Below are 72,089 nucleotides of genomic sequence, written 5' to 3'. Positions count from 1 at the left end.
CACAGATTTAGGTGTTTCTAAACTCATCACTCACACAGCCAACAATGATCTATATCTAAGAACGCACAAGTAAAGAAACAAATATACTGTTGAGAAGAAGAATTGTAATTCATTATAATCACAGTTACATTAGCGTTATTAGCTGACATTCACAATTTATACTGGTAGGAACCTCCTGGTTACACCAGCCCACAGGGGATTATTGTGTCTGTCCGTCGTGCATCCAAACATGGGAGGGGTGGGGCTGGGTTGAAAGAGGAGGGTGGGGAGGGGCTGGGTGGGGAGGGGCTGGGTGGGGAGGGTGGGGCTGGGTGGGGAGGGGCTGGTCACCCCGTGGTGCCCTTATAAAACTCAACGTTTAACCTACTCACGCCGGCTTGTGCCCGCCCTCACAGTCGGCCATATTTGCGGAATACACCACGCTGCCATTGACCCTGGCCATTGACCGAGCAACCCAACGTTCCTACCAGCTCCCTCTGCAGGAATGTGTTTTTGGATGGCAGATTTGTAATTTATCCTAGCCATGGAGGAGTGAGTAATTTGTAAAAAAAATAATTGTATTCAAAGTTGTTGTGAGTGAACGGAATGTATGTATGTTGCACTTCTTTCACACCGTACGTAGCCAACCGTGATAATCGGAGGTGCGGAGGAATCATGACTGGTCAGCTTTGTGAATAGTTGATGTGTCAATCGTTACCGTATTTCCTTCACAGTTGAGAAGTACAACAAGATTTCGGCAGACAGTCTAAAGTCATCCGGAGGAAATTCCAAACCTTCAGACCACCTCACCAATCTCGATGGTAAGCATGTGGGAAAGCTTCCATTGAGTATTCTCATTAAGAGGAATGTATATAAATAAAGACAAACCATATAGCTTTAACAGACTTTTGAGGCAAGTGCTGTTAACGTGCACCTATGAAGGCCGGCACGGTACGTCTACACGTGTACACTTACACTTGTGTCGTGTGTACACGTACGTCATTGAAAAGGAATCTGAAGAAAAACTGATGACGTACACGGTACAGAATGGGAAAGGTTTAACAGTCGCTGTGAGTAACTGGGGAATACGTGCTGTCTGTACCGTATCACCCTCTTGCCCATCCAGTGAGCAACCCTGACGTGAAGGCGGGGGTGTCTGCGCTGGCCAACCTGCTCCAGATTCCCCGACATGACGACTACCTTGTCATGCTCAAGGTACTGCGACCGCTTGCCCATTGTGTTAATTTCCAGTCTAGAGTCAAAACACATTTTCCAGGTCTCCAGTAGGTTGTATTATGCACCTAACTAGTAGCCACAGCCATTGGTTGAGGTGTACTGGATGTGTTGTGCCCGTTGCGGAAATATTTTCCGGGTCACTGACCCAGGCAGACCCGACTGAATTTAAGCCCTGGTCACAAGTCAAATCCACACTGTCTCTCTGATCGTTTATTAAGCACAACGCTCCGAGAAATGTACGTCACGTATCTACTTCCGAAGTTGCTTCAGTAGGTCCACATTCTGTGGAACACCTTTTAAATGCTCCATATAAAAGGTGTTGCACAAAGATATGATGTTGATCGGGTAATATTCTGACCTGTACTCAGTTGATCCAATTGTTTGATTTCTTATATTGTTTGTGCTAAAATCGGATTGAATTAGATTCTGAACTGAATTGATGGTACACCATGAATACATACTCAACGATTAATTCGGCACAACACTTTACTCATCGTTCCATCTCCTCAGTATACGTCCAGTCGGACTCCGTTATTATTTTTGATCATAGTCCATCATTCCGTTGCGTTATTCTTTTTATTTGTGGCTCCTATGCACGCGCATTTGCAGTGACCGACTTAGTTGTAGAATTGGCACTGTTTGCAGGGCAAGCAGCAGGGGGTGTGGACCCACACCGAGGCTGCGGTGGTAGTTGGGTTACCAAACCTTGCTTCCCGCATAGGCCCGCCTGTGGCCGTCCGCGTGTGGTGCTGTGGCCACAGCGCTCGACTCATCTCTGGGGTTGATCAAATCAGTGCCGCTTGTTTGCAAAGCCAACCTAGGGCCAACAACCGTATCACCCTGAATGCGCCCGATCTCATCCGATCTCGGAAGCTAAGGAGGGTTGAGCCTTGTTGGTACTTGGATGGGACAGTCAACCTTGGGGTTGTGCGTAATTCTGGATTCACACTTCCCACAGGGGATTGTGAAAATTTCACAATTGTCTGAGGCTTATGAATGGAGAAGAGTGCTGCAGTACGGCTTGTTTGAGCAGAGAGACACTTAAACTATTTTTTGTTTTCCCCAATCATGTCTCCCTCGGAGCAGTGCCACCTTTCGTGTTATAGAATGGCCCACAAAAGCAGATATCACAGAGCTAACTCTGAGATCCCTTCAGATAACTCTTTGTATGTCCAGTTGGGGGCAGCACTTTCCCACTCTATGTACCACGTGAGAGTAACGTTCGTCACATGACAGTCAATCCAGTTTATTTCTCAGAGTTTAAATGTTGCCGAATTAAGTGCAGAAACAAACGTAACGGAATTGTTTAAATTGTGCGTTCATTAGTGATCAGGCTGAGACTATTGACTCACTACAGTCTGGATTTGCACCCCGGATCTCAGCGTTGCCAGCTCAGAGCTGTGACCTCCGAGCACTCCACCCTGCAACCTTATCTCAATTTCTTTTTAAATCCTTTATATTAAGTTCGCGTGCTTGCTTGCTTGCGTGCTTGCTTGCTTGCTTAGGACCGTGCAAATCTTTCAGTCGTTTTTTAACCCACTTCCCGTGATCCAATCGAGCTGACATTTTCCACACAGACTCGTTGTGCCAGACAATTATTGTTCGTGAAAAAAAATTCCCAAAATTTTACACTGTTTAGGCAAAAAAAAATTATTTTACATATATTCAAATAGAACGCATTCATGGCTTTGGCTGAACGTCAGAGTGTAAGAGCCCAGAGCGTAACCCCTCTACAGGCCGTGGCGGAGTAGCGCAGTTGGTAGCGCCCTCGCTTCCCATGCCAAAGGTCGCGGGATCGATCCCCGCGTCCTCCACAGGCGAATATATTTTTAAATCCTTTATATTAAGTTCGCTTGCTTGCTTAGGACCGTGCAAATCTTTCGCTCGTTTTTTAACCCACTTCCCGTGATCCAATCGAGCTGACATTTTCCACACAGACTCGTTGTGTGTGACAATAAATTTTCGTGAAAAAAAAATCCAAAATTTTACACTGTTTAGGGAAAACAAATTAAATATTTAATTACCAATTGCTTAATGGTGGCAGACAATCATCTGACGCATAGGTGGCAGCCATCTCAAGCCAGAGGACGAGAGGACTCTAGCCGCCACGCATATAAAGGATTTATAGTGAAAAACTTTGTTTTTACGGGTTTACTTGTTACATACAGATAGTCCCCGAGTTGTGATGGGTCCGACTTACGATATTTCGATCTCGCGATAGCGATAGCGATACGACAAAATTGTAAAATATTTAACATTTCGTGCGGCAGGCAAACGCAGCAGCGTACGAGGTACGATACTGTACGTTGGGACGCTGCCGGGATGTACTGTACGCATCTCCCGCCTTTCTATTAAATTGCAGTTCATATAGGTAGGCTAAGAATTGACCTTGTTTTTTTACTTTACATTTTACTGTGCAATACAGTATTGTAATTAATAAATACATACAGTATATAGTTTATACAGTACGGTACTATAAATTGCTCTGTTTTGCTAAATTATCACCATTCTTTAAGACTCCTGGGTAGGCTAGGCCATCTTCGACTTACGATATTTTAGACCTACGATGGGGTCGTCGTAACGCATCTCCATCGTAAGTAGAGGACTACCTGTATATAGCATTTTTATTGAGGTATGCACACAAGTCCGGTACAACATGCCGAGGATTTCTGGGGAGGGAGACAGGGGGAAGAGGGGGAGCTTTCCAGCGCTTGCACGGGCCTAGGAATGGGGATAACAACATGCTCGGTGCACACCTTGAGGGGTTCCCCGATTGGGGGAGTAGGAGTTGTTTGTGCTTATGGGGGGGGGAAGGGGGGAGGGGAACACTGTTTCTATATTAAGTAAAAATGTTTGAGTAAGCGCACGCGCGTCACGCACACCGCCGGTCTCGTCCCCCTGTTTGAGTTGGACGCTGCCACTCTCCTTCCGCTGCTCACCAGATCATCACCGCCTTTGCCTTCTGTGTTTGCCCTGCAGGCCGTTCACATCCTAGTGCAGCAGCGTCTCTCCACGGAAGCCATCGCCAAGGCGAACGAGAGCAAAGCGGTGAGACGCTCGCGCGGACGGCAGCACAGCAAGTCGGCATCTAGTGACTCGGCCTATCCGTTGATCAACTTCGGTGCTCGTGGTACATGCATCAAATCGTGCGTTTTAGAACCAGTTATTTACAAATGATTGCAAATAATACGTGAACGTTACAACTCGGGTAATGGGACAAACCACTTTATAAACGAGACGGTAAACACGATATGTTCAAGAATCTACAGCTCAATGGAATCGCGACCCAGAATCGTGACGATTCATTGACTCATCGAGGTAGGTGGGTGGGCGGGGAGGGGGTGGTTGACCGTTGCATGTTGAGAAACGAGGGTTGAATATGAGCAAGATCCGGACAGTATAAATAAATATTCTGATTATGAAGATCACTTTGAACAAGATGGAACATTTAATATACAGCTAGTTTACAGCTCTTATTTAATAATTCTGCGACCTCACCTTGCACACAAGTCTTGCACAAAATGTTCAAATCCGATTTGTTGTTGATGGTTATCACTCTGCGCTACGAACATGATCACGGCTATCATTAGTGAAGAGTGAAATATTAACCGGTCCTTGGCGCCACTTATTCTCCTTCTCTAACCTGCACTGACCAGCGTGGTGAAGTATGGTCATCCCTCCATGGCCGACACTGCAAGGGAAGTCCCCCATCCAATAGTGGATGGACAAGGAGCCGTAACAATTGTAATGTCTAATGTTGCGTCTTCGCTATTTTCAGGGCATCCCGATCGCTCTGGATCAAAACATTCTTGGCTTCGACACCGGAGGTGAGCGTTATTAACACTCAGGATTTTCAAACGCGCGATTGTCATATTTGGACATGATTATACTATACAGAGAAATTACAAGTCAGTTGCAGGCATAAACTGGCTAAAAAGCCTAGGCCGAAATATCTGAACTGATATTCGACTTGATTTAGCCATACACAAGAAGAAGAAGAAGTAATAAGCAGCGGGGGAAAAAGTTCTCGAGCCTGGACGTAACAGGTACAAAGAATTGATGGTATGGATGGGAGTGGGAAAGGAGTTGCGGACCCTGCGGTCATTTGTGTTTTATTTGAGTTGCTAAAAACCATGTACTGCTCGCAAATATAGCAGCTCGTTATAAGCGCAAAATGTGAAACATGTGTGCCCCACCGAAACTGAGAATGTAAAACTGCCTATTCACCTTCACGTATAGCATAGAATCAGTCGGGTGGTGCTGTGATAAGAACACTTGGCTGGCTATCGAAAGGTCAAGAGGTCAGATCCTTGTCATAGGTCAACCCAGAGTTGATTACATAAGCACGTGGGCACTGAACAGAGATCACCCCATGCAAAGACTGGCCCCCATCATGGGAATGTGAAATTTACACCTAAGACACATTCTACTACTATTTACTACAATGTTTATTTTACCAGGTACCCACGAGGCAAAATAGCTCTTTTTCAGAAGCAACCTGGCCACAAATGATAGCTTTGCAAAGTGGCTTATCACATGGAAATTTATAGCAACCATATACTCTAAACACGTTTCTAAATGTGGATAGAAAAAACTTTGTTGTCCTTCTCCCGCGCCTCCGATTAACACGGTTAGCTGCGTAGAAGTCCGACATACATACGTAAACGCCGCGGTGTAATTTTATCTCCTCCATGCAGATGCCACCGTGAACGAGGCGGCGCGCATCCTGCGGCTGCTGCACATCGAAGAGCTCCGAGAGCTGCAGACCAAGATCAACGAGGCCATCGTGGCTGTGCAGGCCATCACAGCCGACCCTAAAACTGACCAGCGGCTCGGCAAAGTTGGGCGCTAATCCTGCTGCGTTCTCGCGGCACACTGAACGTGCACCGGTACCGGGACTTTTCCTGGGCCGTTCCCGTGCTGTGGTTGTTCCCACAATTGTATGATTGGCCGCCGTAAATTAACTGTTTTGGGGGGGGGGGGGGTGCCCTGTTGCTATCGAGTAAAATATTTCCGATTCGTTTCTGAAATCCTGTTTGACCGTTCCCGACGTGTGAGTGCAACCACCGTGCGCTTGAAGTTTCCCAAGCTGCTCTTCGTTGGTTAATATGGCACTGCCAGACCTGCATAACTGCAGCACCGGCTCCCATAATGCACCACGTTATGTGACTTGCATGTGTAGTGCCGTGTTCCCTACCTCGTGTTAAAGGGTACATCAGTCATAAGTGGCAAGGCATTGCCTAAGCATTGCTCCTAAAAGTTGAGTGACCATCACTTTCAGTTTTTTTTTCCATGAGCAAAGATTTGAACCTGTTTGGTAAAGTCTTCAAACATCATGGGTATGCAGTTCCAAAACGAGGACTGCGTCCTTAGCTCAGCATTGTCTACCATACATAAATTAGATGTTGGTTTCACGTAATACCACTGCATCTCAAGGCTGTACGAGATCAATATGACATACACATGCTGTAGATGGTGAAGAGAGTCATAGGCAGAGGGGAAGAGGGACGTCTCAAGCCTGGATTTGAGCCAGGGAGTTAACACATTGCTTGGGGAGGAAGTTCCATATAGGGGTAGCAGTGAAGAAGGAGCAACCTCCCACTGATGAGGATTTCGTATGGCCAATGAAGAGCACTTTTTAAGTAATTTGCCAATTTAGTTGCTTTATTACAATTGATACATTCAAATATATTAAACTTTCCCATAAACCAAAGGCGAGGATGGGAAGGGAGGAGACGAGGCCTCGTGGGTTCGTGGGGACACAACTGAGTCCAGCACGGTTTAGTCCCAGCCCGGTCACGGTTCCAGCTCACGTTTAACTCAGCCGTGTTGTGTGCAGCGATACTTTTGGCAGGTGGAACGGCTGCGTAAACACAAACACGCAACGGTACACTTGCTTCATCTAAAGGTTGTCCAGATGAATTGTAACATTGGGTGTATGTCTTCTTGGTTCTTTTGCTAAAGTCACGTAGAAGGGAAATAAATAATATTTTTTTTACAAAATACAATTCTCACGACGTTTCGGCCACAACGCGAGCAGCCGTCCTCAGGTGAAGAACAGGGCTGTCGGAAAGACAGCCCTCCTCAGGTGCGTTGTGGGCGAAACGTGAGAATTGTATTTTATTGTTTTTTTATTATTTCCCTTCTACGTGACTTTACCGAAAGAACCAAGAAGATGAATCCCTGCAGTCACGAAAGCTTTAAATCGAAAAAAAATTCGGTTTATGCTTTCAAAAAACCATACGAGTGATGTAAAAAAAAACTTAGAATCAGTCCCACGTAATGTTTCTTTTCTAGTTAAAGTCTATTGAAGTTCAAATGCATACAAGCACCAATTCAACACAAGACAAGTTCCCATCTTAACGTATACAGGAGTGAGCTGTGCAAAAATGAGATTCTGTGTTGCACAGTTTGCTTCTAAGAATACTGCTGTGTAAAGATTAAATAAGGAATAAAAACTACTGGAGCATTAACGTTACCTTGGTGTCTCTTTAGTCAAAGCCATAACATGGAACACATCGTCCAGCATTGCTCATTCGCTGGCGGCGTCTTGGACGTTCGCAACTTTGCTCCCATAGCCCTTCAACTGGTTCGGCGACCTCATCAACAAAACACGTTATTAATCGCCTTGCCGTACAAAAGATGAACTGAAGATTCGCATGAAATGGGCATTGGTCTTGACGTGAAATGCACCTGGCAACACGATAATTGTAGGAAACTGGAAAGCAAACGATGCAATTCCCGCTTTTCTGCTGAATGTTTTTGTAAGCTGGGGCGCAATTCCAATATATCGCAAATGTTTACATTCAGCAGAACTATCTTTACATTAAACACAGCGCTAAAGTGGCTATGGTATTCACGTTAAAGAGTAAATCTACCGGAGTCAAATGTCGAATTTTAGAGTTAACGGTTCCACAACGTGGTACTAACGTGCCCCCACTGTTAACCATCGCAGAGTTACACAATTTAATTGGCCTTGCAGTGAAGGTGAGCCGATTAGATTTGCATCGGGGATTTGAACTCAATAGCTCAGGGTGAGTAAGGTCGAACAGCATGCAGGGCCACAAGCCTGCTAATGTTAAAGGAACATGGCCGGCCTTTATCATAATTTGAACTTAAGCTATTTAATGTTTAGAAATTTACCAGGCCCACTGAGCTTTAATACCGCTCTCAGACGCGACGTGGCCACAAATTATAGCTCGGCGAAATGACATCACGTGGAACTTCATAGCAGCCAAATACTCAAAGCGCATGTTGATTCTAAATGTGGAGGGGAAAACCGGAGGACTTAGAGAAAAATCCACACGACCACGGGGAGAGAGACACGCACATTCCAAATACACCGGCTTGTTAAATGACGCACAGTATTCGCTTGCTCTAGAAGAGAGTACGACTTGGAGGTGCGAGGAACCACAAACAAGTGGGAAGGCAGCAGAAATGACCGGAGTTTCATGTTTGGCACCACTGAGATCTCCAGTCCAGATCTCCCAAAAATCGAAAGAGCAACGGTGAGACGAGGAACAGTGAGAGTGCCAATCTCCGTACACAAGACTGAGGTCTTTCCTACGATGTTCGCAAACTCCGTCCAGGCAACCATCACAAAGAAGAAGATCCAGAAAGGCAATGGCCATAGCATGATAAACCTCACTCTCCAGAAATGCCGTGAGTTCAGGAGGAAGCCATTGTTAGAGCGGAATAATATTCTGAAAGTATTTGGAGTGTGCTTCAAATGCTGTGCTTCTACAAACCACCTTGTAAGGAATTGCAAGGCAGATATGAAGTGCGAGGAATGTGTCAGCGACAAACACGCAACTGCTCTGCAGACATTTGACTCCAAACCCAGTGGCACTAAGGCTTCCGATCCCGAAGCAGAGCACGGCGGGGAGCAAGGTGAGACCGCCGCATCAACTTTGTCAGTCACAACCAAATGCACAGACGTCTGTGTAGGAGGCTTCAAAGCAGAATCTTACTCAAAGATATGCCTCGTCCGAGTGTATCCCAAAGTACATAGTAAAAGGGCAGTAAGGATTTCGCCATAATGGACGATCAGAGCAACAAGTCTTTGGCAAGGTCATACACGTTCAGAACATGCTCATAACTGATGGAGACAGTGGGAAGAAGAGTGAGTGGCCTCATGGTAGAAACCATGGATGGCAACATGAAGCTAGCCCTTCCTACGGTGATAGAGTGCAATGAGATACCATACGACAGGAGTGAGATTCCCATGCCCGAAGTCGCACGTCATCACCCACACCTGAAGCCCATAGCAGAGTTCATCCCACCATTGGATCACGGGGCACAGATTTTAATTCTGCTTGGCAGGGACATGCTCTTATCGGTCCATTCGCTCTTTCTCTCCCCCGGCCGCCGCGGGGTGGATTTCCACACAGCTCTCTCATTGACATGCTAATTTCTCTCCCCTGGCCACTTCGGGGTGGATTTCCACACAACTCTCTCTAAAATTGTCTTGCTGGGTTCTTCTCTCCCCCGGCCGCTTCAGGGGGGATTTCCACACAGCTCTCTCATTGACATGCTAATTTCTCTCCCCTGGCCACTTCGGGGTGCATTTCCACACAACTCTCTCTAAAATTGTCTTGCTGGGTTCTTCTCTCCCCCGGCCGCTTCAGGGTGGATTTCCACACAGCTCTCTCATTGACATGCTAATTTCTCTGCTCCAGCAGACCCACCTCTCTCTCTGCCTCCCCCCCACCTCTCTCTCTATTTAAGGCCATGACACAGAGGCATTGGGTCTCTGTGTGTCTATGTTGTGTGTCTCTCTCTGTGTGTCTCTGTGTTGTCTCTCTGCTTGTGTGTCTGTCTGTGTGTCTCCGTGTCTGTGTTTTGTTTCTCTCTCAAATTTAGTTCTACCTGATGACGATTGCTTGTGTTGCAATAGAAACGTCGTATTCTATTATTTAATTTATTTTCTTTCTACGTGACTTTACCAAAAGAACCAAAGAGTGACTACTTTTCTCTCGCAAAGATATGGACAAATAAGTTAACCCATTGAAGTTTCATAATAATTCAGTAAAGTTTGTTGCATGTTTGTTTATGCGATAGGAAAATAAATGGTGGTATATCCTAGATATCAGATGGGGAGTTTTCTGTCCCACTGCAGATACGGGGGTGTGTTTACACAGGAACTTCCTGATATGATGGTGTTGTGTTTGGTCACGTGACCAGGAAGTTACGAGTTAAGGGTCTCGAAGCCACGAGGCCAGGCATGGGTGTCAGCAGAGGTCGCAAACGGGTTTTGATTCCTTACCTGTACCTGTACCCGGCCGCACCAGGGTCGCAAACGGGTACCCGATACCCGTACCCTACCCGATACCCGGCTACCCGTACCCGACCGGGTATCGGGTAGGGTACGGGTACCCGATTGCGACCTCTGGGATGAAGCCATGTTGCAGGCGTGGGTGGGTTGCTTTTAGGAACTTGAATTGTGAGAAGAGACAAGACGTTGGGAAATAAGTGGCAAACGGTTACTCACCAGTGAGTCACGACCTACCCGTACCCGTACCCGGCCGCACCAGGGTCGCAAACGGGTACCTGTACCCGGCCGGGTATGTCATCGAGGCGGCGGGGTACTTCAGGGGGACCCCGGGACGAGGGCGAGGTCGCCGTGGGGAGAGTGATGTGGTGGCCGTAGGGGGAGTGAGAGAGAGAGGGGAACGAGAGCCTTCGTCGAAGACATCCCAGCCGCCGCCGAAGAAGGGCTAAAGATGTCGAGGTCTCACCTCGTCGCCGGGCGGTGATGGGTGAGCCCCCGCCCGGGGCAGACGAGGGGGTAGACATAAGGGGAGCCGTACCGGGGCGTAGATAGCTGAGGGATGTCCGCGTAAAGGACAGAGTTCTGACGTGCGTAAGCATCGAGTGTAGAGAATGTAACCAGAATGTATATGAGAGTGTGTAACAGTTGTGAATAAATGGCAAGCAGCCCTATCGTCTCTGTCTGGCTCTACAAGTCTCCTGGGTGTCAAGAGTTAGTACACAACACAAGTATTAACAGATGCTGCATTTTGTACTGTTTTTCCATCAGTTTTACCTCGTTGTATTCATTAAATACACGGAAGTCGGATGTTCACCCTGGCTCTGAAGGTTTATTGAACGCGAGGTTAACTACTCGGATAGTGGTGCAACGCAGCGCACAGCGAGGCCGAGACTGGTTGGCTGGTTTGCTGAATCTTAAATTGTAGTCGTTGCTCTGCATCGACATAAGTAGCCGTACGAAAGAATAAGTTGTTTTAAAAAAAATGTGCTCAGTCAAACACTGGATCGTACACAATCGTCATTTCTTCTATGCAGTTGACTTTTTTTACCGTTCTGGTTCGACCACAGAAGATGCTTCCCACGCGGGTGTTTAAAAGTATTTGGCTGTTATACATTTCCACGTGATAAGCCACTTTGTATAAATGTCAATTGTGGACAGGTCGCTTCTGAGAAAGAGCTATACAGGTCAGTGGGCCTTAGGGGCCGTCCATAAATGACGTCACGCGATTTTGGATGATTATTGCCCCCCCCCCCCCTTCGTCACACGGCGTCACAAAAAGTCAGACCCCCCTCAAATGTGACGTCACAAAGCTCTGCCCCCCCCCCCCCAAAATAAAACGTGCTTCTGTTGCGGCCACTGGCCCCCGAGGTCTCTCCCTGCTGGGCGCCGACTGCAGGGGTCCCGCCGTTTTCCGACCCCTCGCTTGTATGTGAACCACTGCTGCCACCGCTGGGCTCATCGCTCGCGGGGTAAAGGCTGTCGCCCGACGGCTCCCCTCCCTGGGTCGCACCCCAGCGAGTTCGCGAGAGAGGCATGGCTCGTCGCCGGCTCCCGGACGCCTGTAAACACTGCGTTGCCTCTCCACCAATCAAACGCGATGCCTCCCTTCACACAGCCCCGTGCAGCAATCACACGCTCAGAACGGGGGATCAGGGGTCGGAGGGCGAATGACGTTGCTCGCACATGCGCGGCCGCCACGAGCGGGTGATAAAAGGGTCTGTACCCGATTGAGCTAATTTGATAGGCTCTAAGCGGTTTTGTTTTCTCTAGCCTCAATCCCAATACTCTCTTTCCTCTTACTCACGGTTAGATGCACACGGCGCTCCGGTGGTTTCGTCCTCGCTGCTCACCTCGACGCGTCACACGGACGTTCGAGTGGCCGAGCTGGAGACCGTCCTGAGGGCTGACTTTTGGAGCAAGAGAGGGCTCTACCTGTCTGCGCCCCCCTTTTATCGTTAACCTACATCAAAGAAAGCCGACCCGAGGGCCTTCTCGGCCAATCAGGTCGCCGCGCCTGTTCAGCCGCATTCCCGGTTTCCCTAACAATGGGTCCGCCGCTGACTGCGGCGCCGGCGGTGGTCCACGGGCGCCTTTGCTATGCTAATCAGTCGCGGTTTCAGTAACAAAGGGCTCGCCGTGGGCTGCTGCGCGGCGGCGGTCCTCGAGCATACCCGCTATGCCAATCAGCCGCCCACCCTGGCTTCTCCCTTCGTTCGTGGCTGTGGACCCCTGCCTTGCCGATACGTGTGTGTGGGGGGTGCATTTCAACCGTGGTGGCTGGACAGCCCCCGCCGTGACCATGCATTCTCAACCCAGGTCACAGCGCCGCGGTGCGAATTAGCATCGGGGGAGATCGCCCAATTCCCTGGCCGCAGGAAACCGTGAAGATTATCCCTATGAGGGCTTTTGGGTGAAAACCTGTTGGCCAGGTGACCTCCCCTCGGAGCTCTATGGGGGGGAAATTCATGAGGGTGTGTTTATGTGGGGGGTGGTGAGGGGGAAGCGGGGTCGGCCCCGTCGCTTGGTGGTGGCGAGGTCGCTGCACTCTGATGTTGTAGGAGAAAACATTTATTAAAAAGTCTATTTAATTAAGTAGAACGTGTCGTCTATATTTATTTAGAGTTGCGCATTTTGATGTGACGTCACATTTCTCAAACCCCCCCCCCCCCCCCCGTCGTCACACATCGTCACAAATGTCTGACCCCCCCCTCCCCCTAGGTGCGTGACATCATTTATGGACGGCCCTTACCTAGTAAAATACAAAACAATATTAGTTTCATACCCTTTGGGTCTTTCGGTAGAGTCACGTAGATAGAAAAATAATTCCAAAGCGTATTATTTCCTGCAGGCACGAAAGCTTTAAATCAATATTAGTTTCGTTTTTGTTTAGCTCCGCTTCGTTCTATTTCCCGTGCATTTTTTGGAGCGTCAGATCTGTCCAACCTCCGATGTAATCCATTCCTCTTGTTCATTTTCAGGTGCTGCAGATGCTCTCAATTGCCATGTAGTCCCCTGCCTAAACCTACGTTTTTTTAACGTCCAAATAACGTTCCACAATCGATGTGTTTGGTTCCTCTATAAGTTACATTTTTAAGTGTGCCCTCCACCGCTCCGTGTTTACTTGAAGTTCACACCATGCTATAACTCTTTAATGTCATGGCCCATGTTGCAGAATTATCTGGACCACAGGGCAATGACGTCTCTGAAATCAAACGAAGTAAATAGAGTTATCTCAAAGAGTGCGCCTATTAAGATGTGCCCGGCAGCTACGCAGTCCCCTACATTAGCAGCAGCACGAGGAGCATGAGTGAGTGGCAGCAATAATAGCAGCAGCAGCAACATCGGTAGGAGCAACAGCAGATGCAACAGTAGCAGCAGCGGAAGGACTAGCAGCAGTAACAGCAGTAGCATCAGCACTAACAAGAGCTTGAGTACAAACAGTAGCAGTAACAGCATCACCAGTAGCAGCAGCAGCAGTAACAGCACAAGTAGCAGTAGTAGCAGCAGCAGTAACAACAGGAGCAGCAGTAAGATCAACAGCAGCAACACCATCATCAGCAGCAGTACCAGTAGTGGCAACAGAAGAAGTAGACGCAACAGGAGCAACAAGATCAGTAGCAGCACCAGCAGTAGCAACAGTATCAGCAACAGCAGTTACAACAAACGCAATAGGTGCAGAAGCAGGAGCAGCAACAGCAGTAGAAGTAACAGCAGTAGTAGCATCAACAGCAGTAAGAGTAGCATCAGCAGCAGCAGCAGTAACACTAGCACCAGCAGTAGCATCAACAGCAGTAACAGCAGCAGTAGTAGCAGGAGCATCAGCAGTAACAGTAGCAGTAACAGCAGTAACAGCAGCATCAGCAGTAACACCAGCAGCAGCAGTAACAGCAGCAGTAACAGCAGCAGCAGTAACAGCAGCATCAGCAGCAGTAACAGCAGCAGTTAACAGCAGCAGCATGAGAAGCAGTAACAGTCGCAGCAGCAGCATGAGCAGCAGCAGCTGCAGGAGCATGAGCAGCAGCAGCATGAGCAGCAGCAGCAGCAGCATGAGCAGCAGCAGCTGCAGGAGCATGAGCAGCAGCAGCAGTTGCAGCAGCAGCAGTAGCAGCATGAGCAGCAGCAGCTGCAGGAGCATGACCAGCAGCAGCATGAGCAGCAGCAGCAGCATGAGCAGTTGCAGCAGCAGCGCGAGCTGTGAGCTGCAGCAGCAGCATCACGAGCTGCAGGTGCCGAGGTCAACTCGCTGCCGTCTGCAAGTGTCGCCTGGTGGTGTCGTTGTTTTCCGTCCGCGTTCTCGCGCCAAAACTTCCTGACTGGTGCAAGGGGGTGGGTACAGCGAGAAGCCGTGGGGCTCGCGATTCCCATCATCGTCGTCATCGTCGTCGTTACAAGCGTTCTAATAATTATCATCTCCATCATCACCACAACCACCACCACCACCATGAGCGCATGGCCCGAGCTGCCGAACTAAAACTTCATTCTCAGGAGCTGCGGTGCTGCGTTGTGTTGCATCATCGCCGTCGTCGTTTATTTCCTTGGAATTAAAATAGCGATCGTAGTCGTCGTCGTCGTTATTATTTATATCTCAACGTGTGCAAGCCTCTCAAGGGCTGCTTCAAAGGTGAGTGTCGCCTTTGCATCGTCAGCCGCGCTCCATCCGCTGCGTCGTCATCCCTCTCGCGATCCTCCAATGTGCTCATCATCACGACACCACGCGCGGTCATCGTCCACCCACAGCACTTGCACACTACACGGACGGCGTTCCCTGCCGTGGCTTCTCCTCCTCATCCTACTCGTAGCGATGGAAGCTTTATCCACCATCCCCGTGGGGTCATTGGGGGTCACTGACCTCGTGAGGTCATTGGGGGTCATAGACTCCGTGGGGTCATTGGAGGTCATGGACCCCGTGGGGTCATTGACCCCCGTGGGGTCATTGGGGGTCACTGACCTCGTGAGGTCATTGGGGGGCATTGACCCCGTGGCGTCATTGACCCCGTGGGGTCATTACCGTGAGTTTACAGGCACTAGAGTAATTTCTTTTTAAGCACGCGAAGAGGATTATTTATGGGATCCGTCGTGTCTTCGACCGTTTGAAAGAGCTATTTGTAGGCGATATTTACAATGATCAATAATGTCCATAACTTTGTCAAGTCCGCTTGTCGCATGCAATCTGCGTGGGTCGTTGGGTTTATTTTGACCATACTTCACCACGCTGGTCATGGGAAGCATGCAAATAATGTTATAGACACAGACACAGCGTGTTAGCTGTCATAAGTGTACAACCCACGTTCTGGATACACAAACAAAACCATTCAACAAATTTCGTCCATAATACCGTGGCCATGAAAGGAAAACAATATATGATAGGCGACGTTTCGAGCAATGACCCTTCATGCCACGTTAATACATCGACCAGAGACGTAGAGTCTATATGTATGTTGAACTTCTTTCGCACCGTACGTAGCCAAGCGTAAAGACGATTAAACTAATCACACACAAAAAACTGTTCTAAAGAAATGAGTTTTCGTTTAAATTTAAAAATGCGTAGCTCCGGTAGCTTCTGAAGGAAAAGAGCTTCCACCATAGCCGAATGTCATTCTTGTTTGTGTACCTGGAGGCGCAGTGCGTGCGCTAACCCATTCACACACGCACACACTCCCAGGTAAACCAGTTGGGTCACAACACAATACAAGAAAATGAAACTCCCCAATGAGGAAATGCATTCGTCTGGTGGGTTCATCATCAGCAGCAACAGCGGCCACGGCCGATCCACTGCTGGATGAAGTTCTCCCCAAAGTCGTCATTGTCTCTCACGGTCCTAGCTACAATGGAACGATAATATAATCGATGTCATGGAAACTATTTGCCAGTATCAAAGTATGAAAAATAAGAATAGGTTTTAACCTTTCTGGCAATACAACAAATGTTCAAACACCTGTTCAAAGGAATCAAGTCTGCATTAGCCACGCGTACCTGTGGTGAACATGCAAATAGACATGCTCTGATAATGATGTATGCATTGTCTTGAACATCATGGGACCTCCTTTGCCAGTATCAAACATATGAGAATAGGTTTTCTTTCCCATTTTCTCTGGTTTTGCAGTAGACGGCCGTCTCAGGTTCCTTAGAAAAAAACATGGCAATGTTGCCATGTTTTAATCTGATGTAGTCCCCTGCCTAAACCTACGTTTCTTTAACGGCCAAATAACGTTCCTCAATCGATGTGTTTGGTTCCTCTTTAAGTTAAACTTTTAAATGTGCCCTCCACCGCTCCGTGTTTACTTGAAGTTCACACCATGCTGTAACTCTTTAATTTTATGGCCCCTGTTGCAGAATTATCTGGACCACAGGGCAATGACGTCTCTGAGATCAAGCTAAGTAAATAGAGTTATCTCAAAGACCGTTGGAGGACAGTAGTTAACATAACAAGCATCTTTGTTCCACCTCAAGCGCATGGGATTTATTTTGGATTTGTGAGGGCCGGGCTACCCTCACCAATTTTCACACTCGACGCTGATTAGGGCCATAGTTTATGTTGTCAAATTAGAGACTTCTATGGTTTTATTCTTATGCAAGTATAGTGTTTTAAACCATGTGAAGATGTGTTTTTACGTTTCTGTTATCATCTCCAGCTACTGCTGGATAAATGATTCCCCATGTCGTGTCGGTCCTGCGTTGTATAATAATCCACAAGAGCTGCTTTCATCGCTCTATCTCTACGGTGGATGTATCTCTCGTCTAGGGGGGCACATTTACTCCTCTTGACTGCCCATCATTATTCTTGACCGCTATATTCACTGTCGGTAATGGGAGTTGCTTGACAATGCTTCACCACGCCGGTCAGTCAGTTAAGGGGCTGCTCAGGAAGCGTTCAAATGTCACTGCGTCACTGATGTCAGTCATGGCCATGAATCAAACTCGGGTCACTGCATTCAGAGTGGAGTGTGCTAACCACTATGCTACCACCACCAACAACAACCACTAAGTGGCGGTGACCTCACTACGCTGCTTGTGCTATGCTCCGTTCACTTTGAGGCCACGTGCAGTGTCGAAGGCCCACTGGCAGGAGGTCATGAAACAGACCCAGGTGCCATGGGTTGACTGAGATGATTGTCAGATGCACCAACTGTGCTCCCCACCCGGCGCTCCGCTTGTTGTGAGCATCGCTCATCTGCCCTCCGTTGTTGCTGGAGTGTGACTGCCTCCAACCCCCCAGTAGCGTCCTTCACGAACCTCCTCCACAGAGGCCGATATTGACACTGCTGGTACCAGTCATCGGCAAGTCCAATCAGCTCCACATCCTTCAGTTCCCATCTCTGCCCCCAAATAACATACAGCCTTCATTAAAATGTAGCAGCGTGTTGGGTAACAAAGGGTTACTTGACGGGATCTCATAATAAATTCTGTGATATCCCATTCTGCCGGCCATTCTCTATCAACACTCCTTTGTGGAATTCCCTGGGCGGATTCTGGGCTTTGTCTTGAGCACAACTGCATGCACGTAAAGTCTCAAGGTTTGTCACCCTTAAGATTCACGGTTTTCACAATGTCGATTGTCTCACGCCCGTGCAATGGCTTCTCACGTTTCGTTGGTGTTTACCAGGTGTAAATAATATATGATGTCCTATTCATTGCAATGTACTGGCAGCTGCTTACAGTTCCTTACAGTCAGTGCCTTATCTTTACACACAGCCTGTAATAAAAAAAACAGCAGGGAAGTAACAAATATCTAAGGTTTTTATAAATAATAATCTGTATTTATGAAGTGCCTTTTATACAACAAAGGTACAAGGCCCCTTTACACAAATTAGGGTAAAACAAAGCACGAGCAAAGACAAATGTAAAAACACTCATATCATAAAAATGAATAAAAAGGACATGTAAATAAAACTGCAAAATAACTGGTGAATAAAATCAGACGGCTAAATGATTGAAAGCGGTCTAATCCTTGATTTAACAAGGGCCACTGAGCGCAAGAGCTCCACAATCGCAGAGCTCATAGTCAACACACAAATAAAACACATTTTTGTCTAAGCGGATGCAGAACATTTGCCACGTGTTCTTGGTTCTTTCGGTAAAATCACGTAGAAGGGAAATAATAAAATAATAACAATTTTACATAATAACATACAATTCTCACGACGTTTCGGCCACAACGCAAGCAGCCGTCCTCAGGTGAAGAACAGGGCTGTCGGAAAGGATTAACACCTATGATGTAATAGCAATTTAATTGGTGGGGGGGGGGATACATTGCAGTAACAGTGCGTGAATTAGAAAATGATAGTGAATCCATGATGACGGAAATTGCGACATCACTCGGAAAACGAGTCCAATGTAAATTGACATTTCAAAAATGAATAGCACTTTTCAAAGGGTCAGATTTCAGCGCAATATAAGCTGTCACCAACCAAACTTGTTTCCGCTGAGGCCACTTGCCATTTCCAAACAAGACGGGTAGACACTGTTTTTACATTCAGTCGTAGGCGCAGAGGTAAAGGCAAGCGGTAAAGATGCAGCACTGCAATGAATTATTGCCACTGCTGGTAAAAGTGCCTCTATACCGAGAGTTCAGTTTATTTTGAAATAACCTGTGAGCCAAGAAGCTCTAAAATTGGGTTTCATCAACAGGAACAACACCGCCACTTCTCTGGAAGTCGCAGTAAAATAAATAAATAATAAGCAATAAGAGAAAAAAACATTTTTGCGAGAAAATCGTAATCGCAATATACAAATGATCTCTTGACTTCAAGCTTTCGTGACTGCAGGAATTCATATTCTTTGGGTCTTTCGGTAAAGTCACGTAGATAGGTTCCAGTTAATATTTATTGTTTCTTTTATTTTTATTAATTTGAACCTATCTACGTGACTTTACCGAAAGACCAAAATAATATACAAATTATCTTTAAAAAAATGTTTATAGATGATCATCAAATACCACGTTGTATCTAGAAAAAAATACTAATTTACATCTGCCTCGAGAGGGTATCTTGATTGCTCTTCCACGCTGACCAAATGTCTTGGAAGAGCTGAGAGTACCCACGCTTTACCCTACCACACATGACCTACCTGCAATTATGCAAATTTAAATTGACAGCCTTCGTAGTTACGGATTAGCGGTTACCTGAATGTTTCTGCGAACTCTATTGGTGGGTCAACAAAAACACTTTTTATTTTACCATGTAAGCCCCACTGAGCTGTCTGCAGTGGCCGACTGGTACTATAAATCAGCCCAAGCATTTGTAAAAACACCGCCCAAAATTCGGGCCTTAGAGTAGCTAGGTTTGCAATATGACGACGTGTTCGCATGATTTTGCCGTGAGATCTCATTGGACCTATTTGTGGCTGGGTCCAAAAAAACAAATGGGCTGGTGAGGAAGGATCTTTGGGGATGCCGAATATGGGAACTGCATTGAAACTGAAAGCGTAAATAAGCAATGAAGCGTACACAATAGAGTTAAAATGTGTTTTTACTCTGATCACATTTGCAATTTCCTCACACAGACTGGCCCACAAGCTCTTAGAATGGACCGGCCCACCAGGCATTTGTCCGCACTGCCCTATGGTAATGCAGTGGCGTAACCAAGTCATTTCACGGCTGCACCTTCACCTGTATCCCTGTTTACACACAGGTCCCTCCCGACGGGTGATGGCCACCCAAGCTCTGATCCGCAGACAGAAGCCGAAGCTGAAAGTCTGGCTGTCGCGGAACCCGAGCTTCCTGCTGGATGCGCTCGACAGCAAGGAGATTATCTCACGCGACTTCTACCACTCGGCGAACGACATCCAGAATCGCGGCGAGAGGGCTGGCTACATGCTGGACTTCGTCATCGACACGGGTCTGGCGCACAAGCTTTTGGAGGTGCTCAATGACGTCAAAGACGAGTACCCGCAGCTGCTCACGTGGCCGCCACTCTGTAAGTGATGGGCTCGAGTCCCGGGTGTAACTGTGATTTTCCTAGAGATGTTCACATATCCGCCTATGTATCAGTCACCGTGTGACGTGGTATTGTAATACAGTGATAAGTACAACTCTTTGTTACTCCAATACTGCATGAAGGCTTCTACACGCCATTGTCAGTCTATGGGGTGGTTTCACCGTTCATTACCTCCCTTTGTAAGTCACCATGGATTAGTGACCGTAAATGCACGTAAACTTCGTGTTGTATGTAATGTACATTAAAATCAATAGGTCAACAGGAGTAAGCACAAAGAGACAGGCCTACATAAGAAGGGGTGAGCCCTGAAAGGAAAGGCATGGAGCTGAAAGAGAAAGAGTAGACCAAGGTTTAATCAGATCAGGTGGGGTATAAAGAGTTGTGGGGCAAGGCATAAAGAGGAAAGAGACAGAGCCTAAACAGGAAGGACAGGTTCCTAAGGCGGGATAGGGTCTACAGAGGTTGTTGATTTGAGGTCATAAACACATAAAATCAATTACATGTGTAGTGTAATAGCGCCGGCTGGTGGACAGCAGTGGCAACTGTGGTGGACAGACAGTGCACACGCCAGTGAGGGGTTGTTGGCAGAGCGGAGGAACTGGGGCAAGGGTCATGGAGGACCCCATCTGGAGGCCCTTTGAACCTGCTAGTGGGTTCAAGAAGGGAGGCGCAGTAGCATGACAGGAGCCGAGAGCGGGAGCTCGAGGCTGCCGGTGCTGAGAGTGGACTTGTCTCGTCGTTGCTGTTGTCTCATCACTGTCGTCGCTGCCATCTCCGCTAGATATTGCGCTATGAAAGATAGTAGTTGGGTATTTCAGTCAGTGCCGTCAGTGTCAAACGGCTAGTGTTGTGTACAGACTAGGCTAAGCTACTGTGGAGAGTGTGTGGACGAGACCGTGGACGTTGCATTTAATAAAGAAGGTGCCTCCTATAAACTCTGTCTCAGAATTGTTGACACTACACATGCACCAGCCTGCAAACCATGAGTGCCAAAGATGCGACCACAGGCCAAACTAGTGTGCATTAAATGTAATGCCAGGCAATTACCCGAATACACGTTTGGCCAATATCCTTCATCTGCACCTTCTTCAAACAGATGTAGTGAATGCTCCTATTGCGGCGGTGACCCTTAAGGAACAGGCAGGATTTTAGCAAAATTTAAATGTTTTTTTCTCTCTTCAGGCTTCTGCTCGCCGACCATCAACCGCAACTCGGTGAACCCGTGGCTAGAATGCAACGCGGACGGGAGGACGTTGACGGCCACCGAGCTGCACCAGGGCTACCCTGATCACAGCGATCGCTTCGTCGAGTGGAAGGTGGCTCTGTGCTCCGAGAACTTTTCATCGGGCCGCCACTACTGGGAGGTGTGCGTGAAGCAGGCAGAGATTTTCCGCGTGGGCATCGCGTACGCCATCATATCGCGAAGGGGCTCGCAATGTGAGACCTGGCTGGGCCAGAACAGAGCATCGTGGTGTTTGTGCCGGAGGCCCAATGGTTATTTCGTGGCGCACGATGGCATTGAGACCCCGCTGAACATTTCGCAGCTGGAGAAGGACAAGATCGGGGTGCTTGTGGACGTGGACCAGGGCTTGTTATATTTTTACGACGGTAATACCGAGAGTGTGCTGTACATGTTCCGCATCGGCCACTCTGCGGGCAGCGTGCACGCCGCGTTCATGATTGGCCAAGGTTCGATCACGATCGTCGCGTAGCAGGGAGCACTTCCAGAGTGGCCACTGTGAGTTGTGCATCGCATTCACTTTCCGATACTACCATATTCCCAAGATGATAAGACCCTCCGGAAAGTAAGACGTAACCCCAAAGTTGTACTTGGTGTCAAGATTAGAAGACGCACAGCGACTTATTCTTTGAAATGTGCATCTTTCTCATTACGCTGCAGAACTCTGTGTAATTGCGGGCAACTAAAACTCAAGATTCGAACCCATGATCACGGCGGTGCTGGCGCAGTGTTTTGACCCCTGAGACACTCGATCACGACAATTAACGCTTGTGAAACGGTCAGCCAAAGTCGTCACACTTGTTACGACATCTTCTTCGTGCTTATTGACTGCCCAGCGTTGGTGTCAATAAGTGAGCATGGTAACATCAGCTGAATATAGTGGGCTATGGAGAGTTTAAATTAAACTGGCGCCGGTGATGTATGAATATATGAATGTAATGTGGACTATCAAGTTTATTTTATTAACACAGGTGGCTGGGATTACCACGAAATGTGGGTTTTAAATGAATGGTGTCCTGGGAAAAAAAAAGATTTTCCACAAAATGTGTTTGTCCAGTAAATAGATTTTTGTTGAGGGAAAGCTTTCCATTAAGTGGATGAAAAAGGTAAATGGCTAACTTAATTGTGCGGCCATCTGTGGGAGATTATACAGTAAAACTAATCGCCATCATCATAATGCACAAACATCTTCAGAAGGTGATCCCGAGATAAAGACAACTTGGTGTAAAAATATCAATATTACATAGGCATAGCGTACATGCATACACAGCAAACAGATGGCCTCCGCAACAAATAGGCACTCTTAAGACAATACAAGTGACACAGAGCAAATCAACATAGCCCACACACAGCCGCAAACACTGCCTGAGTGTGCGCACGCACACACTGCACGCACACACAGCATACAGCCATAGAGCCCACACAGCACACACAGACCCAGTAAACACAGAACGTTGGTCCAAGTTCTGACCACATGCCCAACGTTGGCATGTCGACGTTGAGCTTTATAATGTCACGGGGTGACCAATAAGGTCTGCATTGGTCTGATAAGGTAGGCACTGATAAGGGGTTGATTCGCGCTCATGGCCAACACCAGTAATGATTTTCTAGACTGGTCCTGGGCCTCCCCTAGGTCGACTCAGCCTCAAATGAGTACAAAGGCGGCCGGCGTGGTGCTGGCCACCTACCCGCTCGTGTGCCGTAGGTGCTACTCGCTAACAGCACTTGCCTCTACAGTCTGCTAAGGCTATACGGGGAACTATTTGGCGTAGTGTGACTGACATCGGCCCTGGTGCAAGTGAATGCAGGTGTGGAGTGATGTGCGATTAATTGCACGGATGATCTTTTACCTGACTCAATGTACTAGACGGGACTGGTAGAGATTGAAGTTTGACTCCTCCACTCACGGTGCATCAAGGGGTGGGGCGGGAGGAGGGAGCTGCTCTTCGTCTGATGTTACTAATGTGAGATTAACTAGAACACTGCCTTTCGTAGCAGATAAGTGATTGTACTATGAAGAAGGGCCGTTGCCCGAACCGTCCCCTATTATGTTTCCTTTTAAAGCAGCTATTGACTAACTTTTTTTTTTATTTGTGCTTATGAACCACTGCCTTTACACAGCATCACCAACTTATTTGTTTTATTGTGAGATAGGTGGTCATAGTCCGATGTTAAGGTCGGGATCGTGGTGATTCGCGTTGGGAAATGTGTTTATGTTCGATGGCGCTCAGATTGCTGCGGTTCGTGTTACAATTTATTCATATCAATCTCACTTTTATTTCTCGCGTTTCGCCTCTCCTTCAACTACACTGGCTTCCCGTTTACAACACCGCTCTCGTTTTAAATACCTGACGGTCGTCTTTAAATATATCTCCATGGCCTTGCCCGACCTCATTTTTCCACTCATCCCCTTCCATGTCCCCTCCACTCGTACTCTTCATTCCCAATTTTCTCTGCCTCTCTCTGTCCCACCTTTTCCCCTGTGCCCAATCCCGTGTTCGGTCCTTCTCCCTCATTGCACCGCTCCACTGGAATACATTTCTCTTGTACATGAAACAGTCCCCCTCCTTAACCTCCTTCCATTCCGCTCTTCTCTCTTGCCCATTTTCTTCATTTTCCCTCCACTCGCCCCTCCACGCCTTCACGTCCATTCACGACCCTTTTGTGATCCCTAAGTACCCCTCTATCGCTGTCACTCATTCCTCAATCTTTTTACGCTCCTGCCATCTAAATAATTACATTATGTTACCGTTTTGTCAAGGGTCTTGAGTGAAGGCGCTCTATAAATATAATATAGATTAGATATTCGTTGCGGCGGTTGTAATCCCACTCGTATGTGCTGTTATGTGGACTTTGCAGTTTTGAACAGAAAACCCAAGACTTCGTGAATCGGTTGTAAAATAAACTTTTTTTTATTGTTTCATAGCTCCGTCTCACTGAGTTATTTTTGCAATGTGGTCTCGTTGCTGGGCCGGATTGAGTTTTATGGGGGGCTGGCTCTCTTTGTATATTTGTATATTCAGTTCCTTCCCTGAACTGTTTTACTACCACCCATGCCTGATGCAAAACACTAATTTATTTTTACCTTGTTTATTCCAGTTTTAGATTTGTCTATATGAAATACGAATCAATATGAAACGAATTTAATTTTGGCACATAGCCAGCATTAATACACAGTGATGTTTGTGTGTGTCTCAGGGGCCGTCCATAAATGACGTCACGCACCTAGGGGGGGGATCAGACATTTGTGACGATGTGTGACGATGGGGGAGAGGGGTTTGGGAAATGTGACGTCACATCAAAATGCGCAACTTTAAATAAATATAGACAACACGTTCTACTTAATTAAATAGACTTTTTAATAAATGTTTTCTCCTACAACATCAGAGTGCAGCGCCACATTAAATACGCACTACAATGATAATAGTTTAAAGCGATTTGAAGCATGTTTTATATTTTGGGGGGGGGGGGGGCAGAGCTTTGTGACGTCATATTTGAGGGGGGGTCTGACTTTTTGTGACGCCGTGTGACGAAGGGGGGGGGGGTCAAAAATCGTCCAAAATCACGTGACGTCATTTATGGACGGCCCCTTTTGTATGGTAATGTCTCTTTGTGCGTTTGTGTGTATACTCTTAGTTCTTTCGGTAAAGTCACGTAGGTAAAAAATGCAATTAAAATTAATAAAAATAAAACAATAAGTCACGACGTTTCGGAGGCAACACAAGTCTCCGTCATCAGGTGGGACCGTCACAGACAGATTAGCTGCATCAAGTGAGGCAAGGATTCAAGATGCAAGCCCTTAAATACAAGTTGAGGGGGGAGGAGAGGGGGGGCTTATCAGAATGTGGTAGCCAATGAATGGAACGTATCGGGAGGGGGGGGCTAAAAGAATGCACGAAGTGCTACGTAGGTGTCGGCGACGTGGACGTGTTTGTGCGCAAGTAACTATTGTTGCACATGCTAACGTATTGGACGAGGAAGGGGGGGGGGCTAAAAGAGAGTACGGGGTGCAAGTGTACGTGGACATGTATATGTACAAGCACCTGTTGATACACATGATAGAAAAGAACGAAAATGCCCATGTTTATACCAGTGTTGGCTGACAATAAAGAGAGTACTGTTAAACACTGGGGATCTTAACACTCGGTAAAGTAAAGTAAAATAGTGCCTGTCAGATAAGATGGTCCAAAAATGTGTAATTCAATCTTTTTTGCATGGTTGATAACATCTTACCAATGATTACTAAGTTCGTACCCATCATCACGGTTGAAATTATGTCTGTGTTTGTATATCTGAATGGCTTCGTGTACAAACCTTTGATGGTAGCCAGAGGGTTTGCAGAGCACCTTAGTCTCGGAGAAAACAATCTCATGAGAGCCCACCGCGTTGTGGCAATGATCGGCAACGGCGGAAGACTCAATTTTGCCATGTTTCAAATCTGACTTGTGCTCGCGGACACGATCAGAGACATGACGTTTCGTTTCCCCAATGTAACAGTCACCACAGCTGCAACTCAGTTTATAGACTCCAGGGTATTGCAAGTCAGGGATGACATCCTTCACAGATGAAATTAGATCACGGATTTTATGTACTGTACTGAATCGGACATGGATCTTATGTTTGTTTAGAATTTTGGAGATCTTTTTGGTCACGCCTGCTATGTATGGTAACGTGACAGTTTTGATCGGAGTTTCAAGTGGCTGTTTCTGTATGGTGTGTATGTCTAGTGACATATGACGTCACTACTGTGTCGGGTCTGTACGAGCGTAGTGACATGACGTCACTACTGTGTTGGGTCTGTACCGGTACTGTAGGCGGGGTGTCACTGAGGTCGCGTCAGGCCGTGACACTCCGCGTGAACCCGACAGGACACGTGACCGGATGAATGGGGTTCGGGGCCCCAGGGGGGATCTTGGTGGTCACGTGGTAAGGGGCCCGAACCTTCTCGAAGGATCAGGAAGGGGGGCGTGGCCGAGGGCGGGGCCAGGGGCCCCAGGGGGGAGCTTGGTGGCCACGTGGTAAGGGGCCCGGACCTTCTCGAAGGATTGCGAAGGGGGGCGTGGCCGAGGACGGGGCCAGCCACGTCACGGCGGTTATAAGCGGGGTGTGAACAGAGCGCGTGGCTGTTCAACCCCGGGATGAAGACGCCATCAGCTGTCCTCGAGTCTCCGATCTTCGTCCGTGACCAGGCAGCCCGTTAACCTGCCCTGGTCACGTTATGTAGTATTCCCCCGAGTGTTAGTGAGATCAGTAACGGTGGTCACCACCTTAAATATAGTGTTCAAGTTGTTTGTTACATTGTTAATAAATAGTGTTGCCTCCAAGTTGAGTAAGTGCCTTAATCGAATCCATTACATATGTATCTGTTGTGTGCCTCGTCGGCCATAATAGGCAGTGGCGGGCCGTGCACTTTACACCTCGGCCTTCGCCTTCAGTGCTATCCTCCCGCAATTAAACCGCCTTCGAATAACCTCACCATGACACACGGCTATATAATATTGTCATTCGATGTAACCACCCCATATTCACAGTCACAGTAACATTTATCGAGTGGAATAAAGTGATTTAACACGAGGCTCAACACCTATGAGAGTTACCATACACTAATTGCAGAGGTCATGAATACATGGTGACTGAAACCATCAAGGATGCACCACTATTACGCAGCATGACAGGATGCTGTATCACAAATCAACATCGCATAGCCCAAATCAATGTCATTACCAAAGCAACAAGAACAAACTGACAACAGTCACATTTACTCATACGACCACCAAGCAAGCAAAAATGCCGTAAAACACAACACAATAAGGATTCAACAGGCTTTCCCACAGAAAAAAAAATCTAAAGCACTACATCTAAAAATTTAAACGCCATGAAAAAAAGTTTAAATAAATCTTAGATGATGCTACATTACGTGCTAGTTAGTTTTACTTCAGTTAGCTAAGTGGCCCTCCGATTACGACACGCGAGAAATGCTAACAGAGGCGGCAAGGCCAGCTAGAAGGCTCCGGCGTGTCAAAGAACACGCCCAACACGGCAAACTCGACATCTGATTGGTTAAAGAATATGACAATCAACAACATCGTCCCCATTTGCTTCAACAGCAGAGGGGATTCACTCGACATCCTGAAGGCCTCAGGGTACATTTTTCACCCGGGAGAGGTGGAGACAGCACAGATGGAAAATCTGATTGAATAAAAGCTCGAATTTGTTAGCGGCACTGGAAGCAGCACAACTGAGGGAGAGAGTAGCAATGAAATTAAATTAATAGACTGATGGGAACGAACTTTGTAAAATACATATAGCATTAATGAAAATATATTATCAAAATATATTTATCTGATTCTGACAATCTCTAGGGCAGCAGAGAAGGCCTTGCTGGTCCTGACAGCCCGCCTCTGATAATTATAAACAGGACCCTGCGGGGTGGGCTGGTAGGAACGAATAACCAAAGAATATAAACATAATGTATTATTACACTTGTTTAGCCAGGAAAGGCCCACTGAGTCGAAAGGTTTTTGTAGGGTCCTGGCAAGTGTTTGCAGTAGGGGGCGATGTTGCTACACCTAATCGGACGATACGAAGGGAGAGATTGAGGCCTAGTTCTAGGCTTTAGGCCTAGCTGTAGGCTTTAGGTCGCTGTGAGTTAATTTGTAATTTAAATGTTTTAATTATTTATGTAAAAGCTTGAAATTTAAATGTTTCTATTTAAAAGCATCAGGGAATGTAACATTGTGAAACATGAATTCCCTTTCACACACGCGGGGGCACGATACGAAGGGAGAGTTTGTGGCCTAGTTCTAGGCTTTAGGCCTAGCTGTAGGCTTTAGGTCGCTGTGAGTTAATGTTTAATTTAAATGTTTTTATTATTTATGTAAAAGCTTTCAATTTTAATGTTTATATTTTAAAACATCAGGGAATGTATCATTGTTAAACATTAACTCACTTTCATACACGCGGGGGTACGATACGAAGGGAGACTGTGAGGCCTAGTTCTAGGCTTTAGGTCTAGCTGTAGGCTTTAGGGCGCTGTGAGTTTTTTATTTAATTTCAAAGTTTTAATTATTATTTAATTTCAAAGTTTTAATTAAAAGCTATCTCATGGAATTATAAGGGAATGTTACACTTGTTTAGCCAGGAAAGCCTCATTAATTTAAATGTTTTAATTAAAAGCTATCTGAGGGAATTATAAGGGAATGTTACACTTGTTTAGCCAGGAAAGCGTCACTGAGTGTAAAGGTTTTTGTAGGGTCATGCCAAGTGTTTGCAGTAGGGGGCGATGTTGCTACACGGACGGACGGACAAACGGACGGACGATATAATCTATTGGTGTCTGGTCCACTTCGTTCCTACCAGTATAATTATAATAGGTGCTCGCTAACAGTATGTTGTTTAAAAGGCCATGTGGGGGATATTTGTCGTTGTCTATTTGTGACTGCATCTTTGTGGAGGAGAGTATTTGCATGTGATTGTGCACGCGTGTTTTTGGTGTGTTGATACGTGTGGAACAGGTTTGCAGATTTTTCTGAGCATTTCTGAGGTCTTGGGGGGAGGGGAATCCCTCAGCCCAGAAAACATAATGGGGCAAAGTGAGGATGACCCTGCTGAGGTTGTGGTGCCTCACATATTGGAAGAAGTAGTCACCCCCTGCGAGTGGCTGGCTGAATTGCCATCTGTTGAGGAAATACAGAAGGCGATCCAGCGTCTGAGATAAGGAAAAGCACCGGGCAGAGATGCTCTCCCATACGAATTGCTGAGGGGAGGGTGGCGTTGGTGTGCAGACTGTCCTACATGACATCATAACAGTCTGGACCACTGGACGGGTTCTGCAGGATTGGAAGGATGCCCTGGTGGTCCCCCTCTAAGATGGGGGACCGGACAGACTGTAGAATCATCCGGGCATTTACACAATCCCCATGCGTAATTTCCTTACAGAATTGGAAATGCAACGAATCTTTGGCTACGCAATCTATAGAATTGCGTCGGTCTGGTACTCGCATACCTGTCAACCCATACGGGTTACCTGTATTGTTGTACAGGGAAATTGAGTTTTCAGCTCCATACGGCATACAGCCGTTTTCTGTTTATCCCTTGTGATGGGACTTTGTCGGATGAACGTTGAGATTTATAAGGCCCCGGGTTAACCAATAATGTCTGAATTGGACTGTAATAAAGTAGGCACTGATAAGGGGTTGACAGACATGTACTCGGTACCCTGGTCTTGTTTGCCATGGCGTTCTTTATTTTATTACAAGGCTGTCCATTCACAAGAGCTATAGTACATTAGATTGCACTATATATAGCCGAAGTGACCGATCGGCATCAAATCAGTTTCAAAATAACGCACAGCACACATTACAATGACAGCATTCCTTTTATTATAAGCAATTTTATTTATTTTAAAAATAAAGGTGACTTTTTTTTACAAGCCAAAATTGTAAACTTCATCGACATGCAGTTATTACGTGAATTAACTTTGTTTTCACCCAAATCAAGCAGAATTTCATCAGAAGGTAGTCGCAGTGATAAGTAGAACCGGGTTTAAGATGGTCAACCCACAAAACAGAGTTTCCTTTTAACAACACGTTACATTGCACCGCCTTAATAACTAAGCAGTTGTATACTTGCGTACAGCTCATGTTTGGCAGATGCAAAATATGGCTCTCCGATGGTATATGCTTAGACCGCCATGGTTCTGGCATGAGCTCCCAACAAACAGGAAAATGTCAGAAAATTCAGTTCCTGAAGATCCCAGCACGTGGAGCGACATGTCAGACATCATTCCAGACAAGTCGGAGAGCTATAAAGCAAGCAAAACCGCAGAAAGCTTTGCAGCAGAAGGAAAACTCGAAGCACCCAGAGGTTTGGACTGTAAGTGGCAGGGAATGGGAGGAAATAAATGCAAAAGGTCACGTGTGCCGCTGTGGTTAAAGATGAACAATTGGAAGGTCGTGAGTTAAAAATCAAGACAGGGGTCGACTTGGCCCTTCATCCCTTGACGATCGATGAAATGAGTACCACTTGGGTGGGGAATTATGTGGTCGTCTCTTGAACGAATTTGTCCTGTACGCAGGAATGTGGGGGTTTATACCACTGGCTCGGGACCAGCAATGGTGATACCGCAATGCCTTATTCTCGGTTAAGTGTGGGAACATGATAACCGACTTAATGATCTGCTCATATATTCAGGTGCAAACAAACGATAGTTAAATTACAGCAGAAACCGCAATAATTTGCGATCCAACAATCTGTGAATCCCTGTAATATGGTCACGAACAGATTATTGAAGTGGGTGGGGCTAACGTCTGCAGAACAGAGCCGCAAGGAAATCGTGACGTATATTAGCTCCCCCAGGGGGTTGGGAGTGGGCCGCCCCCAAGTATGACATGGCTTGTGAAGGGGCTGGGGGAGCCTCGGTCGGTGTGCTACTCTACATTCCTGGGGCCGCCCACCGTCAAATCTGGAAACAAGCATCATTCGGTCAACTAAAACATAACAGATTTAAAACTGTTTTTGCATTGTCAAATATTACCAAACAATTAAAACACATAATTAATCCTGCATAAGAGGTAAACATGCACAGAGCATACGCTAAAGATGTATTCGCAATATAGGGCCAAGGTTATTGGTCTTAAAAGCAAAACACTTAAGAGTTCAGGAAAACAAGAATATAAAAAATAAACCCAGTCGGAAATGTTTGTGCTTTCTTAAAGCACAACAGGCATATCACAACACCTAAGGTGTATTCTACTCTGACTATAATGCACACCAGGTTTATGTTACAGCATTTTAAATGTACTGGATATTGCGTGCATCCTCCACACTAAGCGTGCACGATTAATAAACTACTGCACACCATATAACTCGGTTTTTACAAAAAATCTCTTATAAAATAGATATTTTGCTGTACATCAATATAAATAATGTTGCGGTCTCTTTGGGCATCACTGTAATCCAGTAAGGCCACAAAGCGGAGGGCACACAGCTTGTGGGATGTTTGGTACTGGGTCCCACCAGGGCAGTTTTGCCACCACGGGAACTTTCTACCCACGATGCCGTAATGGAAGTGGTATCTCTACCCAATCACTTCACATTATAAATCTTATAGTTATTGCAAGTTAAAGGCACTCCCCCTGCTCAAAAGGGAGTAAGGTGGTGCTTATTTCAACTACCAGAACTGAGCCAGTGGTGGAAATGTTGCTTTTTAAAAGCGGTTCCTATGTATCTCCAAAGGATGACTACTACCGACTGCCTTCCCACAAAGTGGTACCTATTTTTATCAAACCCATCAGGATGATTGGTTGAGTCGACCCACAACTAGGGAATTTAACTCGTAATAAATTTGATTGCGAGTCAAATTACTCTACCACAGCACTACCCGGCTGATTTAAAATGTCAACGCTACCACAACTCATCGACACGATGAGCACTCTTAAAATGTGGGACATCACAATAAATAGGCAATGAATGATAAACTTTCAGCAAGTTATACGTAATGCTAATGAGCTACTCTTGGTCAAATACAAGTTATGATGATGAGATGGTTGTATTTTTGTTGATCCATGAAGAGCACACACTTGGCACCACAATATCAACATAAAACTATGAACTGTTTAAAAACACCACTGGTGTAAAGTGCCGATGTGTGTGTTTGTATTCATATATACCGATTATAACAACCATGTTCACCACTAAAAAAACAACATCACATTTGATAAAAAAACACGAATTTACAGCCAGATGACCTTTACAGCCCGTGGGAGTTGCGCGCACACCATGCTTTGAATCGGACGCTAACAAAACCCCATGGTTCATTGCGTGAAAATCGGCATCTGAGCCTGGTTCGATTTGCCTGGGCTTACGCGGTAGAAGGGAGAGGGGGGAGAAAGCGCAGAGTGAACATCTGTTTCCCAACTTCACGAGTCTTCCATCACAACGCCCACCACCGCCATGGGGGGGTGGGGGGAGGTGTACAATGTCCGTGCTCAGAGTCGGAGAGCAGGCGAGCTTCCGCCATCACTCGCGGGAGGCTGCCCGGGTAGTCGCGAGACCATCAGTGGTCAGTCCGCGACGATGGTCACGATCGCCATGACGCCGATGCCACACAGGATGAACAGCAGCTGCCACAGGGAGTCCCTGCGGAGCATCGAAGGGGGTGGGGGGCAGGGGAGACCGTTGGAGGTGGTGATGCATGGGGAGGTAGAACAGCAGAAGTGAATGTCGCGAGGATGGTAAATTCCCAACACAAACTCAAAAAAGTCGAAGCGTCTCCCCTTGCTCAAGTGAGCATTGGAATGGTGCTCATCTCTACTTGTGGCCCAGAGCAAGTGGTGGAAATTCCAAATTCTAATGGCAGGGACCAGTTTACCAAGAGACTGTCTATTACTCTTTGGTGCTTTTGGTAAAGTCACGTAGATAGAGAAATAGCTAATGGATTACGACGTTTCAATAGCAAAACACAAGCCATCGTCTTCAGGTGAAACAATACAGCAGGCGGACTGCTGAGGCAGGAGGAAATGTAGCGAGAGAGCTACTGCAACCAGAGGTTATATAGGTTTGTGGTGGGTACAACCCAAGGGTAAGTGGTCGGGGCTAGGGATGGAATTTGCAAGTAAATGTAAGGCGAGCAAATGTAAGGCTAGTAAACGTAAGCTAATAAAATTTACAGACGGAACAAGGTGATCGAGAGAAAAAAGATATCAAGGTCGACTCAGCCTCAAATGAATACCTGGTACAGTGTGTAAACATGAGCATTGGAGAGACAAAGGCGGCGGGGCACGTGTGGTGCTAGCCTCCCACCCCCCCCTGGTGTGCTGTGCCGGCCTTACAAGGTCCTCGCTAACAACACTTGCCCCAAAATTCTGTTGAGGTCTATCAGGAGTACCTTTGTGCTCTTCCTATGGATGGACAGGCAGTGTGTCACAGTGTGTGCATCACGGTGTGCGTGGGTGGCATCAGTGCACGCACCACGGGTTTTTTTCCTGCAGCAACTCCGGCATGACCCCGACGAGGGCGATGTAGAGGAAGCCGCCCGCTGTGAACGGGAGGATCCAGGCGGTGCTGTCTCCTGTGCAGGCGACATGGGGATGCCACTCGCTGTGAGTGTAACATAGCGACGGGTGCACGGTGACCTCGAAGGTCAATGACAAGAGGTCACCACACATTGCAATCGTTTCCTTTTTTTAAATCCCACAGCTGTTGCAAAGTGTAAAGGGGAGAGACAGAAGAATGAGATTATAGGGGAGAGGTAGGGGTGTGCACAGAGGGGAGTAGAGCGAGGTGAGCGGGGATTGGTAGGAGAGTGCGTGGGGGAAAGTAGCCACAATAAGACAACCACGACTTGCCCCATTTACAAAGACAAACCCACACATGCACAACCGACCTGCTCCCTGTGCGGACTGGGCAGTGAGTGTGAACACGGCTCCACAGATGCCCCCGAAAGCGGTGATGAGCTGCAGCTTGGCCGCCTGCCATCGGTCAAACCCGGCCCTCAGTAGAATGGCGAAGTCTCCGACCTTCACAGACATACAGTCGCCATAAACACAGTTACAACAACACGCATCCAGTTGTTTTCCGTCGGTTGCATGCCCTGTTAACATTCACGTCAGACAAAATATCCCATGCCTGTAAACGGAAAATAGGATGGCGATCATATTAATTGATGTCCTTCAGCCATTGGTGAAAATCCATTGGACGTAGAAAAATCCACATCGCCATGATGTAGGAGATGCATTTCACAGGACAACCAATCTTGGTTGCCCAAAAAGGTGTACATATTTTTTTGACAGGATATTTCACAGACATCAGAAGTTTCTGATCTAAAACTATAAACTCTTTCTTATTTTGCCAGGTCAGGCCCACTGTGCTAAACAGCTCTTTTTCAGATGCGACCTGGCCACAAATGATAGCCCAATAAAGTGGCTTGTCATGTGGAAATTTATAGGACCAAAATACTCTAAACGCATTGTTTCTAAATGTGGAGGGTTAAACCAGAGGACCTGGAGAAAAATCCACGCGACCACGGGGAGAGAGACATGCAAACTCCAAACACACAGGTGTTAGGTGTCGGGCTCGAACCCACAACCTCCTGTATACCAGGCGAGGTAGTTAACATCTCGCCACTACAGCGCTATATAGATGAAAAGATTTACCTCATATTTGATTGGTATGTGTGGAACTGTTTCAACCTAACCGCTGCGGCCACTAGAGGCTCCACAACGACAGCAGATGAGCTTCCACCGTCACTCATGGAGGCTGCATGGGTCAACCGAGATGCTCGGTCAGTGCACAATAAATGGCAGAGGCTCTTTTGCCACCATGGAAAAAATTCAATAATTGCCTCTTGCATTGAACTTAGACCCTGAATGGTAAGAATATATTGAGTTGCGAGGTGAGGAGTGGGTGGAGGAGAGAATCATTGTGCTTGTGCACTAGTGTACTAGTGCACAAGCACAATTAACAATACAATTTGAACACATTCGTCATAAACACTTTGGCCTTAAAAGCGAATATATATATCATAGGTGACGTTTTGGAAACTGCACTCTACGCCATGGAAGGACCACGAAGCACGGTGGTCCATCCTGGTGAATCTCAACGGGTTCCGCAATCCACCAAAAAAGCTACGACCAACCATTACCCGATTGAACCCTGTAATATATACGGACATAAAGTACGCGCACGTGTGTATGTTGAACGCTTTCGCACCGTACGTAGCCAACCGTGCTCATTGGATACGGTCATAGCGCCACCTATTGGTAGACGTTATGAAAGCCCGTGGTAAACAGAAGTTACGTTGTTAACGAATTAATTCTTAGGGATTTTTATTTGCCGTTAAGCCATAACAAAAATTGGCGTCTGCTTATATTAGCGTTTTAAAAAAAAATCCTGAGATAGACAAAGAATAGTTTGCGATGCATCTGTGGATGGCGAGTCACTTGTTGGTCACCAATGGCGGAGCCAGGATTTTCAGGTAGGGGGGGCAACCCCTCCAGCAATGAAAAATGATAGAGGAGTTGTTAGTAAGTAACGACTTGTCCCTTGCTTTTTATTCGACGCGTGTGCGGCGATGGCACAGCCATCGATCGAGGGTCGAATTCGAATCGTGTGTGATCGGCATCGCGCTCGCTGAAGGTGTTTGCCTTCAGGGAAGTCGCGTACTGCATACGCAACTGCGCACAATTCTTTGAGTCACTTTTAACTGCTTTGCCGTTACTTATTGCCAATTATAGACTCAGATTATTGTCCTATCATCTCCTAGAGTCTCAGGCACATAATAATATGCTACACAGTGGCAGTGGGGGTCGCAAAATGCCAATTTATTAAACCCCAATGATCCCATCGAAGTTAGGGATTTCGATCAGATCATTGGGGGGGCACGTGCAACCCCACCCCCCCACTGGCTCCGCTAGTGTTGGCCACCACCATCTTAGTAGATATTGAATGACAGACTAAACCCTTCAATGACCAGAACGTTTTAATTCATAAACTCATTTGTATTAAAAGCCAATAAAAAATATATAAACGCTCATTATTAGATGACTTACCTCGTGTGGGATCTCATGCAGAAGAATTGCAAGAGTAGTAAGATATCCAACCTGGAGAGACAACCACAACGTAAATACCAACACATTCACCACACGTGTCATATTGGTGACAAGGCTGCTGTGCCACATTGACTGGTATTGCAGGTGTCTTGGGACCTAGTCAGGACATCCGTGTGGAATTTAATTTGTTGGTGAGATACATTAGAATCTACACAAAGAGACCAACGATGAAGTTGCAGCCAAAAAAAAAACACGCCCAAGAGTACATCCATCGCGAAGATGGAGTTAATGAAATGAACTCATGTGCAGCAGCTGGACAAATTGTTGCATTGCAAGACAGCGAGAGATGACAACCGCCTTGGGGGAGGCCTTCATCCAGCAGCGGATTGACCATGGTCGACGACAGTGGTTAAGAAGACAGGGTTGCGCAGGCAGGCATGTGCGGCACACACAGAGGGCCTCTGTGGGCAAAGCCACAGCAGCTAAAAGCTCTTTTCACTTCATTCATGTTAATAGTCAAATGAAAACATGTTTTAAGAGTCTGCACCGGTAGCAGTTAAACATTTTTTTCGCAACTTCATAATTAACGGAGATATATATATAAAACAGTCTGATATTTTAGGCAAACGTTGCCCTACAATATATATATTTTTTCGTAATTATTCTGAATGAATAGATTTTCTTTCGTAAGACGACAGCATGAAAAATGAAGGTAGCGAATTATCGTCATGCTTCTTGTCTAAGCGTTCCTGGGTTAGCGTTACGTGAACACTCAAATAGTCTGACTGAAAAGTCCTAGTTCTCATTGCACTTGATTCATAATCAGAATGGTTGGGGGTCAACTTCGCCTATACTTTCTCTGGGGAAGTAAAATGAGCACCACTTTCTGGCAAGTCAACAGTGATCATTCTATGGTTAAACCAGACCCCACAATAAGAATGTGGAATTTCCAACACTTGCCTCAGTCCACCTATGACCAAATCCCTCAGAATGTGCCCTATCTCTTCAGATATTGTAAGCTGAAGCAGGGTTAATCCCGAATAGTGCTCGGATGGACGACCACCATGCACACAACATCTTGCTAGCTGCTGCTGCTGCAAGGCTACGTTGTCAGCAGAAGGTAATGCAGCAAATCCACTGTGGCACTGTACTATACTATGTTATCGGCATCATCACCAACTCGCACCAATCAATGTGAAGTATGGTCCAATAACCCCGTTGACCTACTCAGTGTGGTGAGGCCCTCATCTGTCAGTTGATTAACCAAACGGCTGTGCATGCTTAGGGTCAAAGGAGAAGAGGGCCACTGCATTGCTCAGTTAATCTGGGAGAGACTTTGATTGAGCACGAGTGGAGTGTTGTGCAAATCAAAAAAATGCGAGTGGACTGGTCACACACTGTCCCTAGAGTTTCAAACATTGTGCTGCAGGGGACATGAGATTCTTACCTTGTGGCTCACCAGGAAGCTCCCTGCTACCGCCAGGCCATGTGTGAAGTTGTCGACGCAGTTCGCAAAGAGATTCAGGTAACCGCTAATCTGTAACCCAGACAGTGAAAAGGTAAAGCTGTAGCCCTTCAACTGCGTGCTCACGCGACTGCTGCTGGAAGGGCTCCGCTAGAGAAAGCTCTCGACAGCCCTTATATACAGGGACGAGTCTTACGAACATTCGACTTGCGAAGTTTCAGAGATACGAACAAACCTGTCTGTATGTCCAGTTGCCTGTTGGGACCGAGAGTCGTAAGTTCAACCACCACGCAATAGATGGCGGTAGTGGCATCTACATCTGCAGAACATGAATAACCAGTGGTATCTACATCTACAAGCGATTATAAAACTTTTAAAGCCATTTCCCATGTTTAGTGTACATGCCGTATAACATGTTTGGAATCGACAGGAGTAAAGTTGGACTTATGAAAAAATCGACTTACGAACAGACCTCTGGAACCTAACTCGTTTGTAAGTAGGAGGGTGTTTGGCATATTCTTCCATGCTGGCCAGACGTCTTTGAATAGGTGGGAGTACTCGCACTTTAGCCCAAGATACGTGGCCTGCCGATCGACTGACTGTGGTGTAACCATTAAAACTGCTGGGTGGACAGAAGTGGTGGACCATGTACGAAAGTTGCACCGTTGTTTCAACTTTCCCACTGAGATCGAATGGAACTGGCAACCTTGAGATTGCAAGTCCAGTGTGCTAACCTTTACACCATGGCAGCATACCTAAGCAACATAGTAAAGGAACCAAGAAAGTAAGCAAAAGTGGTTCATTTAAATTAAGATAATTACAGATAGGTCAGTACGATGATCGTTAATCATCATCCTGGTTAACAATGCATATTCATTACGCAACAATCATCCTTTATTCTCGAGGAAAGCCTGAGACAAAATACTAGGAAGGTCCTCCATTGGGTTGTTTGCCCAATTCCCTTACAAGGAGTGTGTTTCATTGAAGTGGATAGAAATTGAAAGTTAGCATGGATGGGTTCATGAACCCACTTTCAATACTGCTACCTCGTGACTGCATCTCAACCTCGTGTGTTTGTGAGTTTCACAGTGCATGACGAAATCTGGGATGATCCATCATAACCTGAATTACAAGCATATGCCACCAAATCTGGTAAAATATGCAACTTTTTAGAAACTGAAATTAAATCATCAACATTTTAGCCAGGTGGTGATGGCTATGCATGCCTTGTATCCATCACTGGAGGCGAGGGTTGGAGAATCGCACAAATGTTGCGAAACTCCCTTCTCCCATGTGTGGACGAAGTGTCATACCCTGGCTTGCCTGGAGAAGGCAAAAGAAGCAAAAATGTGGACTTCACCGGTTCCGTCTAAATGGGACAGTGTTTCCCCCCTTGCACGTGTGGGTTTTCTCATGGTGCTACAGTTTCCTCCCACATGTAAACACTCATTAATTGGCCAATAACACCTTCATATATAGAGGACTGTAGAGCTTGGGCAATCATTGACACTGGATACCATGTGGCTGCCTTCCCGTTTGTCTGTGGTTCCTCGTACCTCTTAGCCATTCTCTCTTCAATAGTGAGCGAATACTGTGCGTGTTACAAATTAAAATGATTGTTATTTTGAGCATATAAATCTCAATATAGTGCTCTAAACTCCAGTGGGAGGTCGCTAATTCTCCTGTTGCCCCCATCATCTGGAACCCGGGCCCCCAGCCGTCCGCTCTGTCGACTCCCTTCCCCGTTCAAATCCAAGCTCACCACCTACCTCTGCCTTTGTATGACTGCATCAATCAAATTTTGACCTAAAGCTTTCATGACTGCAGGAATTCATATTCTATGGGCCTTTCGGTTTAATCAACGTAGATAGAAGAAAAATAACAATAAAAAATAAAAATATCACGACGTTTCGATCGCAACACGAGCAATCGTCATCAGGTGAAAAAAATATAGCGGGAGAGCTGCTGAGGCAGAATGTTATAAAGCTTTGAGATGGGTGTAGCCCAAGGGTCATAAGCGAAGTGGGTGGGGCTAGAGATGAAATTTGCATGTAAATGTAAGATCGGAGAGCTGAGCTACCTCCACGACGACGAAGCTGTGGAAGTGGCCATTGCATTGTTAGAGATTAGCATGTCAATGTAAAAAAAGAACAAAACGAAAATCACCGCCACATCGAGGAAAACGAGCAACGGTGGCTGTGTTAGTGAGACATTTAGCCTGTTAATGTAAAGACATTTAACCTGGTATTGTAATTCAGAGAGTCGAAAATAACTGCTAATATCGGCAGGTAGGATGGAAACAATACAGCCAGTTATGACTTAAACTGGTTAATAACGTCCTTCCAGCGATTGCTCAGTTTGTACCCATCTTCTCGGTTGAAATTGTGTTTATATATCTGGATGGCTTCATGAACGAATCATTGCTGATAGCCAGTAGGTTTGCAGAGTACCTTCGTCTTGGAAAAATCAATTTCGTGTGTGCCCACAGCGTTACAACAATGATCAGCCACGGCCGAGGAATTGGTCCTACCGTGTTTCAGATCTGCTTTATGTTCACGAACACGGTCTGAAACATGTCGCTTTGTTTCCCCAATGTAACTACTGCCGCAGACACAGCTTAGTTTGTAGAGACCGGGGTATTGCATGTCAGGGATCACATCCTTCACAGATAGGATCAGATCACAAATTGTATGTACTGTGTTGAATCGAACCTGGATCTTGTGTTTGCTCATGATTTTGGTAAGTAAAATGTGACTCAACATCTCAGCCTATTGGCTGAGATGTTGAGCAGACTTTTTGATAAGTAAAATGTGACATTAAATTTTCCAAATAGTTTTTTTTTGCGGTTTATAAACCTAACTAGAGAAGCAAGAATAAGTCTAAGACACACACGGATTCATGGACAAGGTCATACCTGCCAAAACATATACAAGTTACTGTTTAACAACCACCTTTAGCATCCACACACAAACTCCGTAAAGCAGTGTGCAAACAGATGGAAGGAATAACAAGTGAATAAAAGCCATCAAGAGTGACTGTAAAGTCTCTCCCTGGTTTAAAAAAAACACCTTCATGACGTCTATGACCAGATCAACCAGAATGTTGCCCAATCTCTTGAGATCTCAGAAGCCAAGCAGGCTTTTGGGCCTGGATGGTGCCGCAAAGTGCTTGTGAGGGCGAGCACCATGCATAAAGATAGGTGTCATGGACTGATGCAGTGTGAAGTACGCAACAACCCGCACAGCGTCAGGAAGACCTCCTCCAGCAATGGAGGGACAAAACGGCTGGACATGTACAATTGCCAATTTACATGACATTACGTTACAACTGCTTTTTGTGTTCAGTTTGTCGTCCTTCACCTGCACCTTCGATAAGCACGGTTGGCTACGTACGGTGCGAGAATAAGTTCAACCTACATATATAGATACATGAGATATACCGTAAAAAAAGGACATCTCAATTACGATTTGACACCCATGCTTTCCTGCACCTACACTTCAACGTTTCATCACTAACTTTTCCAGCTGCAATTCCTATCCTTTCTGTGGAGTCCTTCCACATTTCCTGGCTTAGATTTGTAACTGAAGACTCTGACCACCTCTTAACGCTGTTAAAACATTTGCTTCAAATGTACATGCTTGTAATGTCCTCACCGATATGGATTCAACCCCCAACAAAAAAAACATTTTAGAATTCGTAAACATTTTCATTGAGTGAGCGTGTAAATATGTGCATTTGTTTACTTATTAAAGGACAACAAAAATAGTGAGGCACTTTGCAATGAATCTGGTAAAAAAAATCAATATCAATAAACACGCCGCCTTGATGCGATCGAATATCATCATAACCGTGAATTATATCATCCTTCTTGGGCACATAAAGTGATTATCACTGTGGGTAAACAGACAACTGCCATGGGAATATGAACTTTTCATCAATGGCTCAAGGAAACCAATGGACATGAGCATCACCCGTTGCTCATTTGAGCGAGTGACATCTTGGCTTTGAAGCATGCGGTTTCTAAAAGACACATGAATGAAAAAAAAATAACACATGAATTAAATCCAAAACCACGATTTTTGTTTTACCAGGTAAGGCCCACTGAGCTAAATGGATTTTTTTCAGAAGCGACCTGGCCACAAATGATAGCTCGACAAAGTGGCTTATCACGTGTAAATGTAGATCAACCAGATATTCTAAACGCATGTTGATTCTAAATGTGGAGGGAAAAACAAAGAGGACCCGGAGAAAAATCCACGTGACTATGGGGAGGACATGCAAACTCCAAATATACAGACATCAGGGTCGGGATCAAACCCAAGACCTCCTGCATACTAGGCGAGGTAGGTAACATCTCGCCACTGTGGCGCCCCGTAAATAAATCTACACCAGGTATGGAAAACCTTTTCCTTAATCAGGACTGACTATAACTATTAAATACCTTTGGCGGGCCACACACACCTTCACGCGATACCATAACGTGAAAAATAACGAGGGTGTTGACCAAGTATAGAGAGGCCCTTGAAGCCACAGAAATTACTTGAGTACACTAAAGTTTAAAACACAGTATTGTTGACAGGTCGGACATATTTCCCTCTAAGCAACCCGATTAGTGTGGCTAAGATGCTTGAAGTGGCGGATAAATGTCGTTTAAAGGCCGTTTCGTAGTGGGAAATAATGGGCCGGGCCGTATGTTCACTATCCCTGATCTACACAAACAAACATCGTCACCTTGATGTGCTCAGATGTCGCCTTGCCGGTGGGTGACAGCTCCATTTTACTGGCACTCTTGCTTTGGCCATTGGAGATCGCCGATCCATTCCCGATGGTGCCGTTCCCTTCTCTTGAATCAACGCCATTCCCTTTTGAAGCGACGCCGTTCTGACAAAGGGAAAAAATAATGAAACACTTACATTTTTAAGAACCAAGGTCATTGCTTGCGATTGATCACCATCACACGTGGCAATGCATGCGAGTGTTCACTGTGTGCGACAGTCGAACTGCACTTTGTGCTGGTAAGTATACAGTCAATACGTGTCAATATATGGTGTGTATGTGTAGGTGTTTCCAGCATGCCTGTATAATATACGTGTATGCACAACTCAAATTATGTGTGTAAACTGTGTATGTGCTGCGTCCTGTATAATACATGTGTACATGGATCATGTGTGTATTCTATGGGTAAATAATGTGGATGGTAATGTGTATATGCATGGAGGAGCGGTGGTGCAGTGGTTAGCACACTTGCTCAGGACCAATAACAGTGGAGAATATTTGAACCATTCCTGCTCCTCCCCTAGGTCACTTCAGCCTTAAACTAGTACCTTAAATGAGTGCCTGGTGCGGTGTGTAAACATCAGGACTGGGAAGATACCGCGCCCGACAGCCGGGCGTGGTGTTTGCCACACACACACACCTCATGTTCTGTGCCAGTCTTGCCAATAGCAGTTTCCCCATGCATCTGTCAAAAAGGCTATACGGGGTATTTTTGTCTTTGTTGTACTGCACGTGCATAATGCCTGACTGAGGTACGTGTGTATGCATGCATATATGTACGCACGTTGCCTGAGTGCATGTTTGTTATGTGTGTAATCACCACATCTGTATGGTCAGTAAATGTATTGAATGTGTATGTAACTTGCCAGTGTATCATGTGCGGAAGGGTGCACGTGTGCCGGTGGATTCATAGCGTGTTTTTAGTGTAAATGGTCAGATGCTGTTGTGTATTACAATTATGTGGAATAAATGTAGTGTGAGCAACCATGAGGGAGCGAACATAGGGAGGGGCGAGCGAGTTGACAGCCGAGGATGACGTCATGTCACGGGAGGGCTGTGAGGGGTCGTTGCGGGGAGCCAGGGCAAGAATCGGCTGAAAGAGGGCTCTCCCTCCTGGAGATGGTCTTGGCGGGACTACAGTGGGAATCTTGTTTAATATATTTGGACGATGTCATCGTTTTCAGCCGCATGTTTGACGAACACTTGCAACGTCTTGAGTCGGTCTTCGTCAAAGTGCGTGCTGCTGGTCTGGAATTCAAAGCCCAAAAGTGCCATTTTCTGCAGCCATCGGTGAAGTATTTGGGTCATTCGTCCGTGCGTGGCCAACCCTCACATCTGTCGCAGAGGTTCGCAGTTTCATTGGCTTTGCCTCATATTACCGTCGCTTTGTGCGGGATTTTGCGACTATCGCGAAACCACTCTACACGTTGTCCGCTAAAGGCCAAACGTTTCATTGGGGTAAAGAGGAGGAGGCAGCGTTCGTCGCGCTTCGAGTGTCCCTGGCGGATGCGCCCCCCCCTGGGGTATCCCGACTTCTGCCTGCACTCTGTGCTTGACACCGATGCCAGCGACACGGGCATAGGGGCTGTACTTGCCCAGGTGGTTGATGGCGCTGAAAGGGCAGTCGCGTGTTGTCCCCCGCGGAACAACGTTACTGTGTGACCCATAGGGAGCTGCTTGCCATCGTGTTTTTCATCCAGGTGTATAGGTCCTACTTGTATGGCAGGCGGTGACCTCCTCGGCACAAACAAAATCCGGACCTCGCCCTATCACCCTCAAACCGACGGGATGGTTGAGCGGTTAAATTGTACCCTCACATCCATGCTGTGCCACCGGGTGAGCGCATCTCAGGCTGACTGGGACCTGTTTATTCCGGGTGCCCTTGTCGCGTACAGGTTGGCCCCTCACTCCTCAACGGGGTTTTCACCCTTTAATGTTATGTACGGAAGGGAGCCCGAACCTCCGATGCACGTGCAGATGGGCCTGGACCCGTCTAAAGAAGGATCCGTGGTGCCCGCTTCAATGAAGGTCACGCTCGACAGGCTGCGTGAAGCACGGGAAGCGGACGCGGACAATTCGGCTAGCCGACAAGCGGCTCACGAGCGCTCACAGAAGCATCAGGGTTCCGGGCTACCGTGGAAGAAGGGGGAAAAAGCAGGGCCCAGTTGAGGTCGTGGAGGTCTGCCGGCCACAGTGCGTGCGCACTGGATTTTTCATCCGTCTAGGTTAAAAAGATATGTATTGCCTTGTCCTGTAGATTCATCCCAAATTCCAGAGCGGCCGGTGCCTGATGCGTCCGACGAGCCGGGCCGCCCTGGCCGGGATGCTATGCAGTGTAAGCCGTCTGTCTGTCCACCCACAGAACCCCTCCGAGTAGCTCCCGAGGCGCCGCCTAATGCCCCGTTGGTGGTGAAGCCCACTCATGGACCGGATGCTGCCCGGGGGGAGCGGACCGGCAGCACATACGCCGTCCAGAGGCGCTCTTTTCCGCTGAGCACCTCCCTTTGGACCCGTTATCGTCGAACGCCAACCATCGCCAACGTGTGGTCGGCACCTTGTACTGAGTGATGAAGGCCTTCTTGCACTTGCCGTTCTGCCTTACACTTCCTTGTTGTTCCCCCGCAGACGGCCCTGCCTTCACACCTCCATTCACATTGTTATTGTTGATGTTGTTATGTTGTTGTTCCAATTGTTCTTGCTGATGGGTTTCTGGCTGTTTGCTGTCGACCCCGATGCAGGTTGGTTTCAGTATAGTTAACAGCCGGCACGGCTGAATTTTTGTTTATGGGGGGGGTGATGTAGAGGAGTAGTGTGAGCAACCATGAGGGAGCTAACAGAGGGAGGTGCGAGCGAGTTGACAGCCGAGGATGACGTCATGTCACGGGGGCTGTAAGGGGGTACCTTCGGGAACAAATGTGGGTCCCGAGCTAGGGGGAGGAGCCGCCAAAGGGGTACTTAAGGGGGACCCCGTGACAAAGGCGGGGTCGTTGTGGGGAGCCAGGGCAAGAATCGGCTGGAAGAGGGATCTCCCTCCTCGTCGCCGGGCGGTGTTGGATGAACCCCCGTCCCGGGCAGACGAGTGGGAGAGCCAAGGGATAGCTGGGAGCCGGGCCCCGAGTAATCAGTAAGAATCGGCTGAGAGAGAGAGGGTTCTCTCTCCTCGTCGCCGGGCGGTGTTGGATGAACCCCCGTTCTGGTCAGACAAGTGAGAGAGCCCCAAGGGATAGCCGAGGGTAGGACAATACAGAGTTTGGGCGTCCAGGGTACGGACCAAGAATAGAGAACACCTACCTCTGGTGTGAGTTACAGTATTGTGTGAAACAGTGTTAATAAACGGCAACAGCCCTTATAGTAAATCCCGTCTCCGCGTGGTCGTACTGCACAACAAATGTACTGACGTCACACTACAGAATTAACGCACACGGTTTAACCAAAATATAACACTGTGGGTTATTCTTGGGTTAATTAACTACATGCCCTCTTTGCAGCTTCGATAACAAGACAGGTAGCATATATATGTTGATATAACAGCAACTTGTTTGTTGTTGATGACTATGTTCAAAGGTGCTGATTACAGCACTTAAGATTGCTCAATAAAGTATTGACAGTTAGGAAAAGTTGCATCAGCTGTTTGTTTGCAGAACATGAAGAGAATTTGAGCAGAATGCTGAATTCATAACGAGGACGGCTCATTTAGCCGAAAAATCCCTTCTGCATTTCTGGTTCCCCTACGGAAGGCGCGTTATGATACAAAGGTCTAGTCGTGCTGACTGGGCATGTGACAATAAATGAATTCATCAACTAAAATGACATGCTGACAAAGCTCACCACCGTCCCCCACCCCCCCGCCCCCCCATGCATGTTAGCCCGTTAACAACTCATAACACAATAGTGTGCAATATTAAAGCTGAAAGAGTATATGGTATTAAGGTGCACAGTAATTAAACAAAGTATTGCTTGATCTTGAGGTTGCTTGATCTCGAGGTAAAGTGGGAAATCGGTGCTATGAGGGACTTGGTTACTGAACGGGAACTAGTAACTCTTACTGTACAGTACTAAACTGGAATAGTCTGGCCCAGGCAGCGTTGCTTTGCGCGTTCTCAGGATTTTACGATTCTCCCATTTAAAAACAATGTTGAGTCATTCTCTCAAAACTCCCTTGGGGGTGGTCTGGGCCAGAGCACCAGCGCACAATGCCCGCCCCCTTTGCATCTTCACAGTGCTGATGTTTGCGCATGCACGTTAGGCCGAGTACACCACGGGGATGTCCTGCACGCGGGTCGAGATACCACGTGGCCACGTTATTTTGAGGATAAACCGTGTGTGTACTGTGGTGACGTCACCGCCACGCAGTGGCGGATGGCGGGTGTTGTTGTTGTACCGTGGTGGGCGGTTCATCTTCATTGACGTCAGGAAAAACCTTCTCCAACACCAGGAAAGTGAGCAGCCCCACTGTGACCCACAGCCCCGCACCTACGCACACAATGCACATGTGGGCACACAAAGCAAACACACACACAAAACAAAGATAAAGATCTCCCGTTATAGCCTTCTAGCACCTAAGAATGCCGGTGCACCACGCCCAGCTCTCCCCAGTGCTGATGTTTACACATCGCACCGGGTACTCATTTAAGGCCGAGTTGGCCTAGGGGAGACCCCGCACCGGTTCAGATAATCATCACTGATGATGGCTGTCAGTGGGAATCGAACTCAGGTCGCCGGGTTTGTAGCACAGCGTGCTAACCACTGCGCGACCGTTCCCCACGCAGACAAAGACACAGATTCCTCTGTTTAGCCGAACAGATTGTCTACGCAAATACTGTTAGTGAGCATCTACTTAAACGGACACGGCACATTTAAGAAGTGGTCTGGCCGGCACAATTCTTGGCCACCTTTGTTTCTTCACAGGGCTGCTGTTTAGCAGGGCTGAGTCAACCAGGCAAGGTTCAGCACAGGTTCAGATACCACTTGCCATTGATGTTATCTTTGGCCAGGAATCAAACTCAAATCATTGGGATCATAGAGCATTATGAGCACCGAGACTCAAAAGTGACTTGAATGCTACAGAGGGACCTGACGAGGTTAGGGTCAGAGCTATTACAAGAGGATAGCTGGCGAGTTGTCTAGGGTTAAGAAGTAGGGCTAATACTCGTGGCTTTTCTACTAGTTAGGGTTATGCAAAGTGGGCTAACTTTTGAGTGGCTCGTGTGCTCAGCCCAAAAAAGATTTGCTCTTCCTCCCCATTGCAATGTCATTTTGAGTTTATGGCCACTTTTAACACGCAAACATTTCGAAGCACACATCCACACACACATTAAACAAAGTAAAAGACCCCCCAATATAGCCTGAACAGACTGTAGGAGCAAGTGCTGTTAGTGAGCACCTATGAAGGCCGGCACGGCACATGAGGGGGTGGGGTAGCCAACACCACGCCTTTGTCTCACCAGTGATGCTTTTACACACCGCACCAGGTATTTATGTGAGGCTGAGTTGACCTAGTGGAGGCCCAAGACCAGTTCAGATACATGTCACTGGTGTTGGCTGTGAGCGGGAATCGAACTCGGGTCGCCGGGTTCATAGCGCAGCGCACTAACTGCTACACTACCACACACACATACATAAAATCATGCACACCACAAACGCAATGTCGGGAGCATGCAGAGGCCTGCAGTGGTGTCTGGGACTTGCCTTGGGTGCAGCCATGTTGCCAGGTCTCAGGCAGCAGGTGCAGAAACACGTCCCCAAGAAGCCCGCCAACCGCAAAGCTCAGAAGGAACCTCAGCCGCCGCCCGCCCTCTAGAGAGAGAACACACACGCACGAGGTTCACAACGTCAAGCTTCATCAACAAAGATGCAACCCAGTGAACTAATTTATGAGACGTTAATTCGTTACCAAAACAATGAATGAACAAAATTAAAATTGTAGTTGAAATAACAATGATTAACCTCCTGAATCTCGGTCAAACCAAAGTCTGGCTCAAATGCAGTCGTTATGAGTTGAAAGTTCCCCGACATTCGCCACCCTCCATCTGTTTAATATGGCCATCTCCCACAATGCACTGCATGGCACAATGAAGTTGGAGTACAGTCTCCCACAATGCATTGCGCGTGATAACATTGATGTCATAAAAGGTCATCATACTCCAGTTACCGATAGAGAGTGCTTCCAAAAACCACGTTACTGAAACTTTTCATGATTTTATTTTCACTCATTTTATTTCTTTAGCGTGTGTATTTGCATCGATCCAGGCAGCAGCTTCATAATTTAGAGAGTGCAGCTGTGTCGTCTATAGACCACTGATAAGCTTGGTTCATGGTAACAGCCATCAACAATGTGCGTCATCGTCTTGTCTTGCACCACAGCTACAGTTCAGTTCAGACTGCAGGTATTGTGGTCAATGCAAACATGACTCCTTGTAAAAAAGGTGTCAGTTTTGTTGGCAGATAAAAGGGTAAAAAAACAATTATCATATTTTGCTACTGGCAAATGAGGTTCCAATGGTGGTACAGTTCAGTTTTTCGCATAAGCCCCACCCATACAGGCTTGCTGCAACTATTGTCACGAATGAAACTTCAAACTTGCCTCAAGACACCTTGGATTAAAAGCCCAGGAATGTGTTTACATAACCAAAATCCCATTTATTCAAACTTCAATCGATGGTCCAAGTGTTCCAGAGAGAAACAAATGATGCCATGTTTCCATGACCAGTACAAAACCATTCCCGAGGTGTGCCAGTCAATTCCAGGAACAGTCCGGCAAAGCTCGTTGATTGTACGAATGCTTCAAGAGAAGCACGCCTCTGTGGGCTCAACCCTTCCCCCTCCATCCCCCCACCCATTTCTTCTCTCTGTCACTGAATAAAATAGCTCATATTTCATTTTCTATATGGTTTTTCCATATTTTGAATTTTTATGCTTATTACTTTAACAAAAACACATCCCGTAATTTTACCTAAGGGAAAGACGCCAAAGACCACACACGTCCGTTTCTCTGCTAAAAATCATGTGGCTCTCTTAGTAAAGCAAGCCACTGGACCCACTACAAGGCCCAGTTGTATCTGGCTTGGCCCAGCAATGTGGATGTGTGAATCTGGGCTGAGGCAACTAGCCCAATGTGTGAACTGTGGTGGTGGGAATGCTGCCAAAGTGTTTCAGCAAAACTTTTGCCAAACTCATATTAGCAATGAACCACATTCTCACAAGTTGTGAGAATGTGGTTCAAGTTGTGTAGTTCATAGACATGGGGTTGAAGTGTCTCTTCGGTCAAACGAGCAAATGTTCTGAAGGACATCTCCACTGGTACCCATGAATAGGTGGCGGAAATTCCACATTCCCATAGCAGAGGCCACTCTACCTACAGGAGAACCAGAGTTTACTGCCTATAAGTTGATGCTCATTTTATTGACTTGGAAAAATAATGGGCCACGTTGAACTCAAACCAGGATTTGAACGAGCAACCTTTCGACAGTGGGCTGTTTTCACCACCGCATCACCCGGGCAGATACTTACTACCCTATTATCTAACGATATATCAATCAGTGACAGGAAGTGGCACAGTGCTTTGTGCACCACGCTATGAGTCTGGAAACGGAGTTTGATTCCAGAGCATTGCTAATGTGAGCGGAGAGTGACATTTAAAACAGTTATAGGCTTCCTTTGCTTTCACCAACCCGCACTGACTACTCGCAACAGCAGATTGACCCAAATGGCTGTACAATTAAATCGTGACAAATGCAATTACGCATTGTAAATAAAAAATGTAATATATAACGTGTCAATGTATTTTTCTCATTAAAATTCTTCTCGACGACTCCGTGGCTGACCGGGAGATTGCAGGTGGGCGCCGGTGTTCTCGGGGATGATCAGGATCGGCAGCACTCCGCTGAGGCCCACGAGGCAGGCCCCGCCCAGCCCGAGCACCCACGCTCCGAGCCGCCCATCCCAGTCCAGACCCAGCCACCAAGCGGGGGACGACGGTGGCTTGTCATCGTCATCGCCATCGCCGCCGACGGGAGCCACGTCCGACCTAGATCTCGTCTCGTCGCGGCCCCCCTGGTGTCCGGGAGCAGCGCCCGAGAAACCCCGCTTGTGATACGCCTGACTGGACTCGTCACGTTCGCAAGCTTGGTGGGCGGCATCGTGGCTCGGAGAGGAGTAGCCAGAGTCTTTGTGGCCTCCGGAAATTCCGTCGGACGACGTACGGACGGGCGCCTTAACCGAGCCGGGCGAGAGGCTTGAGGAGGGCTGGCGAACTTGGCTAGCGGAGGGGAGTGACGCGTCAGAGCTGTCGGGAGGAGGCAGGGAGTGGGGGGAGCTGGCGGCCGAGGGCTCTCTGCGGGAGAGGCGTCTCGCGTTCGCCCGGTGGATGTTGCCTTCTGCTGCCGTGAAGAGCAGCGCGAGAAGAACCAAGTGACACCAGACCCAGTAAATTGGCGCCATCTTTCATTTGATTTAAAATCTTTTACTGATAAATGCCTGTGGCCTAATTTCGACGTAGTAGTGAAAGTGGCAAGTTGTTAAATGTTGGCATAATTATTCATTAAGTGAGATTTGTTATTGAGTGCCATTCTTCAGCTTCTGTTGTAGACACCTCTGCTTCCATGTGTCAAAACATCTGTAAAAAAATATAGATTTTAAATTGAAGCCATACTCTGACAAAGCCTACATTCACCAATCACAATTATGTTGCACACTGCAACTAGCACCGTGAATTGTAAACACTTTACATTTCATTTTCATAATTTGTTTCCGAAGGGCAGCGTTACCATACCAACAACCCCATGTGTCACACAACAACGTGGAACTTTGACTGTGGGGAATTAACAGATTCACGGACAAGTGCACGGAAGGAGGCCAGATGGGATGAGGGGTCTAATAAAGCATCACAGCACTGAGCCAGCGTCGCTGAGATCCCAGGTTCAAATCTAGGTTTCAGCCATCCATGATAAAAAAAAAAGTATTCTTAAGTTGACAGTTATTGTTGTTGGTCTCATCCAAGTCCTAAATGAGTGCTCAAAAAAAACATTGCATTGTATTGTTTGTCATTTAATTTGTTGTTGAAAGTTGAAGCTTTAAATTATACAAACGGTCATAACAGGGCGAATAAAACGTGCGTGCTACCCAACGTGGACAATCGGCTGACTAAAGGGATGCATCACTGTGATTTACCGCTCTCTGAAACTAGGTGACGTTCTATTGCTCACTGTGAGAGGTGCATACAAAAATGTCTTCGTCTAATGACTTAACTTGAGGGCACAACTGTAGAATAATAAAGAAAAAAAACCCACAAAACAGTTTAACTCGCACAAAGTTCCTTTACGAGCCCTTTTTCTTGATGAATAAGTTCATTATTCTTGAAGAAGCAGTTGCTTCCTAAAGAAGAAGTTCCTTCTTCAGGCAAAAGGGTCTCATCATAGAGGAACTTGGTTATTTGTCATTGAAAATATAACTCCACCAGGGCAGATGCAACCTGAAAAAACTCACATGCAGTTGCATAAAAAAGAAGCAACAGAAAACATATGGATGGAAAGTACAAATGGGGGTTTGAAAATACCACACCAATAGACGTATGGAAAATTGTCCCAATGGCCAGTTTTTCTGGGTGACGTCAAGTCAAGAATGTTCGTCTCTGCTGGTTGTTGTAGAGGTAATTGTTCAGATGTCACCAATGACATTTTTGTACCGATCTCACTTCTAGATGCACGTACAGAGCTGGGGGGGAGGGGGGAATATCATCAGTCGCCCAACGTGCGAGACATTTGCATCGAACAAAAGAGATTACAGCACAGTCATCCAGGAGCCTAAAATGTTCTACATTCGTCCTGGCCTTAAGTAGGCATCACCAAGTGGGGTGGGTGGACATTAATGAATGCAGCTCAATTGACAATCTGAACTGTCTACATATAATTTTATTATTCAGGTGGGGGTGCAGGGAGAGGTGAGATGGGGATTGTTGAGGGGTTTTTAGGGGAGGGGTAAGATTGGGAGGGGGCGCATGTGGATTGATAGGCAGGAATGATGAATATTTAAACGACAGCGTGTGTTGCGTGTATCGTTTGCGTTAACGGCATCTCAGCTGGTTGTAACGTTCATGACGATAACGCTGCAGTCAACAAGCCAAAAAAGAATTCAGAGCCGAATCTATCAAAGCGTCATTTATAACCCATTACCTAAGATATGGGATTTTTTTTTTACCAAAAATGAACACGTGCCAAATGATAGCAAATTATAAAAAAACGATAAATACAAAAATAATGGTAAAATACCCATGAAACTATGGAAGAGAGATTAATGCAGTATTTGACGATACTACTGGTGGACCTTCCCACGTTCATTTCCAGTATTAATAGATGTTTCAACAAGAGAAATATGTTTTAGAAACATTCATTGTAAGTGTCCCACATTTTTTTACTCTTCATTATAAAAGGTCATGTGATCAGCGTACTGTACTTAATAACGTGAATTTTGGACTTTGGTCTGAAAGAGTTTGCATTTTTAATAGTGGCGGATATCATTACTACATTTTACAATGCTGCCATTCGAATTGGTGATTAAAAATGTTGAAAAAACCCACTGCTTTAATCATAGCTGAGGCTGGGCACAATGCCCTGAACTCGATGATCACACATGTCCGAGGGGGTGGGGGTGCCCATTCTCATCTAGTCTGCCTTCTTTATCACCCTCCCTTCCAACCACCACCACAGAACTCTTTACCACAGATGGAAAAAAATAACACGTGGTGCCCTTTAGTACACAAATCCCATCTTCCTCGCGGTTTCATAGACTGGCTGGCCAGCTGGATAGGTTTACATTTCCTATGTACAGTACACCAATGCATTCCATTATGCTAGATTATTGTTTCGATTTAAAGCTTTCGTGACTGCAGGGATTCATCATATTCTTGTGTTGCAATCGAAACGTGGTGAGAATTTTATTGTTTTATTTTTATTATTTCCCTTCTACGTGACTTTACCGAAAGAACCACGAATATAGATTATTGTTCTATTATTTCTCCTGGTTACATTTCAATTGTGCTAGGAGTGTCAGGTTAGAATATGAAGAAAATATCCGTTTGAAACTTTTTGCGGCAAGCAGCGGACAACGTTGTGTCAGAGAAGAATGGCCCCCGAAGGTGACACCACAGAACCTACTTCTTAACTTCCTTCAAAAGGCGTATTATTTACTCACGCTCGAGCCAGAACTTTTAAATGCCCCGCAGGGCGCGCCTGTCACATGCCAATGAAATCATACAAATATCGAGTGCCGCATGAGCAAATCAATACAAATACTGTGTGTTGATATATTTCATTTTGTTAAACAGCCAGTGTGAGAATCAAGTTTAATCGAATGTGTATTAGGCCCCACGGGACACGCAACCACCTCAACTGACGTTGCAGATGACAACAACCGCATGATTTTAATAAGGGAGCTCGGTTTCCAACACAATGCAACCGTGACTTTCCATTCTACCCATGTTCAAATGCAATGTCGAGAAAACGTACAGGAGGAAAGATCATTTGCAGATGCATCGTTGGGGAGGGGTATGGCGCGGAAGAGGATGGGGAATAAGGATTTACACGCAACAAGCACCTGCAATGAGGATTAAGGGTGATTATCCACAGATTTGCAAGGGGTAGGTATGAGAATAACAGCAACAAAAAACCGTGAAAACTATAAAGGTCTTGCCAGTCGGATTGGGAAACAATTAGCTGCAGGAATAAGAGGTAGACATTTACCCTTGCCTTGAACGAGATTTATATGAATGGATGGCCACTGGATGTACATATACGTACTGTACCTTTTTTTCAATACACTGCTGAAAATCACCCCTTTAAATTGACAAAACAACAAACATTGTAGTGGACAGAATACTGAAAAAGGGCGGAGGGCCAGCAAAGGACAAAAAGCAACAAGAACCAGCTACCAGAAACACAATAGCATGTTTAAAAAGAAAGATAAGGGATGGAAATGTGAGACTAAAATGTTTTGCCATACAATAGAATTCGCAGAGTAGAGAACAGAGAACAGACGCAAAGACAAATTAAGGAGTTGTAACAAGAAACGGAGGAATGAAAGCAGAAAAAAGGAAGTTGACAAACCACAAAAATAGATCTTGGTGACGAAAATAAAAACAATGCACGACAGGCTGGATCGTTTGTATGCGTGTCGAACTTATTTCGCACCGTACGTAGACAACCGTGCTATCATACACGTGGTGGAAGAATGGTGGACAGGTGACCACTGCAATTATTTACATTTATAGATGTCTTGAGGATATTTGTTTTAAATTACTCTGGAAACAAATGACGTTTAAGATGAGGAGTTTGTCCAGATGTTACAGCATACGTGGCCACTGCTCTTTGCAGCGTGAAACAGGGAACCCTCCTGGAATAGATTTTAAAAAATATGGACATCAAAAATAAGGCCCGGCTTTTTGATCTAAATGAGTGCACTATTGAGGGAAGGTCTACACACCACTGCCTGAAAGGTCACCTATTATATACAGGCTTCCCTAGCTTTATTCTTTATCATCAGCCACCATCCCTTTCTAGAGACTTGTCCTGCCCAATCCCACTCATTTTCCTTAATAGTTCTAATGTTGTCATCAAACTGCACACGTTCTCTATTCCACGTGCTCATCTCTTTGTCTCTCAACGTAACTCCGAGCGTACATCTTTTCAGGTTTTGCGGACTTTTTAGTTTTTGTGCGAAAGATATATATTTTTTTTGTTATTGACCACGTATCTGAACCATGCGTCAGACAAGACAGGACACGCTGATTAAAAATAAAATAGCAAAAACACAAAATGCTTGGGTTTAAGCTGCACCTCCATGCATGCATGCAAGCCTATGCATGCATAATAGTAATTTCACCAAGCCAAATGGGTGTGTTCCTGCAGGCAGCGTTGGTTTGGGTTGACTGCATACTTAACATTCAATGACTATGCCTGGCTTTTGGCAAGCTATCCTGTACGGGCGTCTCACATACCATGGTTACAAGCCCCAGCTGTATTATAGGATGGTGGAGCCACACACTAATCCAACAAGACCGACCCCCCCCCCCACCCCCATTTACAATGATTCAATATCAATTTCGATTTAAAGCTTTCGTGACTGCAGGGATTCATCTTCTCGGTTCTTTTGGTAAAGTCACGAAGAAGGGAAATAATAAAATAATAAAAATAAAACATAATAAAATAATTCTCACGACGTTTCGGCCACAATGCAAGCAGCCGTCCTCAGGTGAAGAGCAGGTCTGTCGGGAAGACGCTGTCTTCCCGACGTCGTGAGAATTATTTTATGTTTTATTTTTATTATTTTATTTTATTTTATTATTTCCCTTCTATGTGACTTTACCGAAAGAACCAAGAAGATTAAATATCAAGTCAAAGTGTCTACCTGCCTGGTCAATCGGGCAATGGCATGGAACTCATCTCCATTTGGTCGCCTTAAAACTCGTGGTGGAATTTCCACTGTTCAATGGTGGGGGGCAGTCTCTCCGTTAGATGACCAATGTTGACTTCTCACTGCTGTAGATATTTGATTGACTCTATAGAGGAAGATGGGCTGAGTGGTCTCACAACTGGGATTTCAACTTTGAAAACATTCGAATTGTGATTCCAGCACTCTGACCACTGAGCCATCTGGACATGTGTATGCAAGTCATTAAAAATGGCGAGCCGCTGGATTTAATAACACATGGGTTTTGTTTATAGATCAAACGTTTGTCGCACGCGAGGCAGAGAGCCCAGTTCCGTAGTCACAACAACTCAGTTGTTATACCGCCACTCCTCTCAATAAGCATTCCAATGCAAATGTCACATTTTGTTACAAAACACAGCGATAGTGTAAGAACACTTGAAATATATCACGTAAGACTACAAGACTGTTGAGTCTACTATTAAATAGCATTTGTTAAAGTTGTTCGGAATTTACAGGACCAAATCTGACGATGACTCAAGCTTTTCCGCCTTTGCTCCGTTCACTTTTAACGCCAATTCATTTTTTCTCACCATCATTCCCGTGAAAAACCACGTAATCTATTTAAATACAGACTGATCATGCCAACTCAAAATGCAGCGGACCTTTTCTCCAGACAGACTTTTCAGTAAATACACAGAACAGATATGTACAATACCTCGGCTGTCAATGACGACGTTGCAGAAGCCTCCACGCTTTGCTCGCTTCAGCCGAGACACTGCGCTTTACAACAGAGCCCAAATCATCAGTGGGCGCTCGCTTGAGCCTGTGTGATTGGTTCTGCAGTAACCAGCTAAGCGCCACGCAGATGATGATGATGGGGAGGTGGCCAGGTGGCTCAGGGTGCTAATACTGTCAGAGCACTGAGCCAGAACGCCCCTCGGACCTGGGCTGGACTCCCAGTTCAGCCACCTGTGATGAATCTGATATTTTTCTTACGATTAAACAGCTTTTCCTCTAAATGTATTTAAATTGCGCTTTTGGCATAATTTCATCACATGAAATAACGGTTCGGATCTCTCTCAAAGCAGCGCAACTCTGCATGCCAGAGAACAGCCTGCAGATTAACGTAGCTTGTCGATTGTCTCAGCCCAGTTAACAATTATTGCATAAAAAAATTCCACAATTATCAAATAGGTGTTTTCAATAAATTTGGGTTTATTCAAGTTATGAACATTAACAAAAGTGTTTGGTTTTATTGAGGTGTGTCTAACACTCTGTACAGGGCATTTTAAAGGTGTGCCCCGAGTGTTGATAGTAGTTCCATGGCATCATCTTGGGCCTTGTTGTTGCTCTGGAGACCGGGAGATCAATGATCCATATTCGATGTTCGGTCGCCGATTTGAAATGATTCGTCGTAATTTCTCTCTTAACAGAGTGGTCCGCGTGAAGGCTGTCATCTTCCACCTCATACACGACATAGAATGACGCAATACCCGATCCACAAATACGAAGGAGTTATCACAGCGATACACGCTGCTACTCCTGACGCAGTTATCTGGCTTGACCACCTGAATGTGAAATGATAGTTGTTCCTCTGCATCTACAACATCAGCCGTACGAAAGAAGAACTTTAGGCATTACCCGAAATAAACTGATTTAACTTCCAGGGCTATCTACATATATAAAAGGGAAATTTGTGAAAAGGTGTGTCTGTTCGAAATGTTTAGCATACTTCCCGACATGCAATAAACTTGAAATTTGGCATGCGGGTAGCTTCCAGACAGTACACAATGCAAAACGTATAAAAATAGACTTTTGTATTTGGGGGGGGGGGGGGGGGAACGCAATAATGCATATATTTTGCACGCCAAGTGAGCGTTGACGTCACATCTGTGATGTCACCCGCATGCGGCAGCGTTACGCAGTGTGCCTGCTGACGTCACGCACCCCCCACACCCTCCGCGTACGTGTCTTTACCGAAAGAACCAACAAAGAGTATACACATTCCTGCAGTCACGAAAGCTTCAAATCAAGAAAGAATCCAAGTCTCGGGCGAAGCCAGGTCGTAAAGCTAGTTCTTTCATAAACAATTGTCTACTACTAGCTGTGACTTTGAGAGCCCAAAATGGATTTTGTTATTATTACATGACACAACTTCAACATAAGTCATTTATAGTCATAGAGACAGTATACCACTCTGTGGTATACTGTCTCTATGACTATAAATGCTACAAATGGAAACGTGTGAAAAGCTAGCTACTCTGTTCGTGACATTTTTAATCAAAGCAGCTGCACTATTTCCACACATAACTATTGTTTATTTACCAATGCCTTTCACTGCACCACACAATGTGCCTGCTGTTGCTGCCAGTACTGTTGAAAGGATGCCAAATGAGGGCATTTAATGGACCTTTTCACGTGAGCAGAAACTGCACAATAACCAGAAATGCGGATGATTTCATGAATTGGCAAATGTAGTTTTAAAAATGTGCGTGCGTTCTACGTCTATGCAACCAACTGATGAAGGTTAACATTTAAATGCCGAGAGAAATGTCAGCCCTCTATACGCAAAATTGTGTTACATTCTTACACGGAATAACTGAAGCATGGGTGCTTGTGATCTTATTAAGGATTTTTTTCCCGAATTTTCTGACAGGACTGTGGCGCACACACACAGACAGGAGCTTTTGGCTTGTGTACAGAATGTGAGGAATGTCACGCCAGTAGAGGGAAAGTAAGTTGAAAGTTAGAGGAAAACTTGTCAGGACACCGTTGTAGACATAATCAGGAAGAGGTTGTGATGGGTGGGATGTTTGCGCAGGATCGAGGATGGCATGTTCCCAAGGCAGACATTGGAGTGGAAACCAGAGGTCAGTGACCGTCGTGAAGACCTAAAGCCAGATGGTGAGATGCTCTATGATCAGACTTCAAGGGTTGGGTGAGAGGTGAACAGCAGATGTGTGACGTGACAGAAGAAAGCAATTTGGTGCTGTGGCAGAATAAGCAGTACTGGCTGTGATGACTCACAACGGAAAAATAATGCTACTCAGGTAGCAATCGCAGAAGGTGGCGTGACATAAAACTCTCAGGGTGGACCGGGGGTGGATAATACTCTTAATAAGTCACGTAGCAAGTGTGGTGGGCACAGGACATCTGATATGTGTGAAGCGCAGCTTGCTTGATTAGGGAATTTCTCACAACCTGGTTAGATGCCACGTGGTACGAACGTGACCCAACAAAAGAACAGTGCACTGATGAACCCAACTTGAAATGTAAAACCCTATGAGGGGCTATTCAAACATTATAGGAATAACACAATGTCTGCTCCTGTTGCCTTTCCACTTCGTCTACATCCACTTTTTTGCTGAGTAATTGTCTCAAATACCCTTTTTGCTTTGGTGCCTTGAGATGTACAGCATGACGAGCTATTTATTTTTATAACAAATGATGGAGATGTTAAGAACTGACCACCACTGAAATGTGAAATTTGCAACACCAGCTCAGATACTGAAATTGAGATGTGTCACCCTATTTTCTCACTTGAAAACAAAGAGACCACGTTATCTTTTACTTGTGAAGGTTATTTTGTCACTACATCTCCATGCCATGTCGATCACGGGGTTGTTTCACAATGCGTCATCACGCACATCAATGCACGTTGTTAAAAGGGTTGAGGGAGGGGTACCAAGACCCATTTATCGATCACGCACCACTAATGTTAGCCACGGCCTGGAATCTAACTCAGTTCGGTAGATTCAGGGCATCACCCTACCCACTGTGCCACCCCACTCAAACAAAAATTATAAAATGAATCAAGTTACTGCAAACACAAACAAACCACTTTATTTCAACATCAGTGTGTGTGAGCCAGGGTTCCCTTCTGAACCACACCTCCGCTAAGCGCGGTTGGCTACGTACGCTGCGAAATAAGTTCAACATACAGACCCTCTTTATCCAATTCAGAGTGAGACCCCTTCACCTAAAGCTGGGGTCACTTAGGCCCCCCTTGTCTGGACCCTTCTGTGGGCCCCTTTATTCCTTCCTCAGGCCAAGCCACCAAAAACCACAAGCCCCCAAACTCAGGCCCCCTGGCATCTCACTCCACCCCGGCTATAAACGCAGCTCCCACCCACCCTCCCTCCCCGCCCAGGAATGAATGTGCCACGAAAAGGCTCCCTATGCACAACTGGTGGTTCAGGCTCCCGTGTCTGATGTGCGTGAACAATTCCCCAAGTTGATTTCTTTCTCACCCTACCTTAGCTTGTGCCGAATTATTAAACGAGAACCTATGGGGGGGGGATCTCAAACATTCCGTGGACTGCGATATTGGTTCGCATGGTGGTTAAATTAACGCTAGCGCCATGCTTAAATCGATGTTACATTTATTTTAACATACGTGAACAAAAACGAGTGTAGTCAACAACGCAACTGCTCAATTTAGCCTTTGAAAAATGATTGAAATTAACATGTTGTACTATTTTGCTTGTATTTAATGTCGATGTAGTTTTTCTTGTAATTTATTTTGCTAGGTATTTAAACTAAACGCTGTATTTTTATCCCCCCGGCTACAGTTAATATTAGTGACCGGTGATATCTAAATCGTTTCCCTCATCAGGGACCAGCACTGACCAGCGAGGAGAAGTATGGTCAAACAAACCGCACGACGGACGCAACGTGGGAAGGCAGTGGAATTAGTAATGGCTGGTACACGTCTGTGAAAAAGAGCTTCATAGCTCATCGGATTCCTTCAGTATATTCCGACGATTCTGATTCTGATATACAGTGATCCGGTTACAGAAAAATTACAGGTCTAACGCACCTTTAGAAGGGGTTGTGAATGAACGTAAATACGTGTTTGAGATTAGTGGGCGACGTAGAGGCTTCGGAATAAATTATTTTAGCTGTGATTTACCCCCTATCGTGTTCACGGGGAATCTGTTAAAATATTAGTTCTGTATCCCATACATCACCAATCCTTGTGGGATTGTTATTAGGGCAAGTGGACAGACAATCACATCACTGCGACATGGCCAATCATCACTCCCTCCGTGATAATTGTGGAAAGTAAACAGTGACCGTCAGACGGACGTACTGGCCCCGACGTGCTAACGTGTAATTTACACCAGAAATATAAAAAAGCATTAATGCACCTCCCATTAGCACGGTCGGCTACGTACGGTGCGAAAGAAGTTCAACACATACGTACACACGCATCTCTCTACCAACAACCCACAAACTCTGTAAGATAACATCCCCATGGTCAATAAAACGAGCACCACTTTGCGGTAAGCCAACAGTGGTCGTCCTGTGTAACAGACTTCCCTCTGCCATAGTAATGTGGAATTCCCACGACTTATCTATGCGCCCGGGGACAGTTGGGCCATCACCGGTCTCGCCTGATATTTCTCGCGGGAAGCCTGCGGCTAGGCCGCCGGTCAATAGACGGCCAAGTGCGTCCATCGACCACGCAAACTCCGCGGCCACAACCAAGACGCTGATCAATTAAACTTTTTTTTTTATACAAAAACCGAATTAAACGGGTTTATTTTGTACGTATACATATATATGTAAAACAACACATTAATCCGTAAGTTTACTACGTAACGTTACGGAGACGTTCGTGATTTTAGGAGAAAAAAAAAGTTTAAATCTCGGCTGTCGAAACCTTGGCTTTGTATTTGTTAAAGCGCGAACTCTTGCGGGAGATTTACCACGAAGCCTACCTTGGAGTAGCTGCTGCTGCTGCTGCTCTTTAATAACACTTCACCGTCCTTCACTCCCCAGTCAACTTTCAGAACTTGCTCGCTGGCATCACCGAGCGGGCGAAATCCTCAGAGCGACTCCCTCCCTCATGAATATTAAGTGCGCCGCTTCAAGACTCATGAATATTTAGTAGGCCGCTTCAAAACTCATGAATATTTAGTAGGCCGCTTCAAAACTCATGAATATTAAGTTATCCGCTTCAAAACTCATGAATATGAATTCTAGATTTGAAGCTTTCGTGACTGCAAGGATTCATACACTTAGGTTTTTTCGGTAAAATCACGTAGGTAAAAAAATTAAATAAAAATAATATAAATAATAATATAAATAAAATAATAAATCACGACGTTTCGGAGGCAACTAGGGGTCGGCACGGTTTGGCTCAAACCACCAAACCGCGGTTTGAACCGAACCAAATCGGTTTGGTTTGGCTCTGTTTGAACTGGTTCGGTTTGGTTTGGGGCTACGAAAACCGACTCGGTTTGGCTCGGACAGGGTGGAACCGGCTCAAACTAGTTTGGTTGGTTGTAAAGGCGACACGAAAGGACATGCTGTAGTTGCCTTTGCTGCGAATTCACTTTGCAATTGCATCTCCATGGCTCGAGCGGCTCAAGACGGCGCCATCCCCGGCGGCTCCAGCATCACAAGGTATCTCATCCACGACGTGGAAGAGACCAAACACGCCGGTAGCGACGAGGAGCCGATGGCGAGCGAACGTGAGAGCCCGGACGCCACGCGCGGCGACATGCGGCAGAGCCTCATGCGCACCCTCGGCGCCGCAGCGCTGCAGACCGCGACGCAGCCCAAGCCCAAGAAGGCCCGTGTGTCCCGAGCGCTGTGGCACGACGAGTACTTTGAGACGAGCCAGGCCGCGGGCGACGTGCAGAGCCGGACCTGCAAGATCTGCACCCTCCAGTACGTGGGCTCCACCTCCTCGGGCACCCGTATCAAGCATCTCAAGACCCATGGGATCGTCGACCCCGAGTCGCCCACGGTCGTCACGTCGCCGCCGACGGGGAAGGGTTTGCTCGTGCAGTCCAAGATGGCCACGCCCATGTCAGCGCACGCGAGCAAGGCCATGGACAGCTTTGTCGCCGAGTACATCGCGACGAGTGGTCTAGGCCATAAACACGTAACATCGGATCCCTTTACGACTCTTCTTCAACGAGCTGCCCCGGGTTACGAGCCCAAGTCTGAGCGCACGGTCAAGCGCCGCATGCTCGAGATGTATGTCGTCCTCAAGCTACTCGTGCTACAGTACTTTACTACTTTTGGCTCTTGCGTCTCCTTGACCTACGACGGTTGGACAAACGACGCCATGACCGGCTTCTTCTCGGTCACCCTCCACTGGATGGACCCGGCGTCGTTCTCCATGTGCAACTGCATCATTGACTTCTTTTGGGTGGCCCCGGGCGAAGGCGTGGGCAAGCGCATGGCGCAGCGCCTGCACGAGCTGCTCGACGACTTTGGCGTGTGGCCGCGCCTGCTCGCCGTCGTCACCGACAGCGGTTCTGACGCCGTCGCATCCACCAAGTCCCTCACGCTCCTCGAGGGGAGCAACCTGCGCTCGACGTGCTGCTTGCGGTGCATCGCGCACTGCGTCAACCTCGGCGTCAAGGCCTCATTCGGCGCGTTCGAGACACTGCTGCGCAGCCTCCGCGCGACGCTCGGCGCTATCCGCAAGAGCAAGACGAAGAGGGCGGCCTACACGTCGCTCGCGCGGCACTACCTCAAGTGCCCGCTGCAGCCGCCTTGCCTCGACGTGGTCACACGTTGGGGTAGCACGTACGTGATGCTCACGGCGTCGCTAAGGCAGCGCCAAGTGATCGACGCCATCTGCCTTGAGCCCGGCTGGTCGCGGAGCCAGGCCGGCTTGTCGGACGAGCAGTGGGAGCAGGCGGCGCTGCTCTGCCAGTTCTTGGAGAAGCCGGCGGCCATCTCCGATGCCATGGGCGCCGAGGAGTACTGCACCATCTCGAACGCCATCACGGCGCAGGAGGCTCTCTTGAGCCACTGCATGACCCACCGCCCGAGTCCTCATGTGGTCGTGAGCTCGGCCGCCGTGACCATCTCCGACTACATGGTCAAGTACAGCGACCTTCTCTCGTCCGAACCAAGCCGCGTCGCCTGCTTTCTCGACCTGCGCCACCCCAAGCCCGCGGCCTCGAGCACCGAGTACAGCAATATCAAGGACATGATGACGGACATTCTCAACCAGCGCTACCCAGCGTTGACGACGGACGCGGTGCCGAAGGCGGCGCCGCGTGGCGGCATTAACATCCTCTTTGACATGGTCTACGCGCCCAACGCTCACGACGGCGCCGCCTCCGAGGTCGACCGCTTCCTGCTTGAGCCGACTCAGGACCTGAGCATGGACGTCGTCGAGTGGTGGAAGCTGTACGGCGGCAAGTACCCGCGCCTACGACGCGTGGCCCTCGACTATTTGCCTATCCCGGCGTCGTCCGTGCCCTCCGAGAGAGCAAACTCGGCCGCCAAGCGCTCCTTTCTCGACCGACCAAACCTGCACAAGTGCACGTTCAAGGCCGAGATGTGTGTGCGCTCGTGGGCGCGGATGTTGCCTAGTGTTGGGGTTTCACTGCCATTGAACTACCACACTGCGTTCAAGGACATTGGGCGTGCCAAGCTTGAGGAGATGGCTGTGGACGACATCGTCGTCCAGTACTTGCTAGTGAATCTCAAAATGAAGAAAGCCTGCGTAGAAATTAGCGATTAATACACTTGATATTTGTATTGAATGCGAATATTATTTGCCGCGCATCTTTTCGGTTCAAGCCAACTCAAGAGGTTTGGTTTAGCTTAATTTGGTTTGGTTTTGGTTTGGTTTGGTTCAGTCGTCGCTGGTTTGGTTTGGTTTGCTCAATTTGAAACCAGTTTGAGTCGGTTCAAACCGTGCCGACCCCTAGAGGCAACACAAGTCTCCTTCATCAGGTGGGACTGTCACAGCTAGATTTACTGTATCAAGTGAGGCAAAATTCCAAGAGACGAGCTCTTAAATACAATTTAAGGGGGAGGGGGGAGGAGCTTATCTGAATGTGGTAGCCAATGAATGGAAGGTGTTGGGGGGTGGGCGGGGCTAAAATAATTTTTAATTATTTATTATTTTTCTTTTTTCCCTACGTGACTTTACCGAAAAACCCTAAGATCATGAATATTAAGTTGGCCGCTTCAAAACTCATGAATATTAAGTTGATTCTAGATTTGAAGCTTTCGTGACTGCAAGGATTCATACTCTTAGGTTTTTTCGGTAAAGTCACGTAGGTAAAAAAATAGAAATAAAAAAGAATAAAAATAATAGAAATAATAATACAATTATTTATATTTTTCTATTTTTTTACCTACGTGACTTTACCAAAAAACCTAAGAGAATAATATTAAGTTGGCCAACACAACACTCGCGAAACATTCCACCGTGGCCCAAACTTCATGAATATTAATAGTTCGCTCAATATTTTTTTTATCCGCAGCAGCCTCATGTACCTTATTGATCTATTCCTCGACCAATTAATTTTGAGGAGGGTTAAAGCCCAACTCAGGTCTTTCGCTGGAGGTGTAAATACATAAGGGGCCGTCCATAAATGACGTCACGCGATTTTGGAAGATTTTTGACCCCCCCCCCCCCCATGTCACACGGCGTCACAAAAAGTCAGACCCCCCCCTCAAATATGACGTCACAAAGCTCTGCCCCCCCCCCCCAAAACCATATTTCCATTTTGAAAATATAACATGCTTCAAATCGCTTTAAACTATTGTCATTGTAGTGTGTGTTTAATGTGGCGCTGCACTCTGATGTTGTAGGAGAAAACATTTCTTAAAAAGTCAATTTATTTAAGTAGAACGTGTTGTCAATATTTATTTAAAGTAACGCATTTCTCAAACACCCCCCCCCCCTCGTCACACATCGTCACGAATGTTTGACCCCCCCCCCCTAGGTGCGTGACGTCATTTATGGACGGCCCCTAACGTGTTAAAGAGCAATTCATTCATCTGCTGGACACGTCGATCCACTGCTGGATGAGGGGCCTCCCCACGCCTCTACGGGTCGTGGAGGGATGTGGCGAGCGGTGGCGCTCACGGCCAACACCACAGTGACGATTACCTGAACTCCTAGGTCGGCTCAGCCTCAAATGACTACCTAGTGCGGTGTGCAAACATCGCCACTGGGGAGACAAAGACGGCCGGGCGTCGTCCTGGCCACCCACCCCAGCGTGTGCCTTAATAGGTTCTCGCTAACAACACTTGCCCCTACAATCTGTTAAGGTTATACGGGGTGGGGGGGGGGTCTTTGTGACCATACTTCACCACGCCGGCCAGTGCAGGATGACCAAGGCGGAGAGCAAAGACGCACCGCCGATGTGCACGGTTGGCTACGTGCGAAATAAGTTCAACATCCTTGGAAGAAAACAAGTTAAGAATCAGGATTTGCTGCACTGACCTCTCATGGACACGATTTCTCGGGTGATGCGGCATTGGCAGAATCGTCCATGCCAAAACAAACTAAAACGCATTCGTCAATATCACTGTGGCCTTAACAACAGTAATTCTACCTCTCTGACGAATGGTCATTGCCCGAAACGTCACCGATTGTATTTATTTTTAAGGTCGTGTTAGCATCCATCTATGACAACCCGTTCGTCCGTGACGGTCACCCATTCGGGCGCTTATCCATGCACAAATCCTGCTCAATTTCTAGCGAGTTCTAGCGAGAGGAGGCGTGTTAGAGCGCATTTAGAGTGATTTATAAACTGTAACACATTCTATGAATCATAAGGACACCACTTAACATTGAATGTTTCCATTACGGAAGTAGAGTAAAGTAATATAATTGCTGGAGGGACACGAGAAGGGAAATATATGATTTCTATGTGCTGCTTAAAACTGACGATTTTCCAGCCTGCAGTTTTATTCTGTACATGATGGGGTGGGGATGGCGGGGGGTTCTGGTCATTTACAAATATGATTATTGTTGATATTCGTGAAGCTAATGGGTTCCTATCGTATGAATGTGGGGACTCCACATAGATATTTCCCAGAGACAGACTACACGACCAAACTGAACATCTTAAGAACGTGCGTGTTCAGTACAGCTTTGTATGTCTGCGAAGCTTGGAAATTAAAAAAAAGATTGACAGAGATAAAATATTGGCACTCGAAATGTATTGCTACAGAAGAATGCCACATCTAATCTTGATCAAAATAGTGACCAACTTAGAATAAAAAAAGTTTGCACATAGAATATGACCTGATACAGAAGGAAACTGACACTATTTGGACACATGCAGGATGGACAACAGGAAAAACACATTCCTGCGGAGGGAGCTGGTAGGAACGTTGGGTTGCTCGGTCAATGGCCAGGGTCAACGGCGGCGTGGTGTATTCCGCAAATATGGCCGACTGTGAGGGCGGGCACAAGCCGGCGTGAGTAGGTTAAACGTTGAGTTTTATAAGGGGACCACGGGGTGACCAGCCCCTCCCCACCCAGCCCCACCCCTCCCACCCCACACCCAGCCCCACCCTCCCCACCCAGCCCCTCCCCACACTCCCCACCCAGCCCCTCCCCACCCTCCCCACCCTCCACTCTCCACCCAGCTCCACCCCTCCCATTTTTGGATGCACGACGGACGGACGGACGGACGGACACAATAATCCCGTGTGGGTTGGTGTAACCAGGAGGTTCCTACCAGTATTAAAAGTGAATTGTTCGGAAAAATGTAAAGAACCGGAAAGAGAGGAAGACCTAACCGAGACCATCTTGGCGACACAAGAAATTTGTGCCAAAAAGATGTGGCACTACTTGGGCAAATTGACACAAGACAGAGGAAAGTGGGAAACAAATTATGAAATTTTGACTTAAAACTTTCGTGACTGCAGGAATTCATATTCGTTGGTTCTTTCGGTAAAAGTCACGTAGATAGAAAATAATAAAAGGAACAATAGGAACATTTTAAATATATATACAAACGTAGGCACAATTTCAACCGAGATGACGGGTACAAACTCAGCAATCACTGGAATGACGTTATCAACCAGTTTAAGTCGTAACTGCTGTCATGTTTCCATTTTAAACACTCTCCGATGCTCACCAGCTTCTTAACCCCTCACACAACCTGCTCCACTTATTCCGCCTGCAACCGCTGGGGTGAGAGCTAAGGTGAGGAGCCCTGCTCTATCCACTGCTGGGCTAGACTACCTCTAGTACACCATGCCTACTGCATGCGCTATTCACTGCTGGCCTATGCTTCATATCTATAGCTTTTGCTCTATCATGGCCTAGACTCCATCTCTATAGGATGCTCTATCCACTGCTGACGTAGACTCTTGTGCCCCGCCCACTCAGTTCTGACACTTGGGCTACGCCCACTTCTAAAACTTTATAAACAGTTGCATTTAGAGGCTTACCCTCCCCCCCCCCTTTTTCTCTCCGCCTTATGACGACCGCTCGTGTTGCGATCGAAACGTCGTGAGTTTTAGTTTCTTTCGGTAAAGTCACGTGGGTAGAAAAATTTAATAAAACAAAAAATAATAAATCACGACGTTTCGATGGATTCCTGCAGTCACGAAAGCTTCAAATCAATATTTTTGTTTTTTTATTAAATTTGTTTAATTTTATAATTTTTTATTTTAATTTTATTATTTTCTATCTACGGGCTATCTGGCCATGGTCCGTAATGATGACGAGACAAACTCTCTATCAGTGAGCATCGGTGGCTCTATACTCTTGCCGATGAGTAATATAGAATTATGCCGAAACCGGTCCACAATTTGTCTGCATCACTGCCGGTCACATTTGCTCCCATTTTATTTTGATGCTGACCTAAGGCCCCATGATCACAATGCACTTCGTCAGAAAATGCTGATGGTTTTTGCATAACGCAAAACGTCTGTGTGCTTCTGACACATATTTTGTGTCTCGTCTGAAACTGTGCCTGCAAATGTTTACAATAAGTTCATTGTTGCAGCTCTGGCATGAGAAAAATGGATACTACCCAATGGAACACAGAGTTTAAACACGCCATAAGAGCCGTGGGAGTGTATGTTAGCAATTACACTGAACAAGTGGATCAGAGAATGTAGGACATAACCTACAATAAAGACTCAGTAAGAGTGAGTGGAACTTGGCCTGGAATAACGATAGATGGGATGATAATCAGTTGGATGAAACTGGTGTCGGATGTGCAGCCAAAGACGAGAACCCGCCTGAGAAAACGGACACGGAGATGGAGCGATTATCGATCGCATCACGCACGGACAGATTGAGGCATGCGAGGTCGAGAGAGATGGCGACGGCGTGCGAAAGCCTTCATCCAGCAGCGAATCGACCGTGGCTGATTACAAATATTGGAAGAGAAAAAAAGGTGAAGATGCATCCCTGCAATTTCTTGCCGAGGCTGACGGAATGGCCTCCACTAGAAAAAGCTTTAAAACAGTGTCCTTCACTCATTTTCAGGGAGGGGGGTAGTGGCACTTTCACCCATAAGACATCAATGTTGAGGGCCGTCACATATTTGAAGATGCATCCCTGCAATTATTTGCCGAGGCTGACGGAATGGCCTCCACTAGAAAAAGCTTTAGAGCAGTGTTCTTCACTCATTTTCAGGGAGAGGGGGGTGGTGGCACTTTCGCCCATAAGACATCAGTGTTTGAGGGCCGTCACATATTTGAAGATGCATCCCTGCAATTATTTGCCGAGGCTGACGTAAGGGCCTCCACGAGAAAAAGCTTTAGAGCAGTGTTCTTCACTCATTTTCAGGGAGGGGGGAGGGGTGGCACTTTCGCCCATAAGACATGTGTTGAGGGCCGTCACATATTTGAAACCATTGCGGTTGACAGCACGATGGGGGGGGGGGGGGGTGTCACGTGTTGTGTATTGTCGGGGGCCGCACGTCAGGGGCCGCACTGAAGGCCACGAGGGGCCCCCAGTGGCCCACGCACCTTGCAATGAATGGCTGCTCTCTGGTGGTAGTGAGGCCGACTCTCTGACGATGGACAGACGTTTCCTCGGAAGAGGTGGGAATACCCACGCTGTACCTCACCATAACTGCGATGTACGTATTTATACCCCAGGGTGGACAGAGGCGGTGTGGGGGGATTTAACATGTCAACTACCTCGCCTGGTATGGGGCCGTCCATAAATGACGTCACGCAATTTTGAACGATTTTTGACCCCCCCCCTCGTCACACGCCGTAAACAAAGTCATACCCCCCTCAAATATGACGTCACAAAGCTCAGCCCCCACCCCCCCAAAACCATATTTCCATTTTGAAAATAAAACATGCTTCAATCGGTTTAAACTATTGTCATTGTAGTGCGTATTTAATGTGGCGCTGCACTCTGATGTTGTAGGAGAAAACCTTTATTAAAAAGTCTATTTAACTAAGCAGAACGTGTTGTCTTTTTTATTTAAAGTTGCGCATTTTGATGTGACGTCACATTTCTTACCCCCCCCCTCGTCACAAATGTCTGACCCCCCCCCACATAAGGTGCGTGACGTCATTTATGGACGGCCCCGATACAGGACGTCGGTTTGATCCCGACCCTGACGCCTGTTGTATGTTTGGAGTTTTCATGTTCTCCCCGTGGTCGCGTGGAATTTTCTCTGGTTCCTTCGGTTTTTCCCTTCACATTTCGAAGCATGCATTCAGAGTAATCGGCTGCTATAAACTTCCACGTGATTAGCGACTTCGTTGAGTTATCATTTGTGGCCAGGTCGCTTCTGCAAAAAGCTGTATAGCTCAGTGGGCCTTACCTAGTAAAATCAAAGTTTAGTTTTTAAAAGATTAGTTTCATTTGCTGTTTGTAGTTAAACGTTAACAAATTGACAAAACTCAACATATTCGTAAATAAGACCACGGCCTTAAAATAAAATGTACTAAATATGTGACGATGCGGGCAATGGCCCTTTACAGCACACATTCTGAATTATTTTAAATTTGTGTGCTATTAAGGGCCGTTGCCCGCAACGCCTCCTATATTATATATTTTAATTTTAAGGCTCCACGCAGTGGTATAGACGACCGTGTTGAGTGTTTCTGTGAGTTGGTATTGCTTTACTTCTAACGTAGGTAGAAAGAAAACGTCATCGGGCCACTGGTACATGCACACATTTAATAACAGGAACGAGAAACAATGCTACATTCGGCACATAAAGTCAACGCGAACTTCACTATATTGTACTATCAGCAGACGTTTGGGCATGTAGCATTTCCCGGTACAATACACATGCTTAACAGGGGTTGCTTATTGCTTTCGCGGGTTAACAATGCAAGTGCGATATTCCACATCAACTTTTTTCAACTCGCCTTCGCCACGCTCAACTTTTTTTTATATCACCTATCATTTTTATATCCCGTATTGCGAATGAAGCCACTGTGCACTCCACGCACACGATGGTTGGTATCGCATGGCAAACGCGTACCCACGTCGGTTAGCGAGAGCTGGCATTGTGACACGCGGTGTTATGTCTCTCTGTCGTCGAGTTATCTGCCCAAGGGCAGATTCTTGTTTCAAGTTTCCTCAGCCTTCTCTGATCTTGCGATTTCCTCTTCACTGTTTTGTGTTGAGTTTGTTGTCCTTCCCCCCGCACCTCCAATTAGCACGGTTGACTAGGTACGGTGCGAAAGAAGTTAAACATACAGATTTTGGCATAACGGGCTCCATCTTCAATTCGTCAAGCAGCGCTTTACATTTCTCTACCGCTTGGCATTTACTTCCCAACATAATCCCTTCAGCAAACCTTCACTTTCTCACTGACAATACACCCCCTATCCAGATAATTTGCCTTCTGCAATCCTCATCATTGGCATGCACAATTTGAAATCTTAATTTTGGAGCTTTCGTGACTGCAGGAATTATTCTTTGGTTTTTTCGGTAAAGTCACGTATAAAGATAAAATAATAAATTAAATAATAGCATACGACGTTTCGATTGCAACACAAGCAATCATCATCAGGTATAATGAAATAGCGACATAGAATCTAACCAGAAAACTATAGACAGACATATAAGCAGACAGATATCACCAAGATACATAGAGAGAGCAACCCAGGAACAGAGAGGGGTGATCGTCTCTGTGGGGTGGCCTTAAATAGACAGAGGGGGGCGGAGGCAGAGAGAGGGAGTGGGGTAGGGAAAAAATTTACATGTCAATGAGTACGAAGGGAAGGCCACCCCACAGAGACGATCACCCCTCTCTGTACCTGGGTTGCTCTCTCTATGTATCTTGGTGATATCTGTCTGCTTATATGTCTGTCTATAGTTTTATGGTTAGATTCTATGTCGCTATTTCATTATACCTGATGATGATTGCTTGTGTTGCAATCGAAACGTCGTATGCTATTATTTAATTTATTATTTTATCTTTATACGTGACTTTACCAAAAAAACCAAAGCACAATTTGAAATTTAAACCACAATGTGCAACCGCTGCTTTAAATC

General features: G+C 46.5%; 3 protein-coding genes across 3 annotated transcripts in view; 2 read left to right on the top strand and 1 right to left on the bottom strand.

Annotated features, from left to right (window-relative positions):
• Positions 1 to 7,678, top strand: part of RTRAF (RNA transcription, translation and transport factor) — a 12,867-nt gene extending 5,189 nt beyond the window's left edge. The window contains exons 4-8 of the mRNA XM_078864612.1: positions 714 to 800; positions 1,106 to 1,194; positions 4,195 to 4,263; positions 4,994 to 5,042; positions 5,913 to 7,678. Coding sequence (XP_078720738.1) covers positions 714 to 800; positions 1,106 to 1,194; positions 4,195 to 4,263; positions 4,994 to 5,042; positions 5,913 to 6,067 — 449 coding nt within the window. The 3' untranslated portion in view covers positions 6,068 to 7,678. The remainder of the gene's footprint in view (positions 1 to 713; positions 801 to 1,105; positions 1,195 to 4,194; positions 4,264 to 4,993; positions 5,043 to 5,912) is intronic.
• Positions 7,679 to 14,749: 7,071 nt separating this feature from the next.
• Positions 14,750 to 23,240, top strand: LOC144937038 (tripartite motif-containing protein 14-like). The gene is made up of 3 exons (XM_078864275.1): positions 14,750 to 15,107; positions 20,116 to 20,400; positions 21,604 to 23,240. Exons 2-3 carry the CDS (start codon positions 20,133 to 20,135, stop codon positions 22,131 to 22,133), a joined length of 798 nt encoding a protein of 265 aa, XP_078720401.1. The 5' UTR covers positions 14,750 to 15,107; positions 20,116 to 20,132; the 3' UTR covers positions 22,134 to 23,240.
• A 6,785-nt stretch (positions 23,241 to 30,025) lies between these two features.
• SLC39A13 (solute carrier family 39 member 13) lies at positions 30,026 to 61,706 on the bottom strand. Its single transcript, XM_078864611.1, has 10 exons — positions 61,597 to 61,706; positions 50,275 to 51,065; positions 48,140 to 48,247; positions 46,833 to 46,924; positions 42,407 to 42,556; positions 37,658 to 37,747; positions 36,211 to 36,261; positions 34,047 to 34,179; positions 33,632 to 33,731; positions 30,026 to 32,800 (listed from the first exon to the last, which is right to left on the bottom strand). The coding sequence occupies exons 2-10, from the start codon at positions 50,888 to 50,890 to the stop codon at positions 32,725 to 32,727; spliced, it is 1,416 nt and encodes a 471-aa protein (XP_078720737.1). The 5' UTR covers positions 50,891 to 51,065; positions 61,597 to 61,706; the 3' UTR covers positions 30,026 to 32,724.
• Positions 61,707 to 72,089: the final 10,383 nt, after the last annotated feature.

The sequence above is a fragment of the Lampetra fluviatilis genome, chromosome 18, assembly GCF_964198595.1.
Source record: "Lampetra fluviatilis chromosome 18, kcLamFluv1.1, whole genome shotgun sequence".
Taxonomy (NCBI): Eukaryota; Metazoa; Chordata; class Hyperoartia; order Petromyzontiformes; family Petromyzontidae; genus Lampetra; species Lampetra fluviatilis.
This window is presented reverse-complemented; position numbering and strand designations above follow the sequence as displayed.

Bases quoted from the DNA above. Each gene is read 5' to 3' on its own strand.
- SLC39A13 (XM_078864611.1), bottom strand. From the start codon at position 50,890: ATGGCGCCAATTTACTGGGTCTGGTGTCACTTGGTTCTTCTCGCGCTG. The intron at 36,262-37,657 runs GTAAGAATCTCA...TTGTCTCTCCAG, and splicing joins GCTTCCTGGTGAGCCACAAG to GTTGGATATCTTACTACTCT. The intron at 34,180-36,210 runs GTAAGTCATCTA...ATGTCTGTGAAG, and splicing joins TGCATGAGATCCCACACGAG to GTCGGAGACTTCGCCATTCT.
- LOC144937038 (XM_078864275.1), top strand. From the start codon at position 20,133: ATGGCCACCCAAGCTCTGATCCGCAGACAGAAGCCGAAGCTGAAAGTC. The intron at 20,401-21,603 runs GTAAGTGATGGG...TTCTCTCTTCAG, and splicing joins GCTCACGTGGCCGCCACTCT to GCTTCTGCTCGCCGACCATC.